The sequence below is a fragment of the Chanos chanos genome, chromosome 10 (genome assembly GCF_902362185.1).
Source record: "Chanos chanos chromosome 10, fChaCha1.1, whole genome shotgun sequence".
NCBI lineage: Eukaryota > Metazoa > Chordata > Actinopteri > Gonorynchiformes > Chanidae > Chanos > Chanos chanos.
This window is the reverse complement of record NC_044504.1, coordinates 30,455,313-30,526,154: the sequence shown is the minus strand read 5'-3', so window position 1 is coordinate 30,526,154 and position 70,842 is coordinate 30,455,313. Positions and strand designations below refer to the sequence as shown.

The following is a 70,842-nucleotide window of genomic DNA, read 5'->3' as shown; positions in this document are numbered from 1 at the left end:
GAATGAACCCTTGTCTTTAGACTTGGCTGGTTAATTAGGATCCCAAAAAATCTGAATGTTGTCAGTGGCTAACAACAGGAGACTGTTCTGTGTGGATGTGGTCACAGAAAATTGTGTCCTTATAGTAAATTAGGTCATTGCTGCACCAGAGTGCAACTGATCTTGGTGTTTCAAAGTGAAAGGGCAGCTAATTTAATGGGCAAATGAATTATTGAATGTCCTGGCAGAACCTTACACATTCTCAGCTTTCATTTTGACGTCAACATATGCCCTCATTTGCCCTTTGGGCACTGATTAATGATCTAATACTGATTGTTATTACTCCCTCATCAAGAGAAATATGTTTAAATGACAACTTTTCTTTTCAGTAGAGGCAGACCCAGGTCTTGGTAGACATTAATAAATTCAAAATTTATCTATGGCTTGCTCAATTGGTAATTGCGCTGGGGAAAGAAATTCATAAGGTAAATGTTTACAGATCATTTATGGCATTGTTATGCACAAAACCGTCCAGATGTGAAATTTGACAGAGGGCATGACACCACAATGACATATCATTAGGTTTGCTGTGCTAGCTGTGCATGTGTTGTATATACTCATCAAGTAAGTAGCTTTAGATAAAAACATCTGCCACGAGAAGAAATGCAAATGTATTTATTTTACTATAAACCAGTAACCTGGAGATAATATTAGAAACATAAAAGGAGAAGTGAAATAGTTTTCTTTGGAATAGCTTCAAAGTTTGTTTCCTGGGGGTTAAGTCTTTCTTCGTGGCCTATATGTTCACTTGACATCTTTATTCTTCTTAATGCATTGCAATTGTTGTTTGATGTCTATTCATCTCATTCAAGTCATTCATATACAGAGTAAGGATTGCCTTTAATCAAGCTCCAAGCAATATCTTGCAATAGTTTGCACATCTTATTTACCCTCTGCTAAACTGAAACTGCAGAATGTTAACAGGGCTTTGAGGAGCTTTTGAGAACTATTAAGCACTCAACTCTTCATTCCCATCAAAATATCAGCATCTTCAGCATTTGAAATATGTAAAAAAAAAATAGTGGTTAGTGTGTGTGTGCGTGCGTGCATGCGTGTGTGTGTGTGTGTGCGTGTGCGTACATGCGTGTGTGAGTGAGAGAGAGAGAGAGAGAGAGAGAGAGAGTGAGCTTTTTTAGGGTTTATCTATCTAATGTAAAGCTATACAATCGTTGTTTCTGTCCAACCATATGTTAAGACATGCAACATTAGTATGTGAGTGTAGCACCAGTGGTGTTTGTTCTCACTGTTTCAGTAAGATAAAAAGGGCCAGTTACTCTATAATAAATCTAAATTGGATATATGTGTGTTGCCTTCTTCATAACCTACAATGGCAGGGTGAAAATGGAGTCTAACAGTGCAGGTTAGATATATCAGATATATATAGCTGATTAAACTGAAGTTTATGCAGATCTGCTTAAATATATTACAGTATTTTTCTATTATGGAGATGAGCCATTCATGCTTTGGAAAAGTTTTTGTAGATGAACATGAAGGAAAAGCTCATGTGAGTGTAACTATATCAGGCACTACTAATCGGAGGCAGAAAGCACAGCTCATATTTTCAGTCTATCCACCCACATGTAAGACATAAAGGTCCAGTAAGCAAACAAGGACTTTCATTAAAGGGGAAACAGATCTGCTCAGTTGGGTAAGAATAAGATGAAAAACTCTGAGATTTCCCTCCCTTAATTATGTGCTTGTCACAGTAAAGAAGAGAAAAAAAAATAACCCCACAATCCTACCGTTAAATCTTTTGTTCTGAGCTGAGCTTCATTCCTGTCACGAAAAAACTGGGCCCCCAGAACTGAGCTGCTTTTTCTTCCCAACAAGGGGCCCATTCTCAGGGAGCCTGTTGGGTGATTCAGCCTCGGCCAAGTCACATTTACCAGAGCACAATGAGAGCACCTCAGAGCAGGACGCGGGCCTATGTTTGTGCCTCAATTCAGAGCCTTAATAAAGGCTACACAGAGAGCTTTGGCACACACAGTGGAAAATAACGCAAGCTAGCCGAGAGCATAGGGCATGGATAGATCAGACCTTTACTGTGTAACAAAACTTGCTCCTCTGTTATAATATATGGTTTCTTTTCACCTTCTGTAATATTCCGCTGCATATTCTATGTTTCTCATCTTTTGCTCACTTTCTCGCTATACTTAGTTATATAGAATGTGTAACCTTCACTGATGTGGAAAAATGCGACTAATCAAATTATCTGGCATGAACTTTCTTGTGCATCAGTACAAATTCTAATTAGTGCATAAGAAATTCTAAATAACCATGTGTGCAGACTGAGTAATCGGTGTGTGGGGTGCAGAGAATTCCTCATCTTAAATCATTGCATGAACCTCTTGGCTGATGGATGATCTCTGCCTAAATTCTTATTTTCTGCCTCTTCAAATGAAATCGGCTCAAAATCAAGACACATCAACTCACTGTTCATTATTGTGTTTGGTATGAGTAGTTAATATTTGCCAGGACAATACATTAACTCACCATTTTCATTAAAATGTTTACTTGAGTATGATTAAATTATGCATTTGACCAGGATAGAAGTATAATGCTATGTAACCAGTTGAAATGTCTTAACCATTCTAGCCAGATAAACCCAGAGAACTCACTTTCATCAATGAATCTTTAGCATTACATAACAACCATCCCATTCAAATCGAGTGTCCAGATGAATGAGGAGAGTAGGTAAATGCCCCCTGAGAAACTTCAGCCACATTCACTATAGAATACCCTTCTTACACAGATTGTTTCTTCGGTGGAAACCGAAATAGTTCCAAAGTGCTGAAGGGTATCCATGCCTACATGCTTTTCTCTCTTTCTTTCTCAGGGCTCTGTATTCATTTGCCTTTGCACCATTGATGGTTTTCCACAAGAGGAAAGAATATTTAATGAGGACAAAGACTGTGTTCAGTCGTTGACTAAGATGGAGAGAGAGTTCACCAAGGGCAAGTGCAGAAATTTATTATTGACTGAAGTTGGCAAGTGCAAGAAATTTATTATATAACTAACATTTACCAAACATGCTTAAGACAAATATTACTTTACAAATAGAGATCTAAACTTTTAAAAATATACGGTTTTTTTTTTCCTTTGATATGCATACACACACACACACACACACACACACACACACACACACATATATAACTCTCCAAAGAATCTTCTGACAAGAGCCTTTTGTGTGCTAGTCTGATTGCTGAGAGTGCTATTACATACTTCCCATGGGGAGAATCTAAGGATTCTATCCCTGGCGGTCAGGCAGCACTTGGATGCATATCTTTCCACTCTGCAAGAACACACTGTGGGTGGCAATGTTTGTGGAACCAGTGAATGAATTTTCACATTAGTGAAGAACATAGCCGTTTATTAGTAGGCAGGCAAATGTATGACTCTGAAGGCACCTCTTCATTGTCCAGGAAATGGGACTGTGACGCTCAACAGAGTGACAGCTTTTCTCAACACAGTTAATTTTGCTATTAATTAGTTGTGCTACTATTTTCAGAGAAACTAAGACAATACTGGGGCACTTCCAAAAGTGTAAGGAGGGAGGAGGAGTTATCAGTGCTGAAAATAGATTGTCAAAGTGTTGAAATTCCTTGGAATATCTGGGTATATGTTAAGTGGCCACAGTAACCAAAGACACAAATATATACACATGTTCCTCAAGGGATGATGAAACAATTTATGTTAAACTAACCAAAACAGACACAAAATGTAGAGTGGATTTAAATTTTATTTATATCATACTATTATAATCATGTATAAAATGTATTGGCCTGAAGAACGAAGGTATGCAATGCTCTCACAATCTGTATATCAAACATTTCCTATATAAAAACACATCAAAAATTACAGTGGTTAAAATTCAGAACAGCAAAACTACCATGTAATAGCAATAGTAACAGCAAAGAGCAGTCTTAAGGGTTGTTGATGTAGCGTTCTAGTAGTATGTCTCTCTCTCCACCCAACCTGAAAACCACAAGGATACAATGATAAGGAAAACATACATTGCAAAAATGTGATTCAACATTAGTATCAATACAAGAGAACAGACTAACTGAGGTGAAACAAAGAGGCACTTTTTTATTACCTCCTGGATTTCGTCTGAGGATGAGTTTTCTAATTTCATCATAAATAAAGATGAGGAGAGAGTATGGGAAGGCGCAGAACCACCAGTTGGGTCTAAAAAATACAGAAAATCAAAGAGACCAATTCAGTAACATTTGACTGGGGTACAACTGACAGAAAGCATGCATATATTGCTAAAAAAATACTGTCCAAAAAAGAGAATGCCTAAGAATTTTGAACTCACTTGAGAGGATACATTCTTAGAGCTACATCCATCCCTGGACAGTAGGACAGAAAGGCTGCCAGAGCTGTTTCCTCAAACAGTCCAAAGATGAGGATTTTATTTCTGAACGACAGATAAAAACAGTAGATATTTAGTCAGGCAAGACTCTGAATATCCCTCCACAGAAAACAATCCATTTCTCCTTAAAGGGTCCCCAACACTGATGTGGTACTTACTTCATTCCTTGCTGGAAGAGGGAGTTCCTCCTAGTCTTGCAAATTACTAAGTCAGCCCATTGCACAACCACAATACTGGTGAAGAAGGCAGTGTGGCAGGTAAACTCCACAATCTTTCTCTGTTCATATGTCTGGCAAGATACAAGAATGTTAGAGAAAACTGTGCAAGACCACATTTAGAGTTCCTCTGATCTTTGCTTCAAAATGGCAAGTTTAATTTAAACTCACCCACTGCTGGCCATAGCTGTCCTCCAGGTCATTGACATACTTATCATCCCAGCCAACACGAATGCCAAGCAGTGTTGATGGTAGGAAGCCATTTTCAGCAAGGATAACAAAATAGGTGAAAAATCCAGCCAGAGCCTGGATCATACCTAAGAAGAACAAGATGATGGGAAGTTGCAGTTAGAATCCAAAATCCAAACTTATCAAAATGGAGAGAGGCCCATAGTTCAATCGTCTCTTTACTATATGCTCTCCTAAAGTAAATAAGACAAAGCCTGACAGTCTCATCACATAACATGCTATTTACTGGAAATACTCTCTTGGTAAACATTAAAGGTTGCCTCCAAATGAAACCATTTTGAGCTTGTCCGAAAAACGCAGCTCTTCATAAATTGAGGTAAGAACGGAACATTCCTCAAAGTCCCTCTAGAGAGCCCTCTTACCTATTTGGCCATAGGCTATGCTGATAAGTCTTTCATTCACCAGTTTGTCTGTTTTGGGATTTCTGGGTTGCCTTTTCATAATGTCACTCTCAGCTGCTTCATAAGCAAGGGAAATGGCAGGCACCTTAGAAGGAAAAAAAAAATTATATATATATATATACATACACACACACACACACACACACACACACACACACACACACACACATATATATATATATATATATATGTATATACATACATACACACACACACACACACACACACACACAAATATCTGAAAGCTATTAAAACATTGGCATATTACAGATGTATAAAAAGCTACAGCCTGTGGACTCACCATGTCTGTTCCCAGATCAATACACAGGATGGTAACAGTGCCCAAGGGCAAGGGGATGTTGGCAATGATGAAAAGTAGGAAAGGAGTGATCTCAGGTATGTTGCTGGTTAGAGTATAGGCAATGGACTTCTTCAGGTTGTCAAAAATCAAACGACCTGGCATTTCAAAGCAAATTTTAGGTTATTTTTTGAAACATAAAGTAAAAATTCATATCATCATATCATGCTGGAAGAAACAAACACAAAGTTTGTCATACCTTCTTCGACTCCCGTCACAATGGAGGCAAAGTTATCGTCAAGAAGAATCATGTCAGCAGCCTGCTTGGAGACATCTGAGCCAGCAATTCCCATGGCTACACCAATATCAGCCTTCTTCAGAGCGGGAGAATCATTCACACCATCACCTGTCACAGCAACAATGGCTCCCTGTGGCCCAGATAAATCATGATGATGAGACAGAAAGAAAAGGTTTATGGAAATTTCTCTAAATCATAAGAAATACAAGCTTTTACTGACAATCTCCCCCTTCTTCTAGCATTAATAGTCATTTTTTGTAGGTATGGGAGGCACTGTTGATAAAAATTGGATTTGATTATTTGGTTTGTTTTAACTATAACCTGACGCTGGCATCCTTCAACAATGATCAGTTTTTGCTGGGGAGAGGTTCTGGCAAATACAATCTCAGTATGATGTTTAAGAATGTCATCCAACTGCTCTGGAGTGAGGTCCTTAAGGTCTCCACCATGGACCACACAGGCCTTTGCATCTCTGCAGAACACACAAAAAATGCATTGCTTAACTAAATACCAACTTATCATGGCATTCTGACTCACATTTAAATGGATTATCAATGATACCTTGGATTGACTTCATTAACAGGAATGTTCAAACGCGCTGCGATGTCTTCCACAGTCTCGTTACCCTCAGAGATGATCCCAACACCTTTAGCAATGGCCTTAGCAGTAATTGGATGATCACCAGTGACCATGATGACCTTCAAGCAAAGAAACAGACTTTATTCATTATCTCAAAGACAATCCTCCATATGACAGAATGAAACTGGATATGCTACATTCTGTTACCAAGGTATAAACAGAAAAAAAAAAAAACTCTGGAGAACAGATGTTAGGGATTAGTTCATTTTATGTAAGATATAGCACAATGTATAGTGTGAAAACTAAGAAATACAAAATGTCTTGTAAAATTTACTGAAAAAAGTTAGTGTCCTAAAGATATGTGCAGTTGGTTCGAACTATCCCTTTGAATCTTCCGATGGCCACACTCTGCAAAAACATCTTCATCTTCAAAACTGATGCTTCTTCACTACTTGAGGCAAGATTTTTGGCTCTAAAAATGTTGTTTCAAGTGTCAAACTAAGCTCCTACTCTGCATATAGCTCAAAAAATACCACAAACCTCAAGAGGCAAACCTGAGGAATGTACCAAGCCGGGGAATATCTGTCTGTTTGATGAAATCACTGTAATGATTTCATTAAAATGCAAATTGATAAAAATGTGACAAAAATGCATTTGACTAAAATTTGACTAAAACCTGTGTAGTTCTCATTGACTAAAACTAGTCTAGAACTAATAATGATCAAATGACTAAAATAGGACAAAAAAGAAAATGTATTTTAGCCAAAAGATTCAATCTAAGACTAAATCAAAATCACCTGCCAAACTTAACACTGGGTGAGTGAGCTATTAGCTTACGTTAATCAGCTTGAATGTTATATGTAGGACTGCAACGTTGCATTTGGAGGGGATTGATTTTTCTCATTGCTTAAGCTTTAAAATGAGTTAAACTTGCAGAGATAATCAAGTGTAAGTTTGCATTGAAAACATTTAGCTTCAATGTACATGAATTCTGAGCTTGCATAAAGCCTAAAGCTTGTCACTGGCATAAGCACCAGTGGATTTCAGAACACAAAGTTTGCGCTGTCAGACATGTTTTCAATGCTTTGAAAGTAACTCTGAGTATCTGAAGTGGTCTCTAGTTATATTTTGTCTGTCTGTGTGCAGCATTGTAGACTGGCACCAACTGACTTTTCATAGACACAGATTAATGACAAAGAGGACGAGACATGGAGCAAGACATTTGTGAACATGAATGCCTAAACTTTTACTTTAGTACAACATTGAAAATGCATTGTTAAAATTGTGCTTTTGTGAGGTACTGCACATCGCTTAGTTGTGGGAATAATGTTTTGGATGATCTCAACTCTTTATACTTTGTTAATAAAACAACTGATGTGATGTGAATGATTTAATATTATTACAGTTGTCTTCTATGTGTTGCCTAGAAAATTTGCATTTAAAAATTAGAAACAGTTAGATATTACATATAAAAATGATTAGTTAATAAAGCCTAATTCTTTAAAATTCATTTACATTCAGAAAGAAGGTAAAATATATGGAGGAAATCTAGGTAGGCTTTACCCATTATATTTTAGTAAAGGACGTTTGCAAAGTTTGGGCAAAGTTTACTCAATAATACATAGGGTTAAATGAACTTAAAAAAAAAAAGTATGTGCAAATTGCTGCCAAATTTTTTTCGCATAAATTCTACAAGTTATTTTTTACAGTGTGGCCTCACCTTGATTCCAGCGCTTCTACACTTGCCTACGGCGTCTGGTACAGCAGCACGAGGAGGGTCAATCATGGACATAAGGCCCACAAAGCAAAGGCTCTCCGTGGGGAAGTTCACGTCATCTGTGTCAAACTGAAAGCCCTCTGGGAACTGATCATCGGGGAGGTAGAAGTGACAGAATCCTGTGCAAAGATAATGAAAAAAAAGAGTGCCTCAACTGCAGGTATTACAAAACAAGACATGACCTTTTTTATTCTCCCCAACTCTTATCTCGTACCCAATACTCTCTCTCCAAGGCCTCCCAGCTCAAGATAGGCATTCTGGAAGGCATCTTTCATCTCGTCATCCAGTGGCTGTTCCTTTCCATGAATCATTATTGTGGAGCACCGGTCTAGAATTCTCTCTGGAGCTCCTTTCATTACCAACAGGTGTTTGGACTCTGTGGCGGCATTGGGATTCTTGTGGATTGAGACCTATGGAGACGAAAAAGATTGAGAAGCATGCAGTTAAAACCTACAGAAAAAAAAAAAATCTATAGCACATTACACCACACCACACCAGTTCAGTTTCTTCTTTAATGGCATTTGAGCGATTCTTCTTTAATTCATTTGATTCACTCAAAGTATAAAATATTTGGGGATGACTGTGTTGTTTCAGTACCTGGTATTTGTTGGTGGAGTTAAAAGGGATTTCTGCTATCTTTGTGTGTTTTTCCCTCATCTCCTTTACGGAACCACAGCACAGTTCAATACACTTCAGCAGGGCTGACTCTGAAGCATCTCCAGCTACATCCCTCTGTGAAGAAATCAGTGTTTTGAGGACTATCTCGATAAAGTACAATTATCTTCAAGTACTGACAAAAGAGGATTACCAGTAGAGGAAAAATACTGCATAGGATTTTTATATTCAAATTTGATAGGAAGCTTGTTAACAGACTGGTTGGAAATCCAGAGACAGGCAAAAAGCCTGTCTTACAACATAAACCGCTTAACAAAGAGCAGGTCACTCACTTGAGAGAAACAAAAACAATGTGCTTCCTACAAACAGCACTTTTGCAATCGGAACCCTAATATAGCATAAACAAACAGCTTCATAACTCAGGAGTTCCCAGTTTTCCCAAATTTGAAAAACATTGTTAAATTTTGCAATTGCATTGCATATACCAGAAGCATTGAAATAAAACAGGTAGAAGAAAGGTAAAAAAATTATTTTGAATGCCATAACAGCATTATTGTCTGAACAGTACCAGAAATACTGCAAAAAAAAAACCCAATTCCTATATATTTAACGCTACGCAAATGTGCATAAAAACGAATAACATAAAATCTCATTACTTTAAGGATGGGTACTTCAGACTGTTCAGCCAAGAACACAGCCCTGTTGCAGAGGCCGGCAATGCGTGCAAGGCAGGTCCAGGAGGCTGAGCTACGGTCAAAGGATGTCCCACTCTGGTTTTCTGTGGTGTCAGCCTCATGGATCTGGTTATCAAACCACATGTGAGCCACAGTCATGCGGTTCTGAGTCAGTGTGCCCGTCTTATCTGAGCAGATGGTGGAAGTGGAACCCAGGGTCTCTACAGCCTCCAGGTTCTTCACAAGGCAGTTCTTCTTAGCCATGCGTTTGGCTGTCAGGGTGAGACAGACCTGAAGACAGGGAGGAAAAGCAATGATGAGAGGTGTACACAAATGTAGTGACACCAAGTTTCCTTTTCACTGAGACAGTACGACCAGTGTTCATGGACTCACATTAAAGAAACTTTTGAGTGATAAGTTTAAAAGATGATACATCTGTGTCCTTGTGTTGGTGTATGAATGAACATCATGTATACATCATGTATGTATATTAAATCTATATAAACAATGATGTAACAAATCTCTACTCACAGTAACGGTGGCAAGAAGACCCTCGGGCACATTGGCTACAATAATACCAATGAGGAAGATGACGGCCTCAAGCCAGGAGTAACCCAGGATGAGGGAAAGGATGAAGAAAGAGACGCCCAGAAACACAGCTACGCCCGTGATTATGTGGATAAAGTGCTCGATTTCAATGGAGATGGGAGTGCGGCCCACTTCTAAACCGGATGCCAAGGTGGCGATGCGTCCCATTACAGTGCGATCACCAGTGCTGATGACAATACCACGGGCAGTGCCTGGGGGTTAGGGTAGGAACATCATGATTTTGGTAATGTCCGTGAGGATAATGGGATGATTTGAATGATTCTTTTTTTTTTTTAGCACACCTCTGCAATATAACTAATAATGTCACTGTAAATCATACAGTCACATTTCTTTACAAAATGGATATACTAACTCTTTTCAGAGTAATTTTGGGTAGTAAACAGAAAGACTTTTTTACCTTCCACACAGTTGGTGGAAAAGAAAGCGATGTTCCTGGTTTCCAGCGGGTTCTCGTTTGAGAAGTCGGGGGAGCGGGTCTGGGGCTCAGATTCGCCGGTGAGAGAGGAGTTATCCACCTGGGAGTGACACAAGTGTGGGATCAGAACAAGAGCTCAGCCAAACCTGCAGTGGAGACCTCTGAAATAGTCAGTGCTGTAGCCAAAAAAAACACATTTAAAGGCGTCGGACGGTCATTTGTTAATGAGAGAATTCTGATTTAAATGCGCGAAGGGAAATTTCCAAACTTACCTTGCAGCCATGAGCCGAGATGATACGAATGTCTGCAGGAATCCTGTCTCCACCTTTCACCTCTACCAAATCACCCAACACAACGTCCTCAGCATTAATGTGCTTCTTCTCCCCATCCCGAATAACCAAAGCTTGCTGCCAGACAAAACAAAGGCAGATCTATCCAACTCCTGAAAGGCATATGCACATCTCATATCAATCTTAATAACACAGATGTGTCTACCTGAGGAACCAAGTTCTTGAAGGAGTCCATGATCTTAGAGCTTTTGGCCTCTTGGTAGTATGAGAAGCAGCCAGTGATGATGACGACAGCAGAAAGTACAACACCCAGGTACAACTGCATCACAGGGAATGAATATGTATTATAAACAAGAATATGTATTATAAACAAGTAACAAAATGCCAGTAACAGAAGTCAGAATTTTTCAAAATAAAAGTCTTGCTCTTACATTATCATTGGCAGGTTCATCCTCCATTGCAGCTTGTATTCCATAGGCAAGGAAACAGAGGACCGCACCAGTCCAAAGTAGCATGGAAAACCCTCCAAACATCTGCTTACAGAATTTTACCCACTCTGGTGTGGTGGGGGGAGGAGTCAGGGCATTGGGCCCATCACGGGCAAGTATCTCCACAGCACGGGAACTAGTCAGCCCCTGAATGAGAGAAAGAGTCAGAGAAAGAGAGAGAGAGACTGAAACAAAATGTCTAGGAAGACTTATCAAAGCTGTCTCTGTTCTCTGCACTGTCTGCTTCACTCGCATGCACTTTTCTCTGTGTGCACTGTCTTCTCTTGTCTCTTTCTCTTTTTTCCGTTCTCTTTCTTTCACACACACACGCGCACACACACACACACACACACACACACACACACACACACACACAGACTCTCTTACCTTGCTCAAGTCTGTACCATATTTATTGTGAAGCTCATCCAGGGTCAGCTTGTGATCATCCTAAAAATGCACATCAAAAAATGGTAAACCAGATATACTGTAAAGTTTTAGATGAGCTAAAATCCCCAAATTCTAAAACACAGCAAAATGCAAGGAACGTACCAAATCAACTTCCTTTTTAAGTTCATCCATGTCCTTATCCTTATCCTTCTTTTTGTTTTTGTTTTTCTTCTTCCCACCTTGCTCTGACGTCGCCGCCAATTCATACTGATCTCTGCCATCCTATTAAAGAGCAGTAAGAGTTAGGAAATCAAAGAGTCAAAGAGACTAAAGACATTTCACATATGACACGTCACAGCGGCACATGGGCTACCATTGCGTTGACTGTGTGAGGAGAACATGAAGTCCTTATTAGTATTCATTTATGTGCATATGTCTCCCTTTTGTTTTTACAGTCAGTCAGCAGAGCTAAAGAGGTAATACTGTGGTAATATGGTCTTCGTTACAGTCTCTGCTAAGGACATTGAACACAGCTTCCAGGAAATGTGTTTAAAAAAATGAAAAGTACCTGTCACAAGCTTTGTCATATCATAGTTAACTGTAAGGAGATATCCATCCGCAAAGCAAAAAGACAAGCTATTCATTCCGAATGCACAAATCAACCAAATGAAGAATGACACCTTGAACAAGTATCTGACACAATGGCATGCCAGATGAGATCCAGTCATTTCCAGTGCTGGCTGCCCCGTTTGACAAATATGTCATAGTATCATTCACACTGTCAGCTTCTTGAATAGGAGTAATCAAGAAAACTGCACATGTAATCTGGCCAAACTGACCTGTTCTTTCCACTCTTGCCACACATGTCTTAACGCCTTTTTCTCAACACACTTTTTTTTTTCCTTTTTGAAGAGAGGAATAATAGACGTAGCAGCATACATTAAAGTCTAATGTCTCCCTGAATACCTTTGGTGGATTCTACTGGGCCAAACGAGAAGTAGATAAAACACAATCAAGGCGTATCATGCTCATGTTTTATTCAGCTGTTTTGATTAGCAAGATTTCACAGCCATTGTTCTGCGAGGGATGTGACCTTAAAAAAGTGTCACCTTTGTGAGTAACAGGGGTTCTGTTTCATGATGTGTCCTGACTTTTCAGAACAATCGAGGATCATCTGAGAGGCAATGGAAACTTCTTTTGGAATTAAAAAAAAAAAAACTACTATCCTATCGTGATCTACCATGTGCCCCTAGAGCCTACATCCTGTCATAATAAACATATGGTAACTGATACCACACATATAAAGTTGCATAAATCATCTAACTAATTTGCTGAACTCTTTAACACAGAAACTCAAGTTTTAGTGCTGACTCATTAAGGGGTGGATATTGTCATTTACAAATAAACTGAGGTGTTAATCCATGAGAAAAGAAAAAAAAAAAACATTTAAACACATAAAGAGAGCTTAGCACCACAGCCTAAGGATCAACACCGTGAGTTTTTAATGTTCCCCCACATTCCAGTGGATTATTTTCATAATTCTCATTGGGAGGCCGAAATAATAGTGGAAAGCTGAGTGGGCCTGTATTTGGTTGTCTTTCTCTAAGCAGACCGTTGTGTAAAGTGTGATAGGAACTTTTTTGTGATTATGCCATGGACCTTTTCAGTGCACTGACCTGGATAATGAGTTCAGCTATGACATGACAAGAGAGTTAGAGGTTGCTACTTCTCAAGGGCAAGAACCTCTAACTCCACAGAAACAGGCAGGAGAACCACACTGAAAACAGACTCTAGTTTGGGCCATTACTTAGCAGGTATGAAAAAAAGTTGTGGATCTTTGATTGAAAAAAAAAGAAAGCAAAACAAACAAAAACTTTTTTCACTAAATTGCATGAGTCCACCATCAACCCCCTCCTCACACTGGGAGGTTATGGGGTTCCCATGGGGGGTGAAACCACTCCCAAACATGTATGAATGGACAGTTAAAGGCTGCTCCCCTTTAGAAGACCTACTTATTGCAGGACAAAAACAAAAACATGATAAATGACCAGCAGGAGGGCTAAGAAAAAAAGTTCAATATCAGTTGCTTTGTTTTGTCAGTCTTTGAACAATGAAGGCCTGCAAGGGCACGGTATTGGCATTCTACTAATTTGACCTGAGCAATGACTTGGGGGAGATGTTGTCTTGCAAAAACTAAAAAGCCTTCATCATTACACATGTATACTTGCAACAGCTCTCCTAAACAGAGGAGAGAAACTAAACGCTGTCATAAGAATATGAATGTGTACCTTTATTAGTATATATTAACATTTAATCTCTGAGGCTACAGGTGATTAAAATGTTGGTCAAAAGTGGTGTTGGCTCATATTTATCTATAACACTGACAGAATCACTATTTTGATTATGAAATACCTACACAAAACAGCTAGGAAAACAAAAAAGCCAACTTAAACACATTAACCCTGCTTAAATCCTGCTTAATTCTAATTAAAGTAGCCTGTGTATGATGCACTTTCACTTCTTCACTGAATTTTTCAAAAAAAAGAAAACAGTCCAAGGAGAAAGAACAGAAAACCATGCCCCAGGTGAACTTTTTGAATACTTTAATTCTGAATACTGGAAGACTCTTATTTATTGTCAGTCATTTACTTTCCAGTAAACCAGGACTATGCTTTTCTTGGATAGCTCTTGGTGGATGCAAGGTTTTTAAAAACTCGTATAATTCACCGACTACCTTCAGGAGCTCTCTCTCTCTGGTCAGCTGCCAATAGTAAGATTCTTTCAAGTGATCTACATCATTCACTTCCGTGTCGCGCATCTCCCAACTTCGCACTCAGTTCAGATGATTTACTCACACTGAACCGACCAATTGGTAAACAGAAAAAATCGAACCCGGATAGCAAGAAGTTAAACACAAAGTCAGAAAAGACTGCTCTGTTATTAAGTGTTCACATGCTTTGTATTCTTCTACCTTTGTATTCTCTTATCTTTGTGACGCCAGCTGAAGTTTGTATAAATAGGAGAATATACATAACCATCAGTAAACTGCAGTCTGTGGTCTGTTGTCTAACTTTTTAATATGAATAAATGGAAGACAGAAGAAAGAGGTCACTTACGCCAAGTCCCATTTTGCTGATTACTAGTCCAAGTCCTGTTTAGATACCAATAAAACGGTTTCCCTGCCACTTTTCGCGCCCTGGCTGTGCGTGTCAGCGTACACAGACACGCAACTAAGCTCCACTTGCAACGGCTGGTCAAATACGAAGCTTTTATACAGCGTTTCGTCTCTGATGACGTCTCCGTTTTCTCCCATGGTCACACAGAGAAAGGGCGTGGTATTAGTAAAACAATTTACTATCAATTACTTATCTCAGTTCAATGAATTTTGTCAGATATGTTTAACTGAAACTCGTTCAATAAATAATTTAATTAGATGAGTATAGTCTTTAATCACCTTATTATATGAATGGATTCTCTCTCTCTCTCTCTCTCTCTCTCTCTCTCTCTCTCTCTCTCTTTTTCTCACCCTTTGTATGAATTAAATATGATTAAACTGTAACAACATTTTGTAAAATGAATTAACAGTCTGGCAGAACTCTTGAGCTCTTGCTAGTGCTCTACTTAATAAACTCCTCCAACATTAAAGAAAACTTCGTAGGCACGCGACTCTTCAGTTAAAACACTTTTAATCTTATTAGCCATTTTTTAATCACTAGGCCAATCATATTGCCGGCAAAAAGAGATCCGATTAAAGAAATCTGAGAATTTATGATTACCAGTTTTGTACAATATGGTGAATAGAGTACCAAAATACAAATCTCGGATCAAAATAAAAATGCAAAATTTTGTCATACAAAGTGATATTGATGATTTGTTGCAGGATGAAACCAGTTGTTTCGAACAGACGTTGTTACTCTGTCTTTAAAATGAATATACACTGGGAACGTTGTTTTTAGCTATCGGATCTAGGAGTTTAAACATAATGAGATATCATGGGATATTTCCCTTTTAATAATACAAGTAACTTTCATTAGTTTAGTTTTATGAATAGTTCATTATCTTTTCATCATTGTGCATATGAATAAATAATGCCTATATGCAAGAATATTTTTCATAGAAATCTTGGCGAATTTATCAGCTGCCCTTTCCACAAAAAATCCCGTATTCATTTGAATGTAGGCCTGCTGAGAGCTGACAGATAGTTTATGTAGCTATAAACAGAAAATGTTAAAATGAAATAAACAGTTTAAATTGGAATAAGAAACTGTTAGTGAGGTGGTCAAGGGGCAGACATGTCACAGTGTGAATTTGGAAGGGCAGAGAACCCTTTTAGGGTGTTTGCATTGCAGATGTTATCTCCCAGTCTACAGGTCAATGCTATGAGAAATGAACATGGATCACCAAAATATGGTCAAAGAGCAAATATTTGGGAGCAGTCAGTCAATGCTTATGCTAGATAACAGTGCTGAGAACAATAACAGAAAAATATAGGGCGCACTTCTGTAATTTGAGACAAAATGTTGCTGGTAAAATAAAGCACTTAAAGTATTCCTCCAGATTGCTGCAGACGCAAATGAATAAAAATAAATAAATACGTAAATAAATACAAATAAAAAAGTTTGTTACTATATGGCATGAACAGGATTATGACCTGAAACCACTTTAATACATCAGACAGATTCCTCTGTACTGACTTGTGATACTGCCCAAGAGCCTGCCACATAGTTGGAGGATACCTCCATATCGCTTCTGCCTCGTTCCCTCTGTTCTATTTGCAAAGCCATTAAACACATTCCACACATTAGGGGCATATCAAAGAGAGACTGTCACTGTTCAGTATATCTGACTGTCCACACAGAGGATCCATTCCCTTCAGATCCCGCCATTCTATCACTTTTACTTGTTGTCTATGTCACCTTTTGTTTGAATGGGACGTGTGGCCAATGCAATCTGATGTGTCCACACAGAGATGACCTGTCTCATGCTGTATCTACGAAACAGTTCTATTGTGAAACCAAGAGTGGTCTGGCATGCCTAAGACAGAGACCATAGATAACAGGTTGTCCTCATTTACACAAGGCTGAGGGCCAGACAGACACATATGTGATCTATTTAAGGTGATTCACCGTGTGTCCTTGCCCATTATCCTGGGGATAGAGTGTTCTCTTACACAGATTACATCACATGTCAAAGTTAGATGGGTATTCCTAAAGCGAATTCATGCAGGAATGGAGCAGACGGTAAACAAGCAAACAAACAAACAAACAAAAAAACGACACATCAAATATAAGGTACAGATTGTGGCAAATTCCAGATTCACTGGAATTTGCTACTATCTTTAATTCTACCCACTCACTTAGTATAAGGTAACAGTCTGAAATGGAGACAGTTACTGTATGTGAGACAGTACATTTTGGCATTCCTCACTTGGTCAGACAAGCCCGCCCATGTATGGGAGTAAATTTCAGACTTGTATATCTGGTAGTTCCAGGACTCTTTTTGTTATAGTACAAACAGTACAAACAAGTCCAGTTTCTCATTTGCCTACTTGACACATAATGTTGAATGTGGCTAGGCTGAAATGTCTCAGCATGAACTGAATCCCCCCAAATGAAATTAAAAATGATTCATTGTGTGTGTTTTTCGAGGAGAGTATACACTCTGAACTCACAAGCTTTTCCTTAAAGGAGCACAAATGTGTCCTTTTCTCTCTCTCTCTCTCTCTCTCCTTACCTTTATTTTCAGTCCCGTGAGACTCCATCTTTGTCCTACTTAACTTGCTGTCTTGGTGTACTGTGTTTGTAACCATCAGCCTATGTCTCCATATGTCCTTCCCTATCCCATGTCTCTATCTCCATCCATCTGTATCCATTTGTCTTTTCCTATCTCTCCCTCTCTTTGTTGATCACATTCTTTCACTTTTTCGTACCACGGCTACAGGGGAGCAGTTTTGTCAGGTTCAACAAGTGCTGTCACAGAGAAAGTAAAACTAATCCACTTTCCTGTTGAATCAGGTTTCAGTAGCTGCACTGTTTCCACATAAGAATTTCAATGATATCACAAGAATGTCCACAAGCTGTAATGGTGATTTCATATCTGTGTAGCATTGGTTTAACAGGTCTGTTTGAACACAGAGTAGTTGTAGAGATGGAGTTTTTTCTTATGCCACAAGACCAAGGGAAAGTTGCTCCAGAGGTGGCATTATGAAGAGGTTCCAACATGAGCAGACATGCAGCTTCCTCTTATTCAGTGCCAGTGTGAAAAAGAAAAAGAGGAAGAACAAGTGACAGGAAGAGACAGAGTCAGTGATACACAATCTTGTCAATGAAATGTTCCCTAAAATGTTCTGTTTTGCAGACAGTAGATTCTTTCCCCTTTTTCTGTTTGTCAGTGATTGAAGTCAACTGTCAAGACTACAATATTATCCTTGTTCTCCATTTGCTGCTCTCCACCCAGAGATATGCATGAAGAGAGGGAAAGAGACAGAAGGAAAGAGAGGGTGAGAGATAGAGAGATCCTTTTGTGCCCCTCTGCCAGACTTTTGCATTGCAGCCTGGCACTTACAGAAAAGAACTTCTGTTTTTCTCTCTCTCGCTCTCTCTCTCTCTCACACACACACACCCACACACCCACCCACGCACACACAAACACACACACACGCGCAGGCAGACAGACAGACGGACAGACGGACAGACGGACGGACGGATGGATGGATGGACACACACAAAAACACACACAGACACTGAACTACAAGATCAGCTTTCTTTGCAAAAATGAAAGAGTCTTGATGACAGTTATCCTACACTCTTTCTGGTTTTCAATCTTTAGTTTTTGGTTCATTATATTTCCACAATTGTACATGAGAGAGAAGAGAGAGTATGAAATACAGAAGGAGAGTGAAAGAAAGAGAAAGAGCGAGAGAGAGAGATGAAAGAGAGAGTGAGAGATGGAGAGGCACTTTTGTGCCCCTCCGTGAGTCTTTTGCATTGCAGCCTGGCACTCACAACAAAGAGCTTCTGTTTCTGCAAACTCACCCAGCGAATAGCAATGCTTTAACACACACACACAGACACACAGACACACACACACACACACACACACACACACACAGAACATATTATCATTAGTTCTTCTGAATTAGTGAAAGTGTTGACATCCTTTGTTTTTCCAAACTTTCTAGCTTTAGTTTGTCTCCTTATGCTTCTGGAACTAAAGAGAAAGAGGGAAACACAGAGAGAGAGGCAGACCTTAACAATATAGACTGCTATAGCTAGCTCAGCAGACCCTGAGGGCAGCTTTTTCCAGCATGGGAAAATAAAAGGAATTTGGGCATTTGGGAATAAAAACGGAGGGGATCCTTTCAGACCTTGGGAGTCCTTCAAGTTTCCACAGAAATACACAGAAATAACATTAGAGAAGTGCAGAAACTCTGTTCCCTCAGAACTGCTTTGATGTCGCAACCCTGGCTAGGGACAAACCTGATTCTTGACTTTGCACATCCCTGCTGTATTTTACTGGAGACAGTTTACAGTTTTGAACCAAACAAGTGTAGAAGGAATCAGAGGGAATGACAAGGAATAAAGCACATGGCAAGTTTATCCACTCTGAAATCTGCTTGGAAACACTTGAAAATCCTGCTTATTTTAGTCTCTCTCTCACAGAGAACAGACTATCTTCCATCACAACATGGAATTCTTATTATAAGTTCTCTTCTCTCTCTCTCCAAATAGGTATCCTGAGGCCCAGAGAGTTTACAGGGACAGAAGATAAGCACTTCTATCGAGCGACGAACAGTAAGAATTTAGCAAACTCTTTCACCAGGTTTTTGTATCGCATAAACAGAGATTGGAAGATTCGGGCTGTCTCCCGTCCCGAAAAGGAAACAGCAAAATTTCATTGCCCACATCTCTGACTCCAAAACAGGCAGGCTGGAGAGAGCAAAGAAATACAATGGATCAGATTCATCTATATTACCAGACCCCAGGCTCAAAATAACAAACCAGGCAAACGAAAGGTCAGGGAAAGATAAAACTGCCGCCTCACGTTGCATGACAGTTCACTCAGAGAATCCTCCAGTGATGTTTTATAAGTGCTGACTGACAGGTATTGAATTATTTGACAAATTCTTCATTTCAGCTTAGCCTCAATCTGGAAACTGTGTTACCTGAATTCTGATTTATCACTATTCTTTTTGTTGTTGTTGTTGTTGTTGTTGTTGTTGTTTTAGAAGCAGAAGAAATACAAAAACACAAAGGAGGAGAGACTTCTTGTTATTGCACAATATTTCATAAAGATTGTGTTTGTGGTTATTGGACAGATATATCAGGTTTTTATTGTCTGGTTGTTCCTCTGCGGGTCAATAATTCATGTTTGGATTGTGCCAAGATTTTCTCCCTCAGACAGGACGTCTCACGGTGAAACAATCACAAGGACACACAAGCGTTGCTACACTTTGTGTGTGCGAAATGCTACATATTCTAGATAGACACAAGTCCAAACCAAATTTACCACCACTGAGTCATAGTTGTATTGGTCCTAGAGCACTAATTGTGAGACATTTTGGAAATCTGTTAAGAGGCCATACTAATATGAAGTTTGATGATGATGATGATGATGATGATGATGATGATGATGATAATGATGATGAAGGTGATTATCAGTACTGATATTGTGCTTTCACACATTGCAGTTCTAACATGCCCAAACAAGCATAAGCACATAAATCTGGAGTTAAGCTGTATAGTCTTCTGTTTTAAGTAGCGTTCCCTATGGGGTGTTTTTAAGACACTGATGTAGTAAGTGACACTAAATAAATCAAATGCGATAAGATGAGAAGAGTGAACCATAAGTGGGACTCAGTTATAGAGATTCATTGCACTATAACCTGGCAACATGCCCTCTAAAGCTCAGATTTCATATATGGTGCAGGCAAATATGAACTTTTCACACTATACCATTTAGAAACTTCATTTTAAATTAGAGGCCATCAGTGATTCAACTCATTATATATCCAGAATCTAAATAAACAATTTTGTATTACAACAGTGTTCTAAGGCATTACATCTGTAGTTACACATTCAGTTTAGTGCAGGGATATTTTTCTGTAAAACCTTTCAAGCGGAAGGCATGTTGCCATCCAATCTTTTTTGATATTCTAATCAGAAATACAGGGAACATCATAATGCACACAGAATAGACAGGGTCATTTAACAGGCTGAACACACAGAAGAAACTAAACACAATGACCATGAACTGAGTTGACAAGACTTTGGAATTAAACTCTTAGTGCTAGACTGCAAAAGCCCAGGTACTAACAATACAGAGTAGATTTTGCAAAGGACCAAGTGACAGATGGGTATTTAAAAGCAAGGAACTACGGAGGCAATGACCAGAGAACAAGTGTAAACACTGACTGAATAATTGAGTGAAGGCTGAATTGAGCAGTAATCAGTAAGCCAGTGAGGCTGCACATTGGTAGAAAGCATTGGAGGAAGGGGGAGACAGAGGCGTGACATACATTTACAAGTTTCTGTGCGAGCTCTTCAGTCAGCTAGGTGTCTCATGGATGGATCTAAATAAACTGAGTACAAATGTATGCTTAAAATGTTTTTGTTTGTTTATTTGTTTGTCTGTTTTTTCCCCTTTATTTTATCCTCACACTTGGGATGTGATGCATTTTGTCCTTTTGACTTTTCCCGGTCTTAAGGTCTAAAGACCTGGGTGCAATTGTAAGCCATTTTTCTTTCTGGAATTAGTTTTGTGTTCTAAATACAGACGCACACACACACACACACAGACACACACACAAACAAAAACAAAATGGACCGACTGATAGATTAGATCTAAACAGGTTTCTGTGTAGGCACTGTAAGCGAGTCAGCAGTCTGTACTACTGTGGTGAAGTGAGTCTCATTCTATTTTTTCCACTGACTCATCTGCTATTTTTAACAGCCTATTCAGATATTAGAATGAGAGTGAATCAACATGCCTTTTTTTTTTTTTTTACAGAAATCTTTAGAAATTTCTAACAAAGAATGACTCTTTGCTCTGAGCCCTTTTGAGACGTGTTCATGAGTTTAGCTGAATCCTGAATGCTCTGGTGACAGTGACCTCTGCTGGGTACAATGATTCTAACATTGGCTGCAACAGCTTCAGTGGGTAAATTCAAACAGCACATTGTGAATCTGAATCAAGTATAAACGTTAGAAACATTTTTATTTCATATACACATATTTCATATCTGGAATTCATATGGGAAAAAAACTATTCTTATACTGACTGTTTATTTAACATACTGAAATACTCTTCCAAAACACACTGCTAAATAAATTCTCCACGTCTTTACGTAAGAGGGTAAATGTGTAGTTTGCGTGGCCCAAGCATACCTCAGCTTACTCACAGTTCTTATCTTGAAAACTAAGATTCTTTGAGACTGTTGGTGGGAAGAAGGACTGCTTAACAACAGAATATCAAGTGTTACAATGCTGGTGTATGAATACATTTTAATAAATATATTAAATTTAAAATTTTTGATCACACATTGACTAGATCATATTGACTAATGGCTCAACCAAGTGCCTTTGTGTGTGTGTGTGTTTGTGCGTGTGTGTGTGTGTTTGTGTGTGCGTGTGTGAGACAGTGTAACAGGCATCTTATGTGCTTGTAAGCAGGATACACTCGTCTCCATGTATGCAGTATTTCAATGCTGACCAAAAACTTAGTGTTAAACTCTGGGTTTAAGTTCCTTCTTTTCATGTTCTATGGTATCTGTTTAATTTGACTGAATTAAAAACAACTATACTATCCAGCTCAAAGTCGGAGGCTGAGTGAACTGGACCACCCAAGGATTTATCTAACCACCAGAGGGCACTCTTAACGCACATAGGTGCCTGGGTTGTCCAGAAAATCAGCGATCTTCTTGGCCATGTCATCCAGCTCATTAGCATTGGTATATTTGAGAAGGTTGTAGGAGCGTACAAAATAGTGCCTAAGGTAGCGCTGGCTTGCACACTTATGCAGTTTCTTCACCAACCGTAGCACACACTCCTTTAGGTTCTTCCAGTCTTTGGACCTGGGATACTTCTCACATGTCCAGAACAGCAGTGTCTGGAGGAGAGATAGAAAGAGTATCATGGGATCAAACCCATGATGAAACGTCACATCAGAGAAAAGATTACAATTACTGACAGTCAAAAAAACCAAAAGATAAGGATAGGGGAATTTTAATGGATTTATTACACAAACATGAGCTTTTATGAGTATTTCCCGACAAATGTTAAAGACAAATACCGTGCATATTGAGAATATTTCCCAACAAATATTGTAGACCAGTTGGAAGGATGATCTTAAGAATATGCTGGAATAGTAGCAAATTGCTCACAGATTACATTCGTGCTGTACAGATGGCACTTTTCCTAATTTCAGCTGATTAACAAAAGTAGATGATTTCAGTTATCAACTGACTAACAGCTGTTAGTCATCAGGAAAGTAAATAAATGTATTAAGGACACTAAGAGAGCGATATGACCATTACCTGTAGGTGGTAAGCAGTAATCACAGGCTTGTTCCCAGGGCACCACACATCCTCCTTGAGCTGGCGAACCACACGGTAGCTCTTCCTTCGGCAACCACCGTCTTCATCAATACCCCCCAGAAGCACCTGCTCCGCCCGTGAGAAGGACAGCCGCCAGTGGTAATTGGATGAGGCCATGAGGTTATAGCCAAAGGACTTCCAATAGAGAGCAGAGCAGTTAATTCAATATGCTCATTACAACCAATGGAGATATGAAACTAACATATTTGCCAGTCTAATAAGGTTTTCTTTTCTCCTAAAACAAAAACACAGAAAAGGAGGTTATACATTAGGACACTCTGCAATAAACAATGATAGCTTAAATCAGCAGCAGAAATTTGAGGAAAGTGTATGCCTGAAAAATATTAACTAAAAATTCCAGAAAAGAACTCGACCTCCTAACCTAACTGAAATTTTTGAGTTTTGTTCATTACTAATTTGAAGCAATTTGTTGCCCCAAATTTTTCGAGCATTGTTAGCCTTTTGGGTTGACAGCATTAGAACTCAACATGCAATAAGTCGAAGAAAACTACAAAGGAAGGCAGCACGGACCATCAGCTTATCAAAAGCATACCACAAGACACATACTTATTAATATGACAGCTCCTCAGTATTTGGTGAGTGAATGTAAAAGATGTAAGATGAAGGTGGACTCCCCACACACAGAGAGACTCTAATCATTAACATCCCATACTCCTTACCTTAATACAGCGAATGCGCTCGGTGGAGGGCCATCTTTTCAGCAGGCGGGGCCAGCGGGCTTTTTTGGGCCAGCAGTTCATCAGCTCTACCGTCGGAACCAGTTCCACCTCCACCTGTGCCTCTGACGTCTCCACAGAAACACGCACCATTGTGCCCACTGACTCCAGCACAGTTGTCTTGCCTACCAGAGGAAGGAATGTTGACAGTTTCAATGAGAGAGACAAATGGAAGAGGATGTCTAATGTGTGTAAAGCATATGTCAATGAGGCTTACACATGATTCATGTACTTCTATTGCAGTGATTAGTCCTCCTTTGTGTCGGTGCAACAGACAGCAGTCTAGAGTCAGGCTCACCTTTAAAGGATGGGTTTTTTAAAGAGAGTTCCATTTTCAGGTGTGAGATATTTCTATCTACAACCTTACAGTTTTTGAAAGATATTAAATTTTATCATGTGAACTCAGCTGAAGAGCTACCAGAGGGTAAAGCTAACCATGGTATAGTTTTCATGTTTTGTACACTGGGATGAGTAGTGCATTGAAGTACTCTCTAACACTGGATCCTATCCAACAACAAGGCAGTTCTATATGTGGTCAATGTGTTTGTGTGTGTGGGTGGGTGGATGTGTGTGTGTGCACTGAATTGGGTCCCAAGGCCATTTCAGGAGGCTATGCTGGTTCTAAAAGCTTTTTTTCCAGTAGGTATTGGACCTTGATGACCCAGAGAGTATAGATTTTTTACATTTCCTGCATTACAATTTCAGCTATGCTACATGTCATACTTAAAATAACACTGTGGACTCCCATTGATCTAAATAAAAACAAAGGACACCAATAGGCTAAAACAAAGTGGCAAATGATTTAGCTCTGCATAAACACTGACTACTCACCGTCCCCTGTTATAAATATACCTTCACGCTCTTGTGGCAATAACATGTGTGGCAGAAGAATGTATGTTTGCCCACACTGTTGCATTTAAACACATTAAAAAACAGAGACAGAAGTCTAACTGAGACAAAAAATAGAGACAGATTTCTAGTCCAAAACAGGATTTGGTACATCAGCCTCTGTCTAGATTGCTTAGTTTATACAGCACACTAAATAAGCAGGCCTGTAATTACATGATGTGCACATGTTACTTGATTGAGGCATTGTTCTCTTCATCCTGTTTGATTGTTAAGGGCCGTATAAGCATCTGTCTCCTTACCTGTTAGCCCACAAGTTTTAATTGCTGCTTCCAGTAACTCCTTGAACAAACTGACAACTTTAGCAGGAACGATGTCACCCTCGATGGCTACTCGGGCATCGTGCCACTCCTGTCCAGGGCAGGTGAAACTCTCCAGCTCCAGCCACTGGTGGAGCTTTTCTGGCTCACGCACGGGGGAGAGCAGGCGGCTGCCGCTCAAGGTGTAGTAGCGCCACTGGTGTGTTCTCCGCTCCTTATAGCCCAGCAGCCCTCGCACGGGCACCGAGATGAGATAGAGAGTGGGCGTTAGGACCTGCAGTGGTTAGACTACATGTTAAGAGCAGGATCAATTAATCGGTCAATCAGTCAATCAATCAATTGCTTAGGCTTTTTCCTGGTTTTATATTCTGATCCTTAGCATGAAGTTGATTTGAGTGTCATTCTTTTCTGAATCATATTTCTTTAGAGACTCAGTCGGGGGGGGGGGGGGGGGGGGGTGGGTCGCAGAATTAAGGACAAACAGAAGGTCAATAACCTTTGAATTCTTGCTGTTTGTCTTTTTTTTTTTGCTTACCTGTATGGCAGGGTTGAATGTACATCTTCCCCTGAGCAGAGCAGTCCATTTAGATATTAAAGCTGGCTGATCCTGGACAAAAATACACAAACAAATAACAGCTGAAGTGAAACTTGAAAGAATTTTTAAAAATCAAGAGGGAAATAGTAACTTAGACAATTACACATGGTACTGTTACTTTGAGGCTGTCACTGTGAACTCCAGAGTTGGCAATAGACTGGAAGCGGGAGTCTTTAGAGCTGACCTCAGCTGTCAGGTCCTTTATAATCTTCTGCACATCCTCTACTGTTTTAGAGACCTGTCGGTGCCTGAGATCCACCTAGTCAGAAAACAGAACTGTTACCTTAAAACTGAAGCTGCAGTTTTCAGAATATTCCAATCACACAGCAATCAACTAACTCCAACCCCCTGAAAATGCTAACTTTCAAACATTTTCTTATTTTGTAGTTTTCTTTATGCATCAGGGTAACCAGTTAACCTAACGTCTTTTGCCTAAAGAAGCAACAGAGTCAACAAAGTATACATACTCAATTTGTTGGTTGAGAACGTTATAAAAGAAAAGAAGACATTTATCATTTAGCATCTCTTAGAATTGGCAGTTGAAGGCAATGCAGCTCTAACCTGATTTTGCAGAAAGTGGTCCAAGCCCTCATCAGTGAAGTCTGACATCCTACAGCATTCAGGAAGAACTGGTCCCTTCTGTATCTCTCTCTCTCTCTTAAAAGTGCAGCTTTGCTGTTTTTAGCCACAATATGTTGCGTTTTTCTGAGAATCTGGGTTATGCTTTTCTTTTGTGTCCTGTTCCAATCTGACATTGGATGAACTGTGAAAAGCATTTGCCAGAGAGCCATTGATTTCACCATATTGATTTTACACGCTAAAAAGCTCCCATGATCCTTTTGGTAATTAAACACACCAACTGCTTACTCACATGATTCATTTCCACTAACCAAACATTTAGGCATGTTGTATGTGTACATTGGTCCTTTTTTTTAAACAAATTAATTTTGTTTTAAACGCTTTCAAAGCAGACGTGTAGCACTAATCTATATTTTAAAAATACTTATGGGTTTTAATTTTATGTGAATTGTTAACATCACTGAAATATAAATTGTTTTGTTTGTACCTGATGAACACATTTGGTTCTACATGCACAGGCCCGAGGATACGCAGAGGACCATGAAGAGCGCACAGAAGTCATAAACCATAGCATTAAATCCTCAGTGGCGCGACCCCGTTACAAACCGGTAGTACTTTAGTTAGATCTGTTGACCAAATAAGTATTGTGTTGTGTCGATGCTAAACAGAGGAGACATCCCCATTAACAAGTGTTCAATCAATAACCGACAGTGTTTGTACTGTTTTACCCTTACTTACGAATGGCATGGGAAAAGACGTCAAGCTATTAAGATATCTACAATCTAAAAAGAGTACACGCGCAACGAAATAAATCAATCTTCAGTTCTGATTATTTCATCACATGTTCAGAACAGACACTTTTTTCAAGTATTTCCTAAAATACGTGAAATGAATCATTTAAATTTCAGATGCTTAGTAATACTGTGTCTAAGTCTTTCGACCAAATGTCACCCTGGATGAGCAGGCTCCTTAGCAGTTTTAAGTCCCCTATCAAGGACTCAAGGTTTAAATGCCGAAATAAGCGCCAGTGTTTCAACTGAAATGTTAAGTGTAATCAAATTATTTGTCTCTCATCTCTTCAGCTTTGCCACGTCATTTTATTTTGTAAATGTCAAGACATAAAATTGCGCATTTAAATCTCAGATCGGTGTGTTACTCATAATGCTCATCATAAGAAATCGTGACACATTCAAAATGTGAAGGTTTCGAGAGAAGAAAATTAATTACGTCACATAAAGTCAATTTTGAACTCTCAACAGATCTCCCTGAGATGCCTTGTACTCTGCCCAAGGAGACAGCGGTACAGCGAGGGTGGTATTTTGTCGGCCCCTGGGGGGCAGTCTGTTGCAAAATATGCACACTGCGCTTTCGTATAAAGGTCATTACAATCAAGTAACTCACTCTAATTGCATTTACTGGTATATATCGCAATGCTGGAAGACAGTAACGGCACATATAGAATCTCAACTCTTAAGCCTTTCGCCTTGAAACTTTCGTTTAAAATCCAGGGGAAGACAACTCCATCTACCGGCATGCATTGCGCTGTCTCTATATAACAACAAATGTCGGTCTGCATGAGGAAATTTGTCATGCTTCGTGTAAGGACAGCTTGACCCGTCCTGCAGGTAAAGAAATGCGTTAACGAACAGGGTTAGTGAGATTCGAAGACATCTGTTGCATTTAATATCTTTTAATGCAGTTTATTCATTTTTTTCGAACACATACGTTGGCTGGCTAAGCTAGCCCACCGACCCCTGCGTTACTCTGGCACTGTATTTTAAATACACTATAACTTCACATTTTATATTCAGTCAAAATGAACACCGTCTGTTTTATCGGGATATTTGTCGAAAGACGTCCTGTCACCCGCCATGGTACTGGACGAGTGTCTGATTTCATTGTAAAAGCCAACGTAGTGCATGATTATAAGTAGGTTAAACCCAGAAAAACTGGGTCACTTACTGGATCAATTAGTCTTTGTTACATACCAGCAATTTACACTGGTTACCCAAAAGTTGTCTACGAGTTACCAGACAATCATCGAGGCTTTTTTTTTTAAGCCTTGCCATTCTTTTTTTAGTTCACGTGATCCTATTGCCTGCACAATAGTTATGATCATTTCAGTTCCTTTCACGAACATTTGAGTAAATAAAGCAACATACGCAGCTTTGCAATAAGAAGTGGCCTGGAATATACACTTAAATTGGAATTAGGCATATATGAAGTGTTGTCAGTCGAATGATTACTTAATACTGCTCTGCCAACATCTGAGTTGTGTCATGGTTGTTTTATATAGCAGGTGTGTGGCCCACTGTGGAGTCAGGCGCAATGAGCTGTTCTGCTTTGCTTTTTCTGGGCCGCGGGGACCTACAGAGAGTGCTGTTCCCGCTTTGCTGCTCCCACTCACTCCGCACTCTAAGTTCTGGCCCCCGCATTAGCAGCAGTCTCAGAGAAAGCTACCGCCTACTACAGCTGCCTGAGGATGGGAGCAGTAGCCAAGCTGAGGTAAAAGAGGCCTACCTGCACATGGCTAAACTGTATCACCCTGACTCTGGAGCTCCAACAGCTGATGCACAGCTCTTCTCTTGCATAGAGGAGGCTTATAGGGCTGTTCTGGCCCACCTGGCCAGACAGAAGTCTGCTTCTCAGTATACCCAGGCACAAGAAGAAGATGAGGAGGAAGACAAGCTTAAAAGTCATGCCCCTCAGCACAGGCACTACCTCAGCTTTGAAGGGGTGGGGTCCGGCACGCCCAGTCAGCGCGAACGCCAGTACCGGCAGTTCCGCATAGATCGAGCAACGGATCAGGTCCTGGAATACCGACGCAAAGAGATGGAAAAGGCAGCAGCAGAAGAGGGAGCCATGGTGGTCCGAGATGCACGATTACGCAGCAAGCAGATCAAGATCACACAGGCGGTGGAGCGGCTGGTCGAAGACCTCATTCAGGAGTCCATGGCTCGTGGAGACTTCCGGAACCTGAGCGGCACCGGCAAGCCGCTCCGAAAGTTTGACCACAATCCCTACACCGACCCCATGACGCACAACCTCAACCGTATCCTCATTGACAACGGCTATAAGCCTGAGTGGATTGTGGCACAGAAAGATATCAGAGAGACGATTGGAAAAATGCGGGCAGAATTGCTGGAGGTCAGGGCCAGACTGGGTGACCCTCTGAAACACTCTGAACACGTCCAGTGGAACGAGCACTGCAGTGCCTTTGCCACAGAACTGGTTAAACTGAACAAAAAAGTGGACGATTTCAACTTGATTGTCCCTCTGCTCAGTCGACAAATGGTTCACTTTAGCTTGAAAAGGGAGCTAGAACGAGTCCTGAAAGCTGACCAGGAAAAGAGACAGGAGAGAAGGAGAGAGAGGGAACAGAGAGAGGAGAGAGAAAAAGCAGCGGCACCTCAACATACCAAACAGGGACTCATAGCATGGATGCAGAATCTGCTTAAATGAATGAGCATTTAATAGAGTGATAATCCATTTAATCACTGTATGTGTTCATAACACCAGTTTGAGATCAGTTACTAATTACTGTATGAGTGTGGGCTATAAGACTGAGAATGACTTGGCAGTTATAGTGATGTACTGCTACTGTTAGCTAGCTAATGTGTTATGATGGGAACATTGTTAGGAAAATAAATTTATTCACTTCTTTTATGGAACTGTTTGGGAACAAATGATTCCTTTTGGCCTGCAGCCTGTCTCTGACACTTCAAAAGGCACATTTAGGTGAGTGTCATAAATAGATGTCATTTAAGTTAACATAACTTGTATACATATGTAATAGATACATATACACAACTCACATATAAGACATAGGTAAATATATATTTTGTATGCCCCCCACTACATGTTTGACATGCTCTTACCTCATTTTAATTTAAGGTAAGGTAAGGAAAACTGAGACTTCAGGTGATTGTAAATGATCACACAACATGTACACAGGAAATTTTGCCTCCACAGTCCAGCTGCTGTGTTTTACACAGCTTTCGGGAGCATATTTTATTTTTTACTTTTAAAAATCGGTAGTTCTCTGCTTTACAGATTTATTCTCCTTTTGCTGTTAGAAGCACAGATTTAGAGCTATCCACCAGCTCTCTCTGAATACCTCTCTTCTTCCTCCCCTCTAAAATATATGTGGTGTTTTGATAGGTTCAGGGCTGTAGTACCGAAGTCCGGACTCGAGACGTTTTTTTATTGTCTCGGACTCGTTGGTATTTGCACTCGAACTTGTCTCGGTCTCGGCCACTGGTCTAGCCAAACATCCTAGTTGGTCTCGATCGAGTCCAGCTGCCTTTAAAAAATGTGTTGTTTTACCTCTTTCAAAACAAAATCACTGATTACGCCAGCATATTCAGAAAACGGGCATTGGTTTAATGAATTCGAAATACATCTGGAACAGGCACTGACATTTGCCGCATAGTAGGCTAACAAATCCTCCCAAAACTCATCTGCTGCACCCATACTTATCATTCTCATAGAAGCTTTACTGCGTCTTTAGCATCACACAAAAATTATAAACAGGTAAGTAAATGGTCTCGAAGAGGATTCTTTTTTTCTGTCTTGGTCTCGACTCTGTACAGTGGCCAGAAATTTATTTTCGGACCGGCCTTGGCAAAATTGAGCGGGCACGACTTTCATTCACGGTCCATCACTAGCCTACACATTCTTTATAACCTACTGCTGAACTGAATGGCAAGCAAGACACTCCGTGTCGCAACTGTAGCGTAGGCTACTTAGTAACCAAGGCAGTCCAATCCTCCGTTTTGTTTACATTGAAACGGAATACTGCTGCATTTTCATTCATCAAGCACACTTTAACTAGAAGTACCGTAAAACGCATGACGTATCACAATAAACGCACAATATAATGCTGTCACTACACCAGTAGGGTTTCCAGCCAACTATTTAATGCAAATTAACGCTTAAACTTCGCATCAATTTTTTTAAGTAGCATACGAAATTCACTGGAAAGAGGTGATTCGCATAGGGTAAAATGATGCTGGTTGATGGAAACGGGTTTAGCCGCATCAACAAGGGGTTTATTCCGATTTTATCACGTACTTCTATTAAAGTTGCCCTAGACAAGTTTTAAACCCACAGCTGTTCACAGCTCCTCCCGCGATGAGGAGAGTGTACATTTTTAATCCGCATGACATAGTTGATGGAAACGCGCACAGACATTTCCTTAGCCGAATTGTCATGAATGCGCTTAAAACATGCGAATGTGTTGGATGGAGAACTAGTTGCTGTTTCCCGTTGAAGGTTCCATCGCTGGAACTATAAAGTAGAAACCAAACTTGTTAATTCTCTAATACAGATGTCAGTCAAACCCATCAAGCATTATAAAAAATAAAAAATTAGAACACATTTTCTTTGTTTCAGGAGCGTTTGTGATGATATTTTAACTATATTATCAATTGATTTAACAATCAATAACGTATTAATTTTTAGTATTAAATAATTCCATCCTAACTCGGGGGCCTATGGATGTTTTGGGCGGGCCTAGGTCTTGACTTGGACTCGAACCTCTTTGGACTCGGTCTTGACTAGTCCTTGTCTTGGACTCGACAAAGGTGGTCTTGACTACAGCTCTGTATAGGTTTCCTCAATAAGATTATGATTACTTTTAGAGGGCAGATTCTGTTACTCAAATACACATGTTGCAATTCAAAAACAATGCTCAAATGCCACGGGAATGCAATTTTATTGTTTAATTTTGAAGATTACATATTTACATTTACTGTTACTCTACATTCATTTTCTGTACTCTGAAACTTTTAACATTGATTTTATTCAAATGTATTAGACAAAATGTTATTGAAATAATTAATCACATGACTGATTGGACTTAAATGATTCAATTTGTTTCACTTCACTTAAAACAATCACTCATGCCTATTATCCTTTGTCAAGTCCTTGTTTACACCACTACACCCTGGAAGATCCTCCAGAACGGCAGGGTTGCTGATGATGGTGGGTTCTTTCCTGACACTTTTTAGTGCTTGGGTGATGACTGCAGATGGTGTGAGGACTTTGGCCCAGTCTCGGGCTATGTACTGGTGGTACGGATCCCGTGAGTTCTCCAGCTTCTTAGAGCGGATGTAGCTGAACATGATTCCAAAAGTAAAGAAACTGAACAGTCCCACCATGAGCAGAATGTAAATAATGCCCTGCCATTGATCTCTCTCTTGATCTTGATTCAAAGGCAGCGGTAGCTGAAGAGCAGCGGGACTAACAGGCAATGCTGGAGATATCCATGTTCCATTCGTGTAGTACTGTAGCCAGGAGACTAGCAGCGTATGCAAGTCCGTGCTGTTCTGCAGAAACATTTTGTTCTCTGTGGATGTTGAGTGATCAGCTGTATTGGAAGTGTGGACATTAATGAAAAAAAGTGGACAACACCTGCGGCGCTATTGCCTCTATCTCCTTGACGTCTCACCCACCTACAGTTATGATTGTTTGAATTATAAAAGTCTTTCAGACTGTCTAACATAGGTTTTACGTCATCCTGCATCCAGTCCTCATTCAGGTAAAGATTAAATTGAGTGCTTGTGTTAAGATTGAGGTTCAATGTCACAGAAAATATAAATAGCCTACCTTGTAATCCACAAGTGTATGTGAAGGCTTTTGATCAGAAGGCTAGAACAAACCCCGGACAAGGGTACGCGGTGCCCCGTAGTTTGCTTTGCTTTTGTGAGTTTTCTCTGAGATGATCAGGACACTACTCACTGGAACTGTGGTACCACCCCTCTACTCAGCTCTGTCACTCTTACACACACACACACACATACACACGCTCACTTCCACACAATAATCACCGTTGTCCTACCCATCAGGATATCAACAGGTTTAATGAGTCTAAAAAAGTCAAGGTCACCAGTGTCTGCAGAGTGAAGTTTATAATCTGATCCTTAACGGTCATGCCATCATTGGTTACACCATGAACTCGTGATGATCTGAGCACCTGATGGTACTAAAGAGTGATCAGCACTTTACTAACATCAATTAAAAATCACAATGGTAAAAAATTAAGCCTCATGCAATCTGAGGGAGTCTTAGATCACCGTGTAAGAGTATAGTCTTTATTTATCAGAAACCCTGCTCTGGTATTTTCAGCTTAAAATACAAACGTGTACATTCTGACAGAAATATAACACTAGATATTGTACCCTAAAAAAAATTAAGAACTGGACTTATTATTAAAATTTAAAAGGTTTAGATCTGGAGGTGCAGACAGATAGAAGTTATCAGATAGTCTTATGTGTACAGACTAATCTTAACTTCTCCTCTTTGACCTTGCCTTTGAATTAATCCACTGACGATTAGGAACAATGCTAAGTATTGAGACGGGCCTTGGTATTAAAATGCCAGAGGACCGGAGACGTGTGGGTTCTGTTGCAAGTCATAGGCACGATTCACCTTGAAAAGACCTCAACATGCGTCACCATTTCATTTTACCAGCAAGCGGCGAGCTGAGTCATTCTTTGACTCTGCAGCCGCGAATAAAAATCTCACTTGTATGGTACACTGTGTGAAATTCACAGCACTCTGAATTAAAACTAGTACTAAATAAAGTACTGCCAGAAAGAGAATAAAAAAATGCAAATCCACACCAACAACTACACACCACAGTTGTTTGGAAAACTGTTTTATTGAGTTAGGTTATGGCAGTTTATGAATGTTATGACCATCACCTGCTCACAACCAAATCAGCAATATTCTTTTTTTTTTTTCTTTTTCAAAACCAAGCAAATGTAAAAGAAAAAGTGATAAGACATAAAATGAAATAACTACACATATGCGCACACATATACAAAAAGGGCATTGGATGGACACAGTTTTGTCCATAGTCACTGTATCTGACAACACAGAAAATGGGTTGTGTCTGTATAGGGGTGATAGTAAGCATTCCTCCAGAGATAACAGCATCTGTACAACAGTGTTGTGGTCATGACTGAGCCAAGACAGGTTTTTTTTTTTTTTTTTCCATTGACCGAAGACACAAAACTGCTCAAACAAAGACACATTCTGAACAAACTCAAATAAATATAACTACTTCTTCCATTGAATAGATTTAAACGACAGAGAAGGAGGCCTGGTGCATAGAGCCATCCTCAAGCTATCAGTGCCCTGGCCTTAAGCCTTGCTGTGGGGCACAGTGATGCTGTAATTCAGTAACAAAACTACAGTGCTAAACAGCCAACAAAGGACTTCGCTCAGTGAAACAATCCACATGGTCTATATAATGGTGCTAACAAAACAATATAAAATGTTCATTTTAGTAGTGATCCTGACTCTTTTCTGTGTCAAATGGTGATCAACTACCCCGAGAGAGAGAGTTTTTTTTATTAGTATTACAACCGATGCTAACATTACAGAGGATGATTGAGCATAAGATGGGATCTATTTCATTCGGTCATGAGCAGGAGAGAATCAAATAAACAAACAAATAAACAAACAAACACAGCATTGCGTAGTGTAAAGATTATACATTTTCCACACCTGTTCAGTGGGATATAACATGCTCCCAAAATAGAAAAAGTAATTAATTAATCCAAAACAAGAGAGTCGTCTTTCCAACAGTCATCAATGAAAGTACAACTGAAGCCCCTAGACCCTCCAGCTTGACGCATGCAATGAACCCCCCCCCCACCCCCCACCCCCCCACTGTGAAATGGTGAGATGTATGTCTCTTTTCTCCACAGGGCTGGGCTTTGATTCTGGGCTCCCCCTAATGGTTAGAAGGACCAACTGCATGCCATGGTAGGTGTCCCCCTACTAGGGGGGGGGTCCTGTGGTGTTAAAACAACAAGATTGGCACAATGGAGATTTGGTTGCCTGGCTCACTGCATAACAGCAGTGCTGTAGTCAGGTCGGCGTGTCTGGATAATTTTGGGACGAGGACGTCGGACTCCCTCCATCTCTTCCTCTGTCTCAGAGCTGTCCTGGCTGCTCTCACACACGTGAACTACTACACTCGGGGTAGTGGGTGTTCCAGTGTGAAGCTCATACTTTTCACCTGGAATCAGAGAAAAGTTCACTTAGGAGTCACTTTTGAAAGAAATTTTATTCAGAGGAGAAAAGCAAAAGCACAAAGAGATATTCATGAGTTCAATGCCACGCTCTTTGTTGTGATTCAAGAGACACCATAATACAATTCCGTACAAAAGCCATCTTGAATCACTCTGACACTATTTGAATAAGACTTCAGCAATGAAACAAGATTCAAGCACGAGTCAGCATAGACCGTCTGAGGTTAGAAATCACAAAATGAGTCTGCTCTGAATCAGTAGGAGCAAGATCCTATCGGAAGTTGAGTCTTATTCATACCTGGTCCGAGTTTGGCAATGGCACAGAGAAGATCATAATTAATGACTGGCGTGGCATCCTGAGCCTGTTCCCAGCCCACAGGCGGCGACGGAGGAGGGGACAACAGAAACTGCTTTTCTGGTTTAGGAGGTTCCAGATGTGAACTTCCTATATGAACAGACTAGAGAATGCAAGGTAAGTAACAGAGAGAGAGAGACAAAGAGAGAGAGAGTGTGAGAGAGAGAGGGAGAGAGAGAGAGAAAGAGATGGGGAAAGGAAAAAAAAATATCACTCAAGTGGCAGTAAAATTGTATTACTCAGTAAGTAACATAAGCTGTCTGGTATACAGAGATTGTCACTCTCAGACCAGAATAATACAGGTGTAACCAGAACTAAAGCAGAAAACACCACTGCTCTGTCTTCAAAATACTTGAGAGAAGACAAGCCGAAACACACACCTGAGCAAAATACAAACGAACTTCTTTGCCGTTAAAGTAGGTCTTGTGGAGTTTCGCTCTTGCCTCGGCAGCCGCCAGCGCGTCGCTAAAGTTGATCCTCACGCGCCGGAAACTTTTGAAGAACTGGAAGGTGACATTACTGTCAAAGGAGCGAAAGAGCTCCTCAAAGCGAGCCTGAGGGAAAGAAGAAAAGGATTCGTTCAGTGTCTCCAGAATGGCTTTAAATGCTGCTTACAGACCTGAGGACTAGAACCATTTCAATGAACAATATGTGTCCACAGACAAAGGCAAGACAATGTTCCTTTATTAGAGCATGTTGACGCATGATAGGCTGATCTAGCACAAAACCTAAAAATGCCTATAAAAAGTTCACTGCAAGAAACAGGTTTCCAGGGCAACAGGAAGGTTCAGTATGATCTGTAGGAACACAGATGGATATGACAGAGACAAAAAGCCTTGTTGGAAGAAGGTCTCATGCTAGGCACAATGTAGAGTATGGATCTTATCCAGAGAACAGATACTGAGTCATCTTGCCTGTGTGTGTGTGTGTGTGTGTGTGTGTGTGTTGTATGTGTGCGTAAGCACTCGCGTCAGATTCAAAGCTCAAATTTGCCTCTCTGCTCCACTACCTCTTTTTCCTCTGGATTAATATGTCACTTCTTCTCCGGAGAAATTAACCAAGTACTTATCATTAATTGAGTCAGTTAGGTTATTTTCAGACATCTCATCTCATCCCCGCTGCAGAACTGAAAAAAGCCTCCACATATCACCGACACGGCTGCTCGCTCATTAACAAGACTGTCTGTACACACCATCAATAGCTTGGCAATGACAAGCCTTCGTTGCCTCCCTCCTCTGTCTACCTATTATGCACACTGACTATATCATTAACCCCACTTATTGGAACAGAGAAACAAATGTTTGCTCTCTCATAGATTTCACTGCATTGCTGGTACTTTGTCCACTGTTCTGAGTATCAACCCAAGACATCAAGCTAATGGAACTATAAAACACATAAGAGTGCAGGTAGCAGTGACAGTCCACCACCGTGCCTGTCTTAAAAAAAACAAAAAAAAAAAAAGCCCTGTGCCATTTTGTACAGTGACTACAAGTGCTAGTCACAAAGCAAAGCAAAGCAAAACAAAGAAAAATACAAAACAGACATTAGCCTGCATCTTAGACATTATTTCACGGTTATCTCTTAATGACATCATTTGTCAGACCTTTCCAGAATCTCATGCACAAGGTGCAGTGATGGGATTGTCTAGTCTTACCCTGGCTTCTGGTCTGTTAAACATATCAGGATCCTCTATTGAGGCAATAAGGCAGAACTGGTTGCATTTCATGGTCTTAAGGTGCATGATAGCTGTTCTTCGGCTAATCCTCCTGAGGATTTGAGAGGTGAGCGATCGCAAAGGGCAGGAGGGGTGGAAGGAGGGGGTCCGTTTTGCTTTCCCCAGCGTGAGTGCAAAGTGATGATGCCTGTCTCTGAAAAAAATGTCGTGTGCGTCTCCTGTCGGCTCCCTGTCGACAACCACTCCTTCCTTTTACAGCCTTGGTAGCGTATCTTCCTTTTTCTCTTGTCAGTCTTGGAACAATGCAAGCTTGAATGCTCAGCAGGTTACAACAGAACAACACTTTCAATAGAAAATGGATCAAAGCCAGAAAAAGAGACACATCAAACTTGCCACAGTCCAAGAAAACAAAGGCTACTGCTTCAATGGAAAAAAACCAAAAAGGACAGAATGTGAAGGCATGCTGTTAATTGTTCGAGGATTTTGCTAGAATCGGTTTCCTGCAGGTGCTGTGATAAGGCACTATCGCTCTGCGGCGTCAGAATCTTCCAGAAACCACTGCGCAATTGTACACAGCACCAACTGTCTTGTAGGCTTTACTTCAGCATACTGCTGTTCACTGAACCCTCAGCTATTTATATATGAGCCTCCTTCAGCTCCACGGCAACGGCAACAAGCTCAGCCCACAAGGGGAGGGTTTCAGGAACTAGAGCCAGCCCCCTTTTCCCTGCTTACTCTTAGACTGCCGTCTATGCTGACTAATCACACAGCCTTTCTTCCATGGAAAATATGTGGCATAGCTTTCCCTGCAGTCCAGACCCAGATCTGCTAACCACTGCTTCTCTCTAGCACATCATTTCTCGAGTCCTCAAGTCTTTCACACATCTCTACCGCGATTCCTCTCACTCCCTCTCTCTGTCTCTCTTCCATCCCCAGCCCCCCCCCCCCCCCCCTCCCTCCCTCCCTCCATGCATTGCAGAATGGAAAATCTAAATCAGCTGAGCTGTTCACAGAGGCAGCTGTGTTATCAAGAGCTCCCTGCAGCATACTTTCCATGGGTGTTAATTCCCTTCATCTCTCGCTGTCTGTCTCTCTCTGTCAATCTCTCCAGCTCGCTCCCCGCCGAACCTCAACAAGACCCCCCCCCCCCCCCCCCACCCGCAGGGTCAGTGGATTTGTCCCTTTATTAAAGTGCAGCTATTCTGTCCCTATCAGTTTAAATGGTATTCAGGTATCAGACGTCAGATTTATTTTTACACTGCATGACGTCTTTCTCTCCAAGTTCAGCCAGCACTGGAAAGACTGCACTTACATTCTCTCTCTCTCTCTCTCTCTCCCTCTCTCAGTCTGTCTCACTGTCTGTCTCTCCTGGCTATGGATGCCTCATTATGAAATAAGCTAGGCACAAATACCATCATAGTCCTTCAGATGAGCCTACAACAATGCCTGCCTATGCGTGTATGTACAATGCATGGATGCAGTGTGAAAATGAATAGAGTGTGACAATGCGTGTGTGTGTGTGTGTGTGTGGAGCACAGCTGAGTGTGCACATTGTTCCAGTGGAATCAGGTCTCTTTTGAGTGAGTGGAAAAAAGGAAATATGAAACCAAAATAAAGAAGGAGGGAAAGAATGCAGGGGTGGAAAATTTTGAGGTGTGAGAATGTTTTGTCAAGTGGCTGTGTTGTTTGTGATGTGGAGAGTTCTTACAGAAAACATAAACACAAATGTTCGGTGTTCAGCCAAAGCCGGAGCTCTGAGGCAAAATATGTGAGGCAAACAAAAACCACAAGGCCTGAAAATACAGCATGCTTAAATACACTACAGCTGAATGGAAAAAAAAAAAAAAGGACTGAGAGCACATTGACACAGAGTCCAACATAAACAATAAAACACACTTCGAAATACTTCCTCCTGAATTATGTTTTATTTGTGAACATCAACACGTTCAAAAATAGTAGCTGACTTAAGGCTCTAAAAACAGATGAAGAAGCAGGTACAGAAAACACGCGGGCAGAGACACATATCTGAATGCTTTCTCTGTTAAACAGTGTCCTGTAGAATAGTAACTTACAACACTGACATATTACGTGTTGTTCTATGACACATACTGATACTAAACACACAGAGAGAGAGAGAGAGAGAGAGAGAGAGAGGGGTTAAGATCAGGGCTTGATTCACAAAGGAATGAAGAGCATAGCCTAAACTCATTTCTGTGACATTTTTCTGTCAAGTTTTCATGTGGGAGAGAGAGAGAGAGAGAGAGAGAGAGAAAAAAAAACCCTAACAGGAAAATGCTTTCCACCGCACTAAAGCCAAGTTTCTCGGTGACTCACTGTATGTGCTGTATACGGCTCTCGCTGCTAGTCCTCTAGGCATTGTCGGTCTGATACTATAACGTGTTTTTTTAGATTCCTCTCTGACTCATGTAATAGCCAAAACTTCTATTTTCCGCTGAAATTACAGGTCCGTGTATTTTGAGTTTGAGAGACTATATTATATCGAAAGTCCTTTTAGACTGTCCACAGTACATAAAAACCACAGTGGAATCTTCCATCACAAGACCCTACCAGCTGACTCTGGCAAACAGAACCATCAAATATGAGCACTTTACAAGGTTGTCAGTGTCAAAACAACCGCAATGAATCACACTAAATGAGCAGAAGGTGAGACGTCACTGTCGTCCACGGGAAGAGGAACCTAGTTGTTCTTTGGTCCTTTCTATGGTTTGCATAACAGAAAATATGATGGAAATAGTGCTGACAAATGGTGACAAAGACATGATGGCCTTGCTTAGGCCTAAATATTTTAGATGGTGTGTGGAGCATCAGCAACCCAGATGTGGTTGTCGTTCCATCAATTCACATTTTGCCAGCCCTTAAAAAAAAAAATCTAGCTTGCCAGTATGAGTAAAACTCTTATGAAGAGGTTTCAGGCTTGGTAGTGTTGGCTTATCCAGAATCCAGTGAGGAAACAATGGAGAACACTTTCCAGAAATGATGATTCATTATTTATGGACATCCCATCTCAAGCTTTCATCAAAATATGGAATTTTCTTCCCTAAGTTTTGGCTTGTCCTCAATACTGTTTTTTAAAAGTTTATTTCTTCATCAACTTCATCAGGTCATTCTTTTTTTTTGTTTTTGTCTGTATGTAAAGGAGGCCAATTAAGGTAGAAAATGGATCTTTCATCTTTGGGTGCAACACTTTGAAATCATGATCTCATGCAACAAAAAGCAATGACCTGCTTTTCCTCAGCAGTTCACATCATCACACAGAAAATTCCAATCCAGTTATGGATCAGTAGGGGAAACATCACATGACCAGTGTTATTCCGTTAAAGAAAATTTCACGTTACACTCTTCTACACTGAAATGAATTGTTGAATCATAACCTCTGCTTAAAGTTTAAGGGTTCACTTCCATTTTACTTTTCCACCCACAAATGACAGAGTTTCACAGACCTCTTGACAGGTAAAATGTGTCACTAAAAACCAAAAAAAAAAAAAAAAAGTACCATAGCAACAAGAATTAGTTAGTTACTGCAAGTTTTAAGCAACATGGTCAGATATCTAGCTACATTTAGACTCATTCATCAATTCTGTCATTCATCAATTCTGTTTTCTGTCAGGTAAGCAACCAGAGAAAGCAACAAAAAGAGAAACTAAAGCTAGCGGTAAACAAGAGAGGAAGGGACACTGTCACAAAAGGACAGGGAGGGAGAGACAGTGAAGTGTTGAATCTTTTCCCAGTCTTACAATCCTATGCAAAGATCGTCCAGGATTTGGCTGCCTATCCATTTGGAACAAAACACAACTGAATGACACAAGACCTTTTTCACCCTTCCACACCTCTTAGCTAGACTCATTATTTCCAATTAGTTCAGAGTTTCTGGCCAAATGGAAGATTATACACACACCTGTGACCTCTTTGTTAACATGCACCACCTCTTTCATCCTCAGCAGGGCTGTATTACAGGCTACTACCACTGACCACCTGTCACACAATGCCCATAAGTTCAGTGGAAGAGGAAAAAATGTGTTATAATGGAAAACATTATGCATGGGCAGGTCATTGTGTTTTGTCATGCATGTAGGTTATAAAGGCTAGTGAGTAAGGTAAGGGATGGGTTCTAATAAAATGCATGAGTAATGAATACAAAATCAAATATGAAAAAATCTGACATTACTCATGTACTACAAAGGTAAGAGTGCATTCTTCAGTCAAACCAGCCGTCAACTATTTTCTTTCTTGCTTTTGTGTATTCGCTTGCGTATCACAATTACATCCTGAAGACACCACATAAGAGGTGCCTGAGCAGAAGTTATTCTTTTCTTTATTTGTTTTTCTCTCCCAAGAACACAGAACAGTCATATGTAGCCTTCACTCCTGTGGATCTTTATAGCTGATCCAGAGTGGTACCCAAAGTGAACCCTTTGTAGTAGAAGCCTGCGCCAAAGACATAAATGTGGCTGAGAAGAGAATCTTTAAGTATATTTACAAAGCTACCACTGGATATAAAAGTGCCAAATGTACCATTTGGCTGACAAATAAAGATGATTCATGCCCACTTATGCCCCCCCCCCCTCCAAAAAAAAAAAAGCTCAGTAACACTTGGAAAACACCTTTACTGATATCTTGGTACCACCATGAAGATGAGCTAAATCACGAGCGCCTGGACATGCATAAAGCAGTGTCTCTTAAACATATCACCTATCCCAAAAGCATGCCTTTTTATTTCCCCAAGGCATTTTTCCATTTCTCCAAGCGCATTAATCAACAGGGAAATGTGAACAAAAACTCTACTCTGTATACAAAGTGTGATTTTAATAAGTGTTTGTTTTACCATTGGAGTTCTCATGTGCTATAACTTATTTTTCTTGGTTAGTAGTTTCCGATAAGTACATTTTTCACTGGCTTTTTTTGGGGGGGGGGGGGGGGGGGGCAGAGAGTGTATTCTAATAACCTTCAGGGCAATCAATAACAAAAATAAACAAACGTCAGGACATATGCCTAACACAGCAAATCAAAATTCAGCAAGTCAGCAAGTGAAATTAAGACACACATAAGAACAGCCAAATATTCAAGTTCCAGCAATTCTAACAATCTGATTCTTGAAATATGATAAATGTATGATGGCCAACGCTCCAGTTCCTACAGTTTACTGACAAAACACTAAACAATGCAAACCGTCTTAAATATCTAAACTATTCCAGATGGTTTCAATGAGGGCATGTCTCCTACATCTTCCCAAGTTTCCTGCATTCCTGCTTTCTTCAGGGGAAAAAAAATAATCCACTGACAAAGCATTTCCAGCCACCATGGAATCATCTCCATGTGGTTTATATCACATGGCCTATAATTAGCTATAATGTAATAACATTGTGAATTTTAACAGCATATTAAGGTCGAAGCATACTCTAAATTAGTGAGCTACAGAGCTACTAACCAATACTACGCCCAGAGGTCATTTATGTTAGTTTCAGACTTAATCCTCCCATGAGAACACAGCTCACAGTAACAAGTGCAATATTTTCCAGGTCCCTTGACTGGACAGTCTGACCTCATAACAACTGCCTGCTGGACACTCAGATTCATTTTGTCTTGTCTAACGCACAGCTCATCGACGAACGGGTTATTGTTCCAACTAAATTAGAGTAATAGAACCTTCCTGAGACTATCATTTTATTTTCAAAGTACAAAAACCACACGTCCCCCTCAGATGTTGAGATAATAGTACGTGGTCATTTTGAGTTTGACGTTTGATTACCAAAACATTCAGAAATCAGATATTACATAGGGGATCCAACAATGTTTCTTTCGGCGATGCACAAACACTGAACACAGTTGCTTACTTTTGAAATGTGATCACTGAAGACATCTTCAGAAACTTTGTGTACGATTAAAGCGTCAGGCTCGGCAGCAAACTGAACAGCAACAGCAGTGTCTTCGTCAACTCGACCCAGCTGCTCCATGGTACAATTTGTATTGATTTATTTTCTGTAGACGTAGAAACAGAATAAATATTGCAAGTTCTCTGCTTAGAGGCAGCTGAATAAGCTTGCACAGGTCGCTAGCTAAGTATCGCACTTCGGTTTTCGATTTCGGAACTTTGAGTGACGTTAAATCATATTGCTTTCATCGATCATTTCATTAAGATAACTCCAGCTAAAAGCACAACACTTAGGCACTGCTTTCGCATATTTCTCACTTACCTTATTTGACGAAAAAGAACAGTTAATTATCGTAACGCTCATAGCACACGCTGGTTTTTGCCTCTCCCAAATGACAAAACCACACAGCTGAGATCTACTTCCTGTTTCCATTTACTGCTCTGCCTATCTACGCCCCTAGAGGGCGTTTAGGGCACGGAAGGAACCGTTTTCTTCTTCCCCTGTTCTTACTTTGACCAAGTACTTTCTTCAGGCCTCTACCTACGCCGAAGTGTTTTGACATTTGACTCGTGAGATTTTATACTAGTATAACATACTTAATGCTGCGGATAATTGACGGCAAGTAGTGCTAATAAATGGTTTTATCGACAAGGACGTGACATTAGCACTTTTTTCCGACCCAGATCGACAGGATCTTTGATGTGGGACGTCAGTGTAGTCCACTGTACTTATCGACCGATAGGGGGAGAAAACACAATTGTAAAGCCTGTAAAATATGAATACGGAGTATCCACTACTTTATCTGGCTTATCTGTAGGCAATAATGACAGATCCAGCCACATTAATTTGACATTGTACCTCTCTTCATAGTTAAGGCTCACAGACAACAAACCAAATAAATCAAAATTCAGACAAGTAATTTTAGTAATTTCCTTTAATAATCAATATCGACTTATGTACAAAGCAAGAAAGGTCACATACTAATAGCTGATTAGGGGAAAGGAGTAAACGATTTTATGACCAAAAATGTAGATTCCTCGCGTTTTACAGTAGGAATGTGCAATTCTACCCTATATTAAAGATGAAACATCAAGGGTTGCCAGTACTTTCCCAAACTCTGCATTTTGTATGGGCTCATCAATTTCCCGGTGACATCTGCTTTGTTATGTTACAACGGGGCTGGATCTGTACACGAAATCAAAATAATCACAAGGTAGTTTTTTTTTCCCTAATCTTAAACACAAAGCCTACGTATCACAGGAGAGTTAGGTCAAAAGCAGCTGCTTACAGTGACTAGAACGCATTTTTTTCCCCAGACTGCTTCAGTAAACTGCATTTCTACTTGCTAAACCAACTGCTCCACTTGAAGTGGTGAGGGAAAGAAATATTGAAATGTGTGCTGTACTGGGCATTTTACAATCACCAGTGTTGTGAACATAACACATTTACATATTCCTTTGTATTACACCTATAATACTTACTCAAGTAATAACATTTCTTTTGAGAGAGAGAGAGAGAGAGAGAGAGAGTGATGGTATAGTACATTTTATAACGAGGCTTGTATTTTTGAGGTCTGGGGAGGTATGTGCTGTTCAACTTAAGGTTTAAAAACCTGGTTCAGGGCATACTCTAGAGCAAGCAACCTCTATTTTAGAACAAACAACCTTAACTCTTCATTAGATTCTACTTTCAATGGAAGCCATTACTATGAACCACCTTAAACTGATCATATCCATGGTGTCAAAACAGTCTGAGGGAGAAAAAGCAGATATAAAAAAAAAAGACAAATAAAATGGACACCTAAAAACCACACAGTACAAGTTACAGTACAGGTGTCCAACACAACAGCTTTCTGAAATCCACTGCAGAAATTTGAATGCCCCCTTCTTCAGAATGACAGGGGATGGTTCTCGTCTCTTGGGTATAATATAACTAAATCATCCTTTCCACTGAACTTGAAAAACAGGTTCAAACAAATCAGATTCAGTTATCCCAAACCAGATAAAACATTATACACCACGTTCTGAACGCATTCTCATTTTTTTTAAAACAATACAGGGATACAGGATTTTAAAAGGGCAAATTGTATCATGTCCTGTAGAGAGGGAAAAGAAAAAACACTGAGAAATGCAAACACAGTTCTAAAGCCAACATAAAACAAATGTCTACTGGGGTTTTTTGGGGGGGGGATGCACTGCATCAAACCAGAACATATACATAACCTCCTGCGTAGCATGAAATTGGAAAAATGGCATAAGCTGGAAGGTCATCAGTCAGAATACAAAATGCACATCAAAACCATGCCATTCATTAACCTTTGTACTCAATTAGAGAATGAACTTCAAAATTAATATACCAAAAGGAGAAGAAATTAAATTCAAAATCTCAAAGCAAAAGAAAAAAAAAACCCTCTGAGAATACCACCTTAATTACTTTATCGTTTTATCCACGACAATAAAGAACATTAAAAAAAAGACAAGTATTAAGGATGGTTATGTCAATTTACTTTTACAGGGCAAGAAACACTGAAGACAATAAAAATTCACATCCTATTTAACCAAAACATCCCGATGATGATGTAGCAGACAGAGCATGACCGTTCTGTGCTCCAAGACACATAAAGTGGTGCACTTCATGCCTGTGAGAGGTGTTGAGTTAAAAAGTATTTATCATTACAGACAGGAGGCACTATGTACAGTCAGGGTCAAACTAATCCTGAAAGTGAAAGAATTTTTACTATTAAATCAGTCAGGCAGTGTGTCTTCTTTGCTCTGAAAAGAAACGCCACACTCCACCTCTGGATGCACATTAACTGGGGTGGTCTGGTGATTGTAGTCCCTTATATACGAAATACAAACCAAAAGCTCCTACAACCAGCAGTGATGATTGATCAAGGTCTTGTTCTTGTCCTGGTTTGGGTAAAAATGCTTCAAGAAGACCACTGATGCCACTGTTGTCAGAGGCTCTTGAAATCCCAATCTTCAAAACTGATTTACTTGACAATGTGCTCTTGGGCAAACTTCATCTATTTACAGCCATCAGTGGTTAGATGTATGGACTGGTGTCAGTGCTCCAGCTGAGCAGTGGACTACTGCAAAAGAGGAAACAAAAGAAGAGGGGGTGTCATACACATATTAGAGATACTGAAATAATTTCCTAATTTCCCACATCCTACATATTTTTTTTTTTAATTTCAGAACCACTCCGTAAAACGTAAGCAGTGGAGGGATGAGAGCACGGTTTGGACGATGGAGGAACACAAGGCAGGGATGGGCATGAGCAGATTTTAGAGTCCATCACACTGTGGTGGATGTGTTGCCTCTTATGTGCAAGCCACTGGGTTCCCTCTCTGCTGACCCACTCAGATAATTAGGTGACCCATTTAAAAAAAAAAAAAAAAAAGAAAAATGATATAGTCCCCCCCCCCCCTCCCCCCCATGCGTTTGTGAGTAAAGGGTGATTTGTGGCACATATGGGGATTCCACATAACAAAGGTGATTTACACAAGGGCTGATTGTGGGGGCAAACTCAAAGCAGGCAGTCAACTCTAATGTTCTGAGCCTCTTCACTTAAGTATTTTTGACAGTTACTCAACTAATGCCAAAACAGACTCAAGGAATCAAGTTTCATTTCATGACTGGTTTAAAACCAAAGGAAACACTTGATATTCTTTCAACCACGTTAGAGAAATTCTTACATATTTGTTTCACAACACCACATTTCATAACAGCAGTAGTGAGATGAAAACATGCTTTGGAAAGACGAGCACGGTTTGAACACATAATTGAACTTCCCCTTACCCGTTTTCCATCATCCTCATCATCAGAGACATGTGGTCTTGCAACAGCCATTTCCTCCTTGCTTTCTGCAATCTGCTTACATTTCTGAAAGGAGAGGTACAAACAATTAGGGCCTAGGTGTCTGAAAACAGCAAAACAGCAAGAATAGCATAAGACTGAGATATATCCAGGCAATGCTACCTACAGTACCAGTCGAAAGTTCGGACACAACTCTAAACTTTTGACTGGTAATTTTATGGTATAAAATAAAGTACCAAACAATAGACCTATATATCATATAGATTAATAAACAGTCAGAGAAATACACCAGTATCTCTCACCTCAGTGAGCTCCTTGATACTGATGCTATTAGCTTGTTGAGCCACCTTCCTCTTCACCTCTTCAATGTTGGCTAGGTTGGGAGTGGGAGCTGGTGGGGGCTTGTTAGTGATAGTGGGTAGTGGAGGCATGGGGGACATGGCTGCCAAAGCTCCCATGTTAGACAGGGCTGCTGTCATGGTAGCTGCTGTCATGCTAGCCATGGCAGCATTCATAGTCATGTTAGGCATCCCAGGCATACCTGGCATTCCCATAGGCAAATTCATAGGCAGGTTCATGGGGAGAGGCAAAGGTAGAGACAGTGGTGCGGGGGCGGGGGTCGGTAGAGGAAGCTGGAGAATAGCCTTGGGCTTGAGGCTTTCAGGAATGGGCATCCCTGCTTTAGCGCACATAGCAGCTGCGTTAGCTTTTGCAATTTCCAGCAACTGGTCTTTATCTGTGAGCAAGAAAATCAGTTAGCTTATGTCTTATGGGGCAAAAAAAAGCCAAATGACCTAATGTTTAATATATAAACAATGGACAAAAAACAGAGTAAAGTGGGCTCTTACCTAGGTCAGTGAGGCGTGGCGGCGTCTTGCTAGAGCTACGACGACTTCGAGAGGTTGACCTCTTCTTTCGAAGGATGAGGACTGGGGAATGACTTGGCTCACGTTTCCAACGATCTCGTCTGTCAAAGGACCTGCTTCTAAACACTGGTCTCCACCTACGAGAGGTAGAACGAGACCGTCTTGATCGCGAGCGACGTGCTCTAGACTTAGACCGTGAACGAGATCTTCTCTTCCTGGCAGGAGAGCGAGACTTGGAGCGTTTGCTTTTTTCTACTGACTTTGATCGCTTTCTTCGAACTGGAGAGCGAGATTTTGAACGTCTTTTCCTTGCAGGTGATCTAGATTTTGATCGCATCCTTTTTGGGGATCGGGACTTTGAATGCTTGTTCCTATTTCGAGATTTAGACCTTGATTTCCTCCTTCGTGTCACCGATCTTGAGCGTGATCGCCTCTTCCGACCCGGAGATCTTGATTTTGACCGCTTTCTTCGACTGCGTGATGGTGATCTAGACTTTCGCTTTCTTACAGGAGACTTAGACCTCGACCTTTTCCTTCCACTCACAGATTTTGATTTGGACCGCCTCCTTTGAGTGGATGAGGTTGATCTGGAGTGCCTTCTCCGAGAAGGTGACTTTGATGTTGACGACTGCCTTTGTCTTGAAGCCTGTCTCTTCCTGCCGGATGACTCTGTGACCGGCTCTTTTTTCGCAGAGGCTGGTGAGGGTGATCTTGAGTTATCTGATTGGTCATCATTGTCATTTTCCTCAGATTCAGCACTGACAGACTGTCGAGGTAATGGTTCTGGAGAGGAAGACCTAGATCTGGAGGAACTGTTTCTTGGCCTACATTCAGATGTATGCACTGGATTTTTGATGCTGTCCAATGAAGAAACATTGGTGGAGCACTTTTTAACATCTGTGTTTTGTGGTGTTGTACATTCAAATGGCACAGGTTTCCATGATCCCTTTACAGTTCCTTCCTTCTTCAAGTTGTCCTCTCCAGCCTTCGTGGCTAGAGATTTTGCCTCAGGAGATCTACCCTTGGAACTGATGTCATCAGCCATCTCCTTATTTTGCAGTTCAGCTGAGGGTTTCTTCTCTTTGGCGGGAGACTGAGATTTCGAATGCCTACTTTTGGCTGGGGATACACTTCCATCAGAAGAATGTCTCCCCCTTGAAGCAGATCTAGATCTAGAGCTGTCCCTCTGAGATATGGACCTTGAGCGCTTGCCTCTTTGTTTGTTTCGTCCACCACTTGCTTTGGGTGACCTAGACTTAGAATGGTCTGAGACAGAACGCGATTTAGACCGTTTACTCCGTATAGGAGACTGAGATTCTGATCTGTTCCTCCTTGGAGACCCTGATATTGACTTCCTTTTTTGAACTGCAGGCGATCTAGATTTGGAGAGTCTGGAACGCCGAGGAGACCGGGATTTGCTTCGTCGCCTTGGAGTCCTAGATCTCGACCTGTTTTTGCGTCTGGACCTTGATCTTGATCGCCTGTTTCTCCTCAGACGTGATCTAGATCGCCTCAGGATTACAATGGACCTTGACCGTGTCCGCCTTGTCCGTCTGACTGACCTGGATCGGGATCTCCTTGCCCGAGACACTGGTGTCCTCTGGCGTGAGCGGGATCTTGATCGCCTGCCTCTCCGCACCGATCTAGAACGGGATCTTGATCGGCGATTCCTGCGACGAGACAATGACCGCTTCGACCTTGAGCGTGAGCGACGTAGCTTTACAATGGACCTAGACCTTGTTCGTCGGCCACGCCATGGGGATCTGGTTCGGGATCGCTTATTCCTGGTGCGTGACCTGGAATTAGAACGACGCCTTCTCTTGGCAGACAAAGACCTCGACCTGCGTCCTGATCGCTTGATGGACTGTGACCTCGACCGTCGCTTTCCTGATTGGGATCTAGACCGCCTCCTCTTTGGACTACTTTTTCTTCTGGGGCCAGATGTAGACCTCCTTCTTGACAGGGACCGGTCTTTCCGGGACTGCAATTTACCAGAGGATCGCTTAGGACTCCTGGAGCGACTGGGGCTTGACTTGGCTCGTTTAGATACAGAGCGGGAACGAGACCTAGATGTTGACGGTGAATGGTTCGCTCCATGCTGATCTTTGCCCTTTTCTTTCTGCTCCCCATTTCTCTCCTTCTGACATACATCCTCTTTGTGCAAACTCTCCTGTTTGGGGATAATATCAGGAAGATCCTGAGCTTTGCTAAAATTCCCATTTTCACCACTGGCTGCAACTACTTTCACACCAGGTCCACGCTCTTCTTTAACTGACAGAAGCACATTGTCAGGACACTCCAAATCTTTCCCCTCACCAACATTAGGTGCTGCGCTTGAAATTGCGTTTTCATTATGAACAGGCTCACATTTTACTGTCATTTCTTCTTTTTTCTCTTCCAATTGTGGCACCCTGTCCTCACGCTTGTCCTTCTGAACCGTAGCTGCAGTCACAGGAGACAGCATGTTGTGAGAACCCATTTGCGATCTTTGGGGTAGTTTTGATTCAGACTCTGACTCAGTTCCAGAGCCAGAGGTGCTCTCTGATCGAGATGGAGATTTTTTCTCTTGCTTTTCTCCTTCCTTTCTCCTTCTCTTTTTCTTCTTTTTACCACCGTGGCGTTTCTGTTTTTTACTTTTTCCATCTTCCTCATCATCTGAATAGTCTGTGTAGACAAATTAATTTCTTGATCAGCTGCATTGCATGACAGGAAGAAGTTCAGACACTAATACTCATCTAAATATTTTCATGTCACATTTCAGCACAGGCTTGGCATGTCAATACATACCCGCAACCAAGTTCCTTGTGGTTTCTTCTTTTACATCTGCTTTATGTTCAGCCTCTGAGGCTAATGCAGCTTCTTTTTTCACACTACAAGTAAAACAATCATAATGAAAACTAGAAGTTTATGAAAGGAATCGATTTGTTTCACTTAATATGCCAACTACAATATAAAAAATACCTCAGTTTTCATAAATTCATTCATACATCTTAAACTCTAGGAAAACCCTCACCTTGCTCTTATTCGAGACTCTCCATCTGACTCCATGCCAGATTCAGAACTACTCTCCTTTTCTCCCTTATGTTTCTTCTTCTTCTTTTTACTTTTGTGTTTTTTGTGCTTCTTATTTTTCTTGTGTGGGGTCTCACTTCCCTGCCTTGTAGCTATGCCCTCGAGTGCATTCACATTCTCAGAGGGATCGTCATCCTCTGAAAGAGAAACATAAAACTTTAACACAAACATCTCCATTTAACTGTAACAAAGCACTAACTAAATGATTCCCATTACTGCAGTCAATTAAGTTTTCACCCCAACATAAACTGTTATTTTCAAAGGGAATTCGGTTGAAAATATTATATTAAAATATTAAATATCATGTCGCAAGAACCTCACCTAACTTGTTGTACTATAGATCACAATTGTTAACCCAAGAACTGTAGGAAAACCGAATGTGAAATGACTTTGCAGTAAAATATTGCATCAGTGGCTTACCAAGGGTGGTATTTGTGGCACACTCCATTGCTTCCTCTATGCAATATCCTTGATCTCCGTTGACCTCAAAGCCCCTATACCTGGCTCCACAGATGGAAACTGACTAGTGCAGATATCCACACTAATCACTCTGTAAAAATAAAGACCAGGTAGGTTGACTCCAGTGGCACTTATAAAATGTACACACAGCAATTCATAATCCCAAAACTTAAACTAGTCCAGGTTTGACTCTAACCTGCATTAGGTGACTTAAGTGTGGTTTACGGCAGTTATGTACCTCGCCGTGAGTACACAACAGACTATATCCAAACAAGTATAAAACCTCCAACATTTAGAAATGGATAATAATGCACTGCAAGTACTGAAAGGGCCCTATTCGAGCTTTCCTTCTTAGACGGTAAGGACATAGAAGCATGATGCGTAAAGCTCACCCAGAAACGTGTCTTCGTTTGGATGCTTAGAATTCTTACAAATAAAATACACGGCTCTACACAATAGCATAGTAGTTGATTATGAAATGCTCATGAACTAGGGGGGAAAAAACACTTCGCTTCGACAACACTCAAAAATAACGAGGACTTATTTCAGTATCATGTTACATAACTGGTCCGTTCGGATGAGCTACAGCGTTGGGGAGATTGCCCCCCCTTTGAAAGGCAGTGAGCATGTTCCGTATTAGCTACACAAACCAGCCGCTGCTAGCTAACCACGCCAAAACCAGTCACCGTGCCCCCACGTAACACAATCGCAGTTCATAAAAATAGCCTACTTCAGGTTTTATGTTGTGGGATTCTAAATATTTTACACTTGCGTTCATTTTACTTCACATATTCTCAACTGTCCAAACAAATTGTCACGCTCCCTTACTTTAAGACGCAAGAACAGGTCGAGATCTTCTCTGAATACATACAAATGGGTTGGGGACAAAACTGGCAGCAACTGCTTTAATATGGTTCAGTGGCAAACTTAAGGGCCGCAACACGTTTTAAGTGTTCTATTATTAGAACGTATTGTATAGATTAACTGTTCACAAAAAGTTTAAGCGGCGGAGCATTCTCATCAGCTCCCGTTTGTGAGCGGGAAAACAGGCGCTACATAGCTACAATTAGCCTCCTGTACACAATATCAATATTCACAACCCACTGGATCAAAACTTTAATCCAACTTTCACCGACATAAAATAACTGAATAATGAGCCAAATTCGAAAATGCCGTGTAGCAATTAAAATGAGACACTCATAACACAAGTGGCCTAATGCTACAGGTAGCCAGCCTAGCGGTTCAAAGAGACATGAAGATTGCAAATGGCTAAAATGGGTGACCAACGACCTAACGCATTCACGCAATAAAACGCCAACCTCAAGATGCTCAGTGTGCTCTAGAGCAGCAAACTAACTTGTTTACGCCATAACAGATAAACACTGTATGCTTTTACATGGGCAGCATATGATTAGAAAGGTTAAAATTGAATTTTACCGCAAGTTATGTTCAAAGACTACATTAAATCGCGAATAAAATATCCATGCAAAGTTCACTACCCTAGCGCTGTTGAGAGAATACTACCTAATGTTAGCTTTGATGCACAAGAATTCGGAGTCCACAAATAGTGTTTCAACAGTAAGCAAGCCAGTAAAAACACCAAAGCGCATTCGATGCCGTTTCTAATATTCTGCTGGCAACAAAATATCGGTCTTTCAATGTGCAATGCAAACACAGGAGCCACGAGGGCATATGTCTGAAGCTAGCTTTGCCGCTCCATTAGCATCATGTTTACTACACTTGATTAGTTAGCGAACATGGGTTAATTTAACATCTGTATTTTAGGTTCACCTAACCTGACTAACCTATTTTAGACTGGTGGTTGTGTTACATTATTCGAGTTAAAGTGGTTCACAAGCTAAATTACAGCACAATCAATCAGCACGTTGCTCTTAGCTAAACACGAATTGTCTGTTATCACACTGTAGAGATTTTGACCGGCTCTAAATCTGCGCGATTTCGCCACTGCTGAGTATGTACCCTCGATGTGGATGCAGCCGTCGCTGAAGTCCCCGAACTTCATCGACAGAGTTAACTGCTAACGTTGCCTATGGCTGTAACATAGCCATGATGCTTGGCAGCCCCATTCATGTTGGCCGTTTTGTCTTCTGAAGCACTGCTAGCTAATGCTAGCTAGAAAGAGAACTAACAATTGCAAAGGTATGTTAACCAGGTTGACATTGTAAACCCATTTGAATGGCGAAAAGGCCTTTGCATGCAATCGTTGCCAAAACATAGATATTTGATCAATTTTCTGACCTTTATCGTCGATGGTTGGTTACGAAATCACGGGTAACTTTGTCGATAATGGTCCCCATGACACTCCGGACTACACTACAGGTCTTCCAGTATCCCAGAATGAAGCGAGAGAAGCCCTCTTTTCATGATTTTGCTGGACCCACGTCGCTGCCTTACCGCCGCCTACCTGTCTGGAGTGTGATGAATTCGTTCTACAGGTCAAGTGAATTATGAGGAAGTTAAACCCGTAATGGGTGGATGGGGCTCACAGCAAGAGGGTCGTATGTTCAATTCTAGGGCCCTTTCTGTATGGGGTGTCTACGTGGGTTTCCGAATCCAAAGACATGTGTTTGTCTGTGTATCTGCCCTGCGATGGACTGGCCACCTGTCCAGGGTGATTCCCCGCCTTTTGTTCAGTGAGCGCTGGGGTAGGCGCCAGCACCCCCAAGCGGCTTGGAAAATGAATGAATAAAACCCATACAATCCACAAATCCCAAATTGAGGATGAAGATCAGCTAGGCTAACACATGAGCAAAACTTTACTGATACACTTCAAACAGCATTTATTACCTGTGTCTCAACTGATTGTACAGGTTTACATATGAGAAAAACTTTACTGATACAGTTCAAACAGCATTTATTACCTGTGTCTCAATTGATTGTACAGGTTTACACCATCCATCCATCCAAAAAAAAAAAAAAAATTGCAAACACATTTTAAACCAGTATGGTTATGAACTACATGTCCAGTTCTCAGCCATGTAATTATAACTTATGACACATCCCTTAAGTATCAACACATTCATTGCTGTGCCCTTGCTGGCATCTAGTGGTTATACCCTGCTCTTTAGACTTAACCTCCGTTCTAGAATGGGAGTGGAATCTGGGCCATTAAATCCCTACATAATTTTTTTTTCTCTACCCTCACTACATGTTTCTCCCAAGCAAACAAGCACCCACCTGAGGTACACCAGCACAGTTGCACTGTTAGTTTTAAGACTGTGTGGAGAGAGTCATTTTGAAATCTAGATCCTATCTAGTGGAACTGTTCGCCGTAAAGGTCTTGCACTGCCTGGACAGAGGTCTGCTGATGTTGGTTTCATCTCCGCCACCCTAGTCAAGTGAGTAGCATCTTCATGATTACAGCCACATGATTTGCCAATCCTCTCCCCTGATCCCTGGTACCACTAAACTCCCACTGAGTGGATTTGAGTGGGGTGACTTTAGAACCATCTGTATATGTGTGACAAAAAAAATGAACTGAACAGATGTTCCAGAAAGCAACTGACAACTTTACTTAAAGGCTTGACTGCTGATTTGGGATTAGTCTTCACTGGACTGAACCAAATGTTTTTTTTTGGGGTTTTTTTTCCAGCTCTATTCCTCTTTCTAGAAAAATGCCTGTGATTATTCCTGTGCCAAAAAAGCAGAGGGGCAAGAACACAAATTACTTCATAGACATATAGCCCTGTAGCCCTATATCCATCCTCAGCAAATACATGGAGAGTAATCATCTGCAAATGCCTGACATCCACACAAACACATGGATCTTCAGTACTCTGCATGAAGCAAAGATGTACATGGATGATGCACGTCTGATACTGATTCATACAGTGCTCAAGGAGCTAGACGCAGCTGGTTCATATGCATGGCTTTGATTTATGGGGGTTTTGTCAGCTTTAATTATAGTGTAACCGCAGTTGAAGTGTATCTACACACAAGTCCAACCAGCATGGGTTTTATGAATCATAGTATTTCTTAGCCACTGATCAAAGCATGTGAAAATGAATGGATCTATTTAAGATGAACTGATTTTAAATACAGGAGTGCCTTGGGATGTTTTATTACTAGTCCTATTCCTCATATACACAAATGAATTGAAGTGAAATAAAGATTGCCTAACTTTCATTAAATATACTGATGACACGGGCATGGGTGACAGAGAATCTCTTGGCAAGTTTGTTGATTTTGTCAGTGCCCTGGCCACCCGGTGTGAGAAAAGCCACCTCAAGCTGAATGCCTCTATGGCAAATGTGGTGAAGTTATAAGGTAACAGAAGAGATATTTTCCATTCCTTTCCCAGGTCACTGGAGACAGACAAACAGCAGGTGAAATATGTTTCTCATTTTAAATATTTTGGCATAGATTAAATCAGAACCTCTTCTTATACAGCTCGTGGAGGACCAACCCCAACTCTCTACCACAGCTTTGAGAAACTATATTCAGGCAATAGATTCAAGATCCCTGTGCAAGGTTATGTCATTCATCTCCACTCTGGCCCAGCTAAATGGAAGCAAGAAAGTCTCAGAAGATGTTACTCGTGCATTTACCTGTATCTGTAGGCATATTTACTGTATTCGTTACGACAAACTTTTACGGTGTCTATCCATTGTCTTATGTTTTATTCATTCACATTTGTACTTACATTTTTTTTTTAAATTTGCTTGGCAGACACTTTTATCTGAAGTGACATATGTAATTATTCATGTCTAATGTTATTACCCCTCCAATAACATGAACAGAGGATGATGTGGTACCGATAGCTGATGTAACTTTCTGAAAGTTAAAAAGATGAAGACTTGCATGGTTGGTAAAACGACAATGATTTTAACGGCGATGATTCCTATAAAATGAAGATAGTTTGTGGTAAGGGTACTGATTGAACACTTTCACATAAGGACTGAAACACTAAATAATGATAGAATTATTTGTACCATTGTGCCATAACTGCATGTAAATTGAATACACTGTCAGTTCATTATTTCTTGTGTTGTTTGTTGTGATTCTGAGTGCTCTACTGTTTTGGTTGCTGTACAGCAACTACCAATTTAGAACAATGAAGCTCTAGTATAGCTTTCTATATGTGCTATGTCAGTTTGAAAGGATAATGTAATGTAGATATTACATTTTGAAGCGCTTTGTCCATATTTGAGTAGCTCTTTTGAAAACGCATTCAACATTATGATTGTTGTCTTTGCTATTAAAAATCTGCACTGATTCTTTAGCTCACTTCATTCCACATCAGTTTATGAGAGCATTAACAAAATGTGTTATTTTGCCATAGATGTGATATATTTGAGTGTTCAGGGAAAACAGTCACGGTTACAGTGTGTCTGGGTGGATAGAGGTCCTTGAAAAGTATTGAAATATGTTGGTATGTGAAGACCAACTTATCTGGCTTGACAGTAGTGTCCAGTTTTAACTGCTAATATGGATAACGAAACTGAAAGGGGATTCTGAAAATTCTTCTATGGAAACTTCTGTGGGTCAAACACTTTGGTAGCGGATAAGGCCATGCTGCTCTCTAAGGCCATGCTGCTCTCTGTGTGCCCTTGAGCAAGGCACTTAACCCCAATGCTCCCCGGGCGCTCACCAAGGAAGGCTGCCCACTGCTCCTGCGTCTGGTGTGTGTTCACTATTGGTGTGTTGGATGGGTTAAATGCAGAGGACAAATTCACTGCTCGCTGTTCACAGTGTGTGTGTGCAATCACTAAAACTTAAAACTTAACTTAAAAGAACGCAGATCAACCTTTCATTTAGTTTTGAATGAATTTTTCCTCATTATTTGAAGCTTGTTATGACAATGTGCAACCTGGTAGTTAACATTTGCCAATAACCTGTGCTGCTTCACCCAACATATCTCAATTGATTCTGATCCTTGTACAGTGCCCTACTGAACTGTGATAGCTCTGTGATGTAAGATATATGATATGCAGTTTTAGGCAAGGAAAAAGAGAGGTTTGCTCTTTCCTTTGGTAATATGAATATTTGAAGCAAGATGATTTTTGACCCTCCCCATTCAGTCTAGTCCTACCATAGCTGTCAGGCCAGAGAAATGGTTATTGGGTTACAGTAGAGTGTATGAGTTTGAAAGAGAGACAAGAAGGATCCCAGTGGTCTCACAAGGGTTCCTATCATCTACCCTGGCAAACAATGACTGTGTAACAAAATGATTACTAACTAATGCTGAAATATTTTCGTATATCAAATACACAGTACACTAATGGTCTAAAAGATCCATCAGGTCAGGGGTGGCTGGTGTGTGTGTGTGTGTGTGTGTGTGTGCACGTGTGTGTGTGGGTGTGTGTGTGTGCGCGCGTGCCTGCATGTGTGTGTGTGTGCGTGTGTGTGCGTGTGTGTGTGTGTGTGCGTGTGCGTGTGTGCGCGTGCGTGTGTGTGTGTGTGTGTGTGTGTGTATGTGTGTGTGTGTGTGTGTGTGTGTGCATGCTCCCCAGTCACTTGTGTCGTGATTGAATAGTGGCTGTCCTCTGAATCTGAGACATATTAATGCTATTGGTTGCATCTAAGGTAAAGTTTGTTGTATAAGTCTTATGTCTTTCAATTCATATTTTGTTGTTTTCTTTCGTTGTTTCTCTATGAAATTCAGAGATTCAGTTGTGATGCACTGCCCTAAGTCACATCTGGATACTAGGATTAAAAAAGCCACTCTGCTGTGTCATCCAGTTATCACTTTAGAATGTTTTAAGTTGGGGAAATTGTTGTTTTGAGCTAAATCTGTTGTAATTTGTGATTTGTAAGAGTCATTAGTGAATGACAGGACCGTTATTTTTCAGAAACCAGCCTCTGAATCAGCATCCAGAGGAGTCAGCTTGACAACTCACAAATCAAGTGGCTGTTAGCTTGGAAAACTGTTTCATAAAGTTGGGTTTCACTGACAGTGATAACAGGTTACAGCTGAAACTAAAACACGGGAGTAATAAACAGCAGGAAATAAGATGTAATCAGCGCAGCAAATTGTAATAAAATGGCAACAGCAACGATCATGAATATGAGTATATACATTAATACAATGCTCAATTTTTTCATACTGCACATCTGTTTAAGTAGGTTTCACAATGCCAATACTAAAAATAGCCAGGTAGTTTGACAAGCATCCAAAACTTGTCATTTACAACACTCTCAAAGTTCCAGATTTCTTAAGTGGTGCTGAAAGAGTCTTCTGACAAGGCACAGCTTGCATACATTATTTATGAGAGCTAGCTCAGGTGAAAAGTGAAGTAGATTTGCTTGTCAATCAAATCTGAAAATGAGAGACTATGATAACGCTCAAAGTGGTACTGACTGACTCCACAATTCAGAAAATGCATCGTACTATCTTGTCTCTATTTCTCTCTCTCTGATTTCGATATCAAATCAGAAAGAAAGGAAAGACAGATGTAAGGGGAGAAACCAATGAAGGACACTAAGCATTTTTGTCAGGCAAACTCTAACCATTGCCCATTAATTAGAATTAAAAAGGTTGACTTTTAAACTTCCCATTTAAGAACCTGTCCCCGTAATTTGGCAAATGACATGTTATTCCATGCTGGTTAACAATGGCATAGACAAGCATAGAATAATTTTGATTAAGGGTCCACTCAGATCTTGAAGTAATGAAACATGTCTGTAGAATCCTTAGAACTTTCAAATACCTGCTCGTCCTTAACGGTGATAATGGATCACTGGTGCAGTTAAGATCACAATATTAAGGGCTACTAATCCCTCTGACTGGACAGAGAGGAGAGAGCTGACACAAGCTGCATACCAATTACTGCTACATGTACCTAGAGAGGTTCACTGAGGGGTAGGATATGGATTATCCCCCTATCTGTGGCCTACTGCACAATGTAACCAGAGGATGGTATGACAAGAGACATGCAGTAACATGAATCAGCCAGTGGAGGGCATTGGAGACACGCTATATGGTGTGTTAAGCACGACAATGTTTTTTTTTTTTTTTTTTTTTTTTTTTTTTTTTAAGAGTGGCATGAAAAGATTTAATCATCATCTCAGACCTAAAATAAAAGGACCATTATCCAATCAAAATGTCCTTGAGAATTTTATGATAAGAGTAATTATCCCACTCTTTCCCTTGCTAAAAGTCACCAGTGAATTTCTCTAGTCTTTACATGAAATTTCAAATACTGTCTTGGTGTGATGTTCTGTTAAGTTTAATTTTACACCAAGTTCTAAACGGCTGATGGTTCAGTGGGTTTAGCATATAAACTGTGTTGCCTGTATTAAATTATGGAACTTTCTTAGTGGTTTTCCCCAGACACTTAAATCATGCAGACAAGAAATATTCCTTCGATAAAGAAAATAAAAAAGCAACAGAACCATTTATTGACCTGTAGGATGCTTGTTTGGTCACATTCAAAACAATGGTTTGATTTGACTGGGCCCATAAACACTAAATGCTGTCCTCTCATCTTGTATTTAAATTTGTCTTTAAAACTGAATGAACTCTGCCTAACTAAAATGTCAGCTCTGTCTTATAGGGGCAACTGGTTTTGTCTTAACAAGATTTCATTTTACTCTTAATCTGACACCCCTGATTGTAATTCTCATATGCTCACAGAGACTTAAATGGATTCAGCAGTATTTGAGAAATGCTTGAAGAGATTTCATTTACAGTTGAAGATCATCCACTAGATATTCCACTGTATAACATGGTATTTATCGTAGTTGTTGAATATGAAGAATTTATTCTAGTACTTTATACACTCTGAGGTAGAAAGGCTCACTGGCAAAATTTTGCACTCATCTGTTGGAAAGACAGAAATGACTTCCTATTTTTTTTCCATGGCACCAGCATTTGTTATCACAGGGACAGAAACATAGATCTGAAGCCTCTAACATTTGAATTACATGCCTGCTGCATACCACACAATGCTATTCTGAATGAAGAACCTTGATTTCATTTGTAGCTTGGTAGTGGTATGCCTTTGTTCTGCTCTGCCTTTGTGTTTTTCTTTGAGTTAATATAAAGAAAGTCAGTTTTGTTCTACTTATCTAAATGTGTTTCATGGATATGTCTTCTACAGATGGGGAAAAAGATACAACATGTGTATATAATTCAAAGCAAATCAAACACAATAGTTCTTAAATGCAGAGAAATGTAAAGATAGTAATATTCACAGACAAATCGATGTAAGTGGACATGTCACAGCATTACATCTTTTTTTCTTCTCAGATTTAACAAATGGGCATTTGTGGGATCAGTTGTATATCTAACTCAAAAGAAGACTGCCCTTCTGTTATCAGCCTTTAAAATAGGTGTGTATTTCAGAACCGGTTCCACTCTGAGCGGATCGGAGATCTTCATTTTCTTCAATCATCCTTTTTTTTAAAAAAAAAAATCCATTACAGCCCTCCTTATGGAACAGAAAGACACAGCAATACGTATCATGTATAGTTATTAGAAATACGCCTCACGTTTTCCCTAGTGTTCTCTTATGAAGTGGGCACAGTGTATTCTGTCCATTAACTGTCTCCGCGCACAGTCAAGGTGTAAAATCGTCTGGATAGAATGGATCACAATGTCTCTTCCGTAACAGCAGTACATCTCGTGGGCAACCCCCCCCCCCAAAAAACAGTGTGATTAACTGGTACAGACTGATGGACATTTAATCCAGACGGGTGAAGCGTTTGAGGCTGACATTATATTCAGTTACCCACATTCCCCAGTGGACAAGCTGCAATTAGCACATGTAAAAAGAGAATCGTGTTATGGTCGTCAGTTGAAGGTCGAGGGGGCTGACGGCGTATCATTACAAATCGCTGCAATAGCGAGAGCGCTTCAGACAATCACAGGCCCAATTAAAACTGACTCATTGGCTATTGTATCGTATTAATGGACATTAGAGTCATGTTTTAAAATAAACGTGGAAGAGGAAGAAAAAAAAACTGCTAATGGGGTTTTATGTTGCTGATGAGTTGATGGAAGTGTCAGGAAGCATCATTAGCAGATCAGCAGCTTCTTTTTTTTTTTTTGGGGGGGAGGGGGGGGGGGGTGAGAAGTCCTCAATGCCCCTACTGTCTTTTAGGTGAGGTGACCAAAGGCGTGTCTACTGCCCTTGTTCAAACTGTGGGGTTGGCTCACCTTCTCCTCTCTGTCAGGACCATTTACATGCACACTCTGAAGAGGAATTGAAACTGATGGTTTTTAAATGAATAATGGATTTCACATTGCCTTGGCCACAGAACCCACAGCATCTCTCCATTCAAGGTCAATTTGCTCTGTATTGTTTATAGTTTTTCTCTTCAGATTTTTATCAAATTGAACTTTCCCAGAAAATGCTTCATAATGACAACAAAGCAATTTGTTGACAAAATGTATCTGAGAGGGGTTTTGCTCCGTGAAATACATCGACACGGCTACACAGAAATAACTATAAGAAGGTGACGTTGCATAGATTACCGACAAATCCGCCAACTGGAATCAACAGTGTCATAATGAGGATATGCTTGGTTAGCCGAATTAATCTTGTTGAAACTATCTGAACATGTTCTTTTCAGTTATTCAATCTAAACTTTTTTTTTTTCTCTAGAATGGTAATGTTTCAATCTCAACCAGATTTACATAAGAAGGGAAATCTAACGCTAATCAAACTGAAGAACATGCAAAATCGAATGTATAATGGCCATTATGCATTAGTTCTCTATTCATATACCACCATTATCTTTATCATTATTCAGGATCCCACAAGAGGCTCCATCCATCTCAGCGTGAACAGTGAGCAGCTATCTCCTATCTGCTACTTGCAGAAAATCACAGTGTTTCTGACGAATTCATTCTCGTGATTGAAAAAGCTGTAAAAGTGGAGCTTAATGTGGAACATTTCAGTTTTAAAGTATAAATGTGTGATGTCTTTGAAGGGAAATCATCATTTTTTTCAATCTGCATTGACATTAGGTGATTCATTTATCGCTCTATCTGAGAATGCTTTCAACAGGCTGGTGTGATTTAAACCTGTTCTCCTTGTTCCTTTCTTCCATATTCTCAGGGAAAATTTTACCATCTGTCTGAAAATTGGACTTGCCTATGTGATTCACTTATCAGCTGAATGCCTGTCTGTCTGTCTGTGTGTTTGTCTGTCTGTCTATCTATCTGCCCCCCCCCCCTCTCTGTCTCTCTCTCTCTCTCCCTCTCTCTCTCTCATTTCCCCCCCTGTTTTTTAATCTTAGAGCACAAGTGAAGGAGGTCATGAACCTGCAGCTCTCAGCACTGCTGACGTCATATTCAGCATCACATGAACGACTGTTTACGACTTTATAAAAGCACCTCCACCTTGCACTGGCTCCATCATAGCTGCACCATCATGTCCAGAGGTGACACATTGTTCATATATGCAAGAGAGGCAGGGAGGGGGACAGTATTTGTATGGTGAGCAGGGGCAGGCCAGACCAGACGCTTTTGGTACGGGCCATGAATGGTGATAAATTTTGAGTCCAGAGGATGGCTGTAGCACATAAGTATGGGTCCCATTCAGACAACCAGTACAGACAACTAATGGATTTAGGAAGTCAGGCTGTTTCTTTCAGCCTCATACACCACAGTGGAGGACCACAAGCTCCAAAAATTCATTATCTGAATGATGTTCTTGATTAGTCCCTTGTAGTTAAAATTCACACAAAGTCTTCTTTTTCTTTTTCTTTTTCTGCACAGCTTGTAGTTTGACATTTCTGGTGCAGCTAAATGTTATGTAAATGGGTCAATTATTTATTCATGCCGAGAAAATAGCAATGTTTCCACCCTTGACCCATTGAGGTTTGCGGAATATGAGGATGTATTTCAGGCTTGGGAGAAAGAGGGAATTGTGAACACCGATAACTGATCATATGAACATGTAATAAAAATAAACGCTGCAGCCCAGTTTAAAAGCCCGTGAGCAATTAACTTGTGACATTGCAGAGAGCTGTTCATTTTGTTTATCAGTGTATTACCAACTCAGCAGAGACGGCTATCTTACATTTAGCATTTGTAGGGCTTATATCTGATGCTGATAATTTCATTCTGTATGTTATTTGCTTTGTGTTTGTGCAGATGTGTGTCCTTGTGTGTGTGTTTGTGTGTGTGCGCTTCTATATCCATTTCTATAATCCGTTTGTCATTTTTTAGATATGTATACAGAGACAGGTGCAGATTGAAGAAGAGCTCAGCTGTGGCCTGTGTAGGCATTGGAGAATGTACAATGTTCCAGGGCCATTGTAATATTCAACACAGCAGCTGAATTATTTCCTCAAATACCAAAAATTTGCTTTGTAGCTTACCTATGCTGCTTATGAAAAGATGCATTCAGATCCTATGAAACATATCCAACCTACTTCAAAACGTATCTCACAAAGCTTGATTTAGATGTACTTGTGGACTGATCAGTTTTTAAAATAAATAACATCACCCAGAACTGCAGAATTAGTTTTTGTTTGTCCCAAGACCTTAGGGCATGTGATTTGAAGAGTGATCTTAACTGAAGGTGTGATGAGAAAAAAATGGAAGGTGTACATACATACATACATACATACATATACATACATACATACATACATACGCTACATATATGAATATATATATTTCTCCATGGTAAACACTGAGGACAACACAGTCTACATAACTTGAGGATTTAGGTGATGTGAAACAAAACATAGCTGAAATTTTCTGTGACTTTATTTAACTTGCTACTGATATATTTTTAGGCCTAATGACATAACCTGATCAGGTTTATGTCAAAGATGATGAATGTGCTCCTTGTGTCTAATAATACAGGTTTATTTCAGCCAAATAAAAGAAGACAAACACTTTTTATTTCCTCCTCTTTTCCCCAGAGAAGTTTCACAGGGAGCCTTAACAATGGGAGGGATCAGAATTAAAGTGGTCTTCACTCCAAAGCCTGATTGCTTGTCAATCAGCCCTGATGCCTCAGGGATAGAAATGATCAGGAAAAGTATTGATCCCTGTCAGGGACTGATCAAACAGTGTATTGATTTCTGTCAAGGCAAACAAATGTGAAAGAAGGGCTCAGAGAGTATCAGATAAAGCCAGGAGCCCCCCCCTCTCCATCCACCCCCCCCCCCCCCCGCCCCCCCCCCCCCTCACCCCCACCCCGATCCATCCCCAGCAGCACCACCCACTCTCGCACACTCCGTGTACTCCAGTCTCTTCCCTCTCCAGTTTTCTCTTTCTCTCTGTAGGTGTTGCGTGAGGGTCACGTCTGATTTTACAATGAGTGAAGGAGTTTTTATTGAACAAGTTACTTTTTTAAGCTCTTCACTTATAATTGTCTTTCACACACACACACACACACACGCGCGCGCACACACACACACACACACAAATACACACATACCATGACCAACACCAATCTCTTCTTCTCCCTTATTTTCCACCAAGATATTAATCCCTCCACAAGAGAACCAAATCATTTTTTTTTTTTTAGTTTGATCCTTTCTGAAGTCCATAAGAACCCCACTGAGAGAGAGAGAGACCTCCTGGTGTTTTCAGCCTCATTGGTTTAGAGGCAAGCTCAAGACCCCATTTATAATCCATATCATTGGGTTTATTCTCTGTTATTAGGACCAGGATCAATAGTGCAAAACTATTTGGTGATACAGTCAGATCTCTGGGTAGTTACTAGATTGAGAAATACTGTCTTCAAGAGGGCTCACCAAGATTCTTTGTTTCATGAAATTTCTGTTCAGTTGTTTTTGTATGTGTAGTAGAAGGTGGTGTTCATAAATGTCGGCGTGAAAACTCATTTTTGCATTCCTTAGAAAATTTTGTGCTGCTTCATTCTCCAATCATTTTCAACTAAAGTAATTTTAACATGAAAACCAAGTCATCATTAAATCCTACCGAAGAACATACATTCTTAATCAAATTATGCTAATTTTTGCACTGAAGCATGCCCGAGTGAGTGTTCAATTGTGAAGTTCTTTTGATTTGTCAGTTTAATTGACCAACAATAGTTCTTTGACAACATAAAAGTCATAACTAGTCATTTAAAATGATGAAAAACTGTAACCCCAAACAATACTAGCACAAAATATCTTGCATACCATACCATCCTGCAGATTATGTATTTTCATCATTTGCATTTAGCACAGCCAATTAAAGCACACCAAATATACAACATTTTCCTCTTTTCCTAATGATAATGATAATTAGAGTCCATTGCCCTTAACAGAAACACGAAAGGTGGGAGAATGTTAATGATAACACTGGACATTTCTTTCATCAACATTTTTTAACTCTATTTAACGTGGGCCCAGCAGAATTTTTTAGCTAAATTTCAGCACTTTATTCAACCTCTTATTAAAAAAAAACGGTGAAATCTCGAAGGACTCTTCATCAAGCTATTTATCATACAATAAAATTTCAAAAATAAATTATATTTTAAAATCAAGATATAAAGATATTTCCTCAATACAGAACTTTTGAAACTGTCTATTGAAAAAGCGGTCTTCAGACAGTTTGCAAATGGTGGATTCTAGTCACAAAGAACAAGACAAAACATTAGTTTTTGATCCAAATCAAAAGCTCATTTGAGCTGTGTGGGTAATGGAGAAGATAGACAGATGGGTATTGAACTCGTATCCCGTTTGGGCCAGAGAGTTATTAGCTAATGAGAGCATTTCAGTCTAATTGAGCAGAGATGATGGATATGGCTACTCAAATGGAGAAAAAAAAGGTAAAGAGAGAGAGAAACAACAGGACTCTGTAATCAGAAATAATGGGATTAATTTACTGTACAAAATAGGAATATTTTGGGATGCTATTGATAGCATATACAATGAGCTAATCGTTTGCAACTAGGAGATGATAGAATATGGAAAAAAAAACCCCATAGGAAATGATGAACCATTTTATAAAGAGTATATGAATCTCTGGCATTTTAGAAAAGTTAAATAATAGAAAAGATCATTCATTTCCTTCATTGACTGGTTGCTGTTCTAATGATGATGTTTTTGTGAGTCCCTCAGCTGTTGGAATTAGAGTGCTGTCAAACATTGTGTCTGATATTATAGGTAACTATACCTAAGGACTCAATAATAATTATAAGACTTGATGAAGGAGTCTAAAATATGAAAAATGGTTGTAGAAATCTATGTCACGCATGGACTGCGCTCTTTTGAAGTGTGACAAACTTTCAAACAATGCATTCATATTCAGATTTATAAACAGTTTATTGTGTTGTCTGAGTATTAAACTTAATATTCAGCACTTATTAGCTGTTTATAGAATTGCAGATTTATGTAGAAACATCACATTACACTACATTACAACAAACATTGCATCTCAGCATAAGATGGTACCTTTGATAATGACTGAAATCATACATTAATCTACTTCAAAGTAAAACAGCCTAGCACCACTGAATGTGACGACACAGTTGCACAACTCCATTGCTTTTCTCACATGCAACCTCTGTGTCAACATTGCCTGAGCATGTTGTCATGGTTTTGGCCCCATTACCTGGTGCTTCCTGCTTCCTTCAGGACTTGGGAGTGGAAGTCCCAATAGGACCAGACCGCTGCCCTCCCTACACCTCCCATGACATTTCTTTAACCAAGGTTCAGAAGGTTGAGTCAACATCCCACTCCACTTTCCCATTACTGACATACAATACATTTCATCCATATTGTCTAAACTTCCCTACCACTGTCAGAAATAAAATCCACTCTAGCTCTTGTAAAAGTTTTTCACATTACGGAAACAGAATGACAATAGAACAGATGTTTTCCTCCCGTCTTTTCTCCACTTGCGCGTCGTGTCCAAGTGGAGAGAGTACATCCATTGCATGTTCGTGCCAAAGCCCAAATGTTGAGTTCTGAGACCTCGCCGGTGTTCTTTTTCTCTTTTGTCCGTTTTTATCGATCTCAGTGTCTTGAATTCTCCCGGGGACCTTGACGGAGCTCTCAGATCTGAGGGCTTTTGGGATGAGAACACAGGCAGGTTTTGAGAGGAACACCTTGAGTCTGGGCTCAGGTATGGTTGGTATTACTGCATCCACAGATTTCCAGGAAATCAGAAAACAACTGTGCTGTGAAAGGGACATTGTGGCCCCATTTCTCTCTTTCTTTGTGTCTGTCTTTTTGTTCATGTGACTCTTTTTCGTTCCTCTTTAATGCCTCCAGTCGTACCCTGAACATCACGATGCAAGAGTATTTAAATTGGTTTCATTGTTCTGCTTAGTTTTTTGGGTATGCTGCAAAGATAAATGGCCTTGTATTTGACTTTTCAACACAGGAAACAGTCTCATTGTGGCAGCAACATGACCAAAAAGTGACAGTTTGGATGAAGAGACCTGTAAATTATTCATAGTCAGGTTTTTTGGAAATAGGCACTGAGGGGATTAATCTCATAAACAGACAAAAGTAAAGTAACGGAACCGTCTTGTGGAAAATAAACAGTTTATACATTTTGCAGCAGAAAGCAAGATCTGTACTATAGCTATAATGGCTGGTCTTTTGTTGCCCAGCTTGGATGCTTTAGTCAGGGACAAAACATTATGACTCCAATCAATAAAACTTTCAGTGTAATCTTGCAACAGATCATGTTTTCACAGTCAATAAGAGACCACTTCACACCACCACCAATACTCGGCATGTCTGACAGAGCATAATGGAATGCGTTAGTTGCAAAGTCGTTAAAAGAACAGCTACGGATAGCTTATTTTACCTGCATCATTTACTCAACAGTAGACAAAAAGGGGGCATTGATGCAGCTTTTATACTGAATCCTGGTTTTGAATTGTGTACCTTATTTTACAATTTAATTTTCTTGGATTTTTTTTTGCCTGAGTTTTCCTGGCTCAGGATAAGATGCTCGTGTTACTTGATTTTTTTCCTTTTTTTTCCCTTTGTGATACTCTTTGTGTCATCACAGACATATCACAATTGTTTCCTTTCCTGCACTCTTTTTTCATTCTCCCCCTGTCTCTCTTTCTTTTCTGTCCTCGCTGTTGCCTTCCTTCTCTGTGTCCCCGACTTAATTGGCGAGGTTTTGAGAAATAGTCCCTGGAGAAACATATAAAATGTATTTGCAGTAATGCAATATGGAATTATGGGGATACAATTTTCAATCTTATTTGTGCCCAAACTAATAACACAGGTTTTGCTGGAATCCAATCTCTCTCTGTTGCAAAGCGGAAAATGCTATCATTGAGAGAAGCTATTGGTGTGCCAGTTTGTGTGTGTGTGTGTGTGTGTGTGTGTGTGTGTGTGTAGGTTGATGGTGTGCGTGTGTGTGTAGGTTGATGGACCACTGACTATGTTACATCCAGATTTAAGGATTGAATTGGGCTGTGCAAGGCTGCTGTGGGGCTTGTAATTTGTGTTGCAGTGTGTGCCATTGTGCAGCATTGTTTGGAGCCTTGCAGTGTGTTAGGTGTTAGAACCGGTGCATGAACACCTTCCACCTCGCAGTTCTTCTGTTGCCTCTGACTTTGATTAATGATGTGGAGTAGAGGATTAAAAAAAGTGATTACATGCCAGCTGGTGCCTCTGTTCTCACTGCTGTCTCTCCCATCAGAATTCCCTCTTCTATTTTCTCCCTCAACACAAACCCAACTCAAGATGCATTTAAAGGGAGAGGAAACAGAAAAGGGAGAGAGAGAGAGGATATTAGTGTTGAAGTTGAGTATTAGTGGTCCCTAACTTTTTTGACCTCCATGTCTCTCTGTTCAGTGGCCTTCTGTAGATAGTCATCTGTCAGACTGGGGGCAGTGTCATCCTGGCAGATGAAACTTTGTGTGATGCTGTGAAAGGTAATCAAAGCCCGTGTGTGATTCTTCACGCCCTGAGCCATTCACCTGCTGTCTGCCATACAGGTGTTTTTTTGCCTTTGAAATTCTCTGGGGCTCAATTATCTTGAATGGAGGCGAGGGGAAAAAAAAAAAAAAAAGGAGAAGCGAGGCATTTGATTAAACGAGCGCCTGTGCTAATAAACTCATCAGCAGCACTGCTTTTAACGCTTCAGCTTAGGTAATGAACATCTCAATCAGTCTCTCCCCTTCTCTCTCTCTCTCTCTCTCTCTCTCTCTCTCTGTTTCTCTCAGTCCCTGCCATCCAAAAGTATCTGTCAACACCAGCTCTTTAATGGAGTTTAATGGAGCTTCTCCATTCATTGATAGCCTGATCTTTCTCCGGTGACAGGGTAGGATCAGCAGTATATTGGCTGAGCTGTAAACAGCCATTGTAAGCTGAAACATTGTGGAATAGTCGTTCAATCTGTGGTGAAAGGCACTTTCTTCAGACTGCGCCTATTCATGGAGGCAATCATATCTGACAATACTCACTGCTTAGAAATGGAATCTTTGATTTGACAAGAGACGACCCTTTAATGGGACAAATGCAAACCTTAGATTTCTCTGCATTAACAGCAACAAGTAACACTCATTTTTGCCGCAAATATTCTTATTTAATTTCTTACAATATCTACAATCATAACACTGTGCCTTTGAAAGAGACAAGCTAGAACCCCTGCCAAGTTCTTCTCTGTTTTGCTAATACATACTGCAAATTCCCTGTCCTCTAGGGGGCAGCTGAATAGGACAAAGGCATTCAGCGTAAAAATACATCCTTGTTTGTTGTTGGGAGAGTATATTTAGCTGCTGCCACTCTAAACAAACTAACAGGATACAGTGTGATGTCTCCTTGGCGGGGATTGATCATCATAGCCATAGGAACTTTGGACAGAGAGGCGTGAGTATCAATATTGTTGACAAATCCCATTCTCATGTTAATGTGCTAATCCATTCGGGCTCTTTAAAAGCACTTTGGATCACTCTCTGGATGAATGCATCGTGCTCTAAAGTGACTGAGGAAATAAATAGACAGAGCGACACTTTTCCAATAACTGTCACCCTCATCCAAATATAGCAAATTAGACTGTCGTCTTCCCGCTGACAAGATTTTATCCTCTGAAAAAGTTTCATTTTGCACTAGATTTACAGAGAATGTTTGTTTTTGTCTGTCCTATTTTGTCAATGGGACTGTGTGACAGATGACAAGGACTGTGAATTTGGAGTTTTTCCAGTGACACAGTCTTTCGGTCATTTTCAGATGGCGGTCTTTCAGATCACTGTGCTTCAAGGGTGAAATGGACCTGCTATAGAAAGAGAATATCCGTAACAGTGCTGAGCTGTCAATCTTTCCCATACTCCCCACTCATCATCAGGGACAGGGAGAGAGAGAGAGAGAGAGAGAGAGAGAGGTGTGGTACAAACACTTCTGGCCTTTTAGATTTATGGAGTAAACGACCG

General features: G+C 40.3%; 6 protein-coding genes across 6 annotated transcripts; 1 reads left to right on the top strand and 5 right to left on the bottom strand.

Moving 5' to 3' along the window:
* Positions 1-3,988: 3,988 nt before the first annotated feature.
* On the bottom strand, positions 3,989-14,840 carry atp1a1b (ATPase Na+/K+ transporting subunit alpha 1b). Its single transcript, XM_030785985.1, has 22 exons — positions 14,829-14,840; positions 11,875-11,994; positions 11,713-11,772; positions 11,269-11,472; positions 11,043-11,156; positions 10,820-10,954; positions 10,530-10,647; positions 10,055-10,323; positions 9,506-9,814; positions 8,832-8,966; positions 8,449-8,644; positions 8,178-8,353; positions 6,440-6,576; positions 6,200-6,350; positions 5,840-6,008; positions 5,584-5,738; positions 5,244-5,367; positions 4,804-4,949; positions 4,576-4,706; positions 4,361-4,462; positions 4,139-4,230; positions 3,989-4,017 (listed from the first exon to the last, which is right to left on the bottom strand). Exons 1-22 carry the CDS (start codon positions 14,838-14,840, stop codon positions 3,989-3,991), a joined length of 3,084 nt encoding a protein of 1,027 aa, XP_030641845.1.
* A 7,744-nt stretch (positions 14,841-22,584) lies between these two features.
* Positions 22,585-26,412, bottom strand: mab21l3 (mab-21-like 3). Its single transcript, XM_030787567.1, has 7 exons — positions 26,365-26,412; positions 25,922-26,062; positions 25,744-25,815; positions 25,191-25,482; positions 23,986-24,167; positions 23,246-23,440; positions 22,585-22,818 (listed from the first exon to the last, which is right to left on the bottom strand). Exons 1-7 carry the CDS (start codon positions 26,410-26,412, stop codon positions 22,585-22,587), a joined length of 1,164 nt encoding a protein of 387 aa, XP_030643427.1.
* Positions 26,413-27,956: 1,544 nt separating this feature from the next.
* Positions 27,957-29,901, top strand: dnajc28 (DnaJ (Hsp40) homolog, subfamily C, member 28). Its single transcript, XM_030787062.1, has 2 exons — positions 27,957-28,007; positions 28,679-29,901. Exon 2 carries the CDS (start codon positions 28,711-28,713, stop codon positions 29,842-29,844), a length of 1,134 nt encoding a protein of 377 aa, XP_030642922.1. The 5' UTR covers positions 27,957-28,007; positions 28,679-28,710; the 3' UTR covers positions 29,845-29,901.
* Positions 29,902-32,279: 2,378 nt separating this feature from the next.
* On the bottom strand, positions 32,280-32,723 carry LOC115823510 (potassium voltage-gated channel subfamily E member 1-like). Its single transcript, XM_030787566.1, has one exon. It carries the CDS (start codon positions 32,721-32,723, stop codon positions 32,280-32,282), a length of 444 nt encoding a protein of 147 aa, XP_030643426.1.
* A 2,369-nt stretch (positions 32,724-35,092) lies between these two features.
* On the bottom strand, positions 35,093-43,728 carry rcan1a (regulator of calcineurin 1a). Its single transcript, XM_030786720.1, has 5 exons — positions 43,669-43,728; positions 43,309-43,453; positions 36,162-36,335; positions 35,725-35,884; positions 35,093-35,413 (listed from the first exon to the last, which is right to left on the bottom strand). The coding sequence occupies exons 2-5, from the start codon at positions 43,426-43,428 to the stop codon at positions 35,238-35,240; spliced, it is 630 nt and encodes a 209-aa protein (XP_030642580.1). The 5' UTR covers positions 43,429-43,453; positions 43,669-43,728; the 3' UTR covers positions 35,093-35,237.
* Positions 43,729-44,266: 538 nt separating this feature from the next.
* Positions 44,267-53,902, bottom strand: sona (SON DNA and RNA binding protein a). The gene is made up of 8 exons (XM_030786287.1): positions 53,822-53,902; positions 51,524-51,653; positions 51,045-51,240; positions 50,819-50,901; positions 48,014-50,695; positions 47,468-47,901; positions 47,148-47,231; positions 44,267-46,438 (listed from the first exon to the last, which is right to left on the bottom strand). Exons 2-8 carry the CDS (start codon positions 51,549-51,551, stop codon positions 46,436-46,438), a joined length of 3,510 nt encoding a protein of 1,169 aa, XP_030642147.1. The 5' UTR covers positions 51,552-51,653; positions 53,822-53,902; the 3' UTR covers positions 44,267-46,435.
* Between the last annotated feature and the right edge of the window lie 16,940 nt (positions 53,903-70,842).

What these genes read in the sequence shown, in the direction of transcription:
- atp1a1b (XM_030785985.1), bottom strand. An exon ending in CTAAGAATGTATCCTCTCAA is followed by an intron (nt 4,231 to 4,360) that starts GTGAGTTCAAAA and finishes TGTATTTTTTAG; the next exon opens with ACCCAACTGGTGGTTCTGCG. An exon ending in CCTCAGACGAAATCCAGGAG is followed by an intron (nt 4,018 to 4,138) that starts GTAATAAAAAAG and finishes TGTGGTTTTCAG; the next exon opens with GTTGGGTGGAGAGAGAGACA.
- dnajc28 (XM_030787062.1), top strand. Translation starts at nt 28,711, where the DNA reads ATGAGCTGTTCTGCTTTGCTTTTTCTGGGCCGCGGGGACCTACAGAGA.
- mab21l3 (XM_030787567.1), bottom strand. Translation starts at nt 26,412, where the DNA reads ATGTCAGACTTCACTGATGAGGGCTTGGACCACTTTCTGCAAAATCAG. An exon ending in CATTCAACCCTGCCATACAG is followed by an intron (nt 25,483 to 25,743) that starts GTAAGCAAAAAA and finishes TAACCACTGCAG; the next exon opens with GTCCTAACGCCCACTCTCTA. An exon ending in TAAAACTTGTGGGCTAACAG is followed by an intron (nt 24,168 to 25,190) that starts GTAAGGAGACAG and finishes TTCCTCTGGTAG; the next exon opens with GCAAGACAACTGTGCTGGAG.
- sona (XM_030786287.1), bottom strand. Translation starts at nt 51,551, where the DNA reads ATGGAGTGTGCCACAAATACCACCCTTG. An exon ending in TGCCACAAATACCACCCTTG is followed by an intron (nt 51,241 to 51,523) that starts GTAAGCCACTGA and finishes TTTCTCTTTCAG; the next exon opens with AGGATGACGATCCCTCTGAG. An exon ending in CACAAGGAACTTGGTTGCGG is followed by an intron (nt 50,696 to 50,818) that starts GTATGTATTGAC and finishes TTGTCTACACAG; the next exon opens with ACTATTCAGATGATGAGGAA.
- rcan1a (XM_030786720.1), bottom strand. Translation starts at nt 43,428, where the DNA reads ATGGAGCAGCTGGGTCGAGTTGACGAAGACACTGCTGTTGCTGTTCAG. An exon ending in TCAGTGATCACATTTCAAAA is followed by an intron (nt 36,336 to 43,308) that starts GTAAGCAACTGT and finishes TCTTTCCCTCAG; the next exon opens with GCTCGCTTTGAGGAGCTCTT. An exon ending in CATTGCCAAACTCGGACCAG is followed by an intron (nt 35,414 to 35,724) that starts GTATGAATAAGA and finishes CTCTGATTCCAG; the next exon opens with GTGAAAAGTATGAGCTTCAC.
- LOC115823510 (XM_030787566.1), bottom strand. Translation starts at nt 32,723, where the DNA reads ATGTTTCTGCAGAACAGCACGGACTTGCATACGCTGCTAGTCTCCTGG.